General features: G+C 45.2%; 11 protein-coding genes across 11 annotated transcripts; 8 read left to right on the top strand and 3 right to left on the bottom strand.

Moving 5' to 3' along the window:
• Nucleotides 1-7,737: 7,737 nt before the first annotated feature.
• LOC117144489 lies at nucleotides 7,738-8,397 on the bottom strand. Its single transcript, XM_033309676.1, has 2 exons — nucleotides 8,277-8,397; nucleotides 7,738-8,217 (listed from the first exon to the last, which is right to left on the bottom strand). Exons 1-2 carry the CDS (start codon nucleotides 8,344-8,346, stop codon nucleotides 7,808-7,810), a joined length of 480 nt encoding a protein of 159 aa, XP_033165567.1. The 5' UTR covers nucleotides 8,347-8,397; the 3' UTR covers nucleotides 7,738-7,807.
• Nucleotides 8,398-15,113: 6,716 nt separating this feature from the next.
• On the top strand, nucleotides 15,114-19,131 carry LOC117141046 (dynamin-1-like protein). The gene is made up of 8 exons (XM_033304331.1): nucleotides 15,114-15,377; nucleotides 16,159-16,303; nucleotides 16,355-17,019; nucleotides 17,255-17,706; nucleotides 17,762-18,104; nucleotides 18,168-18,396; nucleotides 18,459-18,670; nucleotides 18,730-19,131. Exons 1-8 carry the CDS (start codon nucleotides 15,276-15,278, stop codon nucleotides 18,784-18,786), a joined length of 2,205 nt encoding a protein of 734 aa, XP_033160222.1. The 5' UTR covers nucleotides 15,114-15,275; the 3' UTR covers nucleotides 18,787-19,131.
• A 299-nt stretch (nucleotides 19,132-19,430) lies between these two features.
• Nucleotides 19,431-20,291, bottom strand: LOC117141052 (actin-related protein 2/3 complex subunit 5). The gene is made up of 2 exons (XM_033304342.1): nucleotides 19,986-20,291; nucleotides 19,431-19,927 (listed from the first exon to the last, which is right to left on the bottom strand). Exons 1-2 carry the CDS (start codon nucleotides 20,196-20,198, stop codon nucleotides 19,685-19,687), a joined length of 456 nt encoding a protein of 151 aa, XP_033160233.1. The 5' UTR covers nucleotides 20,199-20,291; the 3' UTR covers nucleotides 19,431-19,684.
• Nucleotides 20,292-20,524: 233 nt separating this feature from the next.
• LOC117150148 (probable NADH dehydrogenase [ubiquinone] 1 alpha subcomplex subunit 12) lies at nucleotides 20,525-21,325 on the top strand. Its single transcript, XM_033316954.1, has 5 exons — nucleotides 20,525-20,589; nucleotides 20,649-20,744; nucleotides 20,806-20,983; nucleotides 21,035-21,119; nucleotides 21,176-21,325. The coding sequence occupies exons 2-5, from the start codon at nucleotides 20,650-20,652 to the stop codon at nucleotides 21,244-21,246; spliced, it is 429 nt and encodes a 142-aa protein (XP_033172845.1). The 5' UTR covers nucleotides 20,525-20,589; nucleotide 20,649; the 3' UTR covers nucleotides 21,247-21,325.
• Nucleotides 21,326-21,419: 94 nt separating this feature from the next.
• On the bottom strand, nucleotides 21,420-22,930 carry LOC117150138 (early boundary activity protein 2). The gene has a single exon (XM_033316947.1). The coding sequence runs from the start codon at nucleotides 22,742-22,744 to the stop codon at nucleotides 21,599-21,601; it is 1,146 nt and encodes a 381-aa protein (XP_033172838.1). The 5' UTR covers nucleotides 22,745-22,930; the 3' UTR covers nucleotides 21,420-21,598.
• An 873-nt stretch (nucleotides 22,931-23,803) lies between these two features.
• LOC117139430 (protein insensitive) lies at nucleotides 23,804-25,496 on the top strand. The gene is made up of 2 exons (XM_033301729.1): nucleotides 23,804-24,134; nucleotides 24,200-25,496. The coding sequence occupies exons 1-2, from the start codon at nucleotides 24,126-24,128 to the stop codon at nucleotides 25,319-25,321; spliced, it is 1,131 nt and encodes a 376-aa protein (XP_033157620.1). The 5' UTR covers nucleotides 23,804-24,125; the 3' UTR covers nucleotides 25,322-25,496.
• Nucleotides 25,497-25,579: 83 nt separating this feature from the next.
• Nucleotides 25,580-26,416, top strand: LOC117139446. Its single transcript, XM_033301756.1, has 2 exons — nucleotides 25,580-25,903; nucleotides 25,964-26,416. The coding sequence occupies exons 1-2, from the start codon at nucleotides 25,798-25,800 to the stop codon at nucleotides 26,395-26,397; spliced, it is 540 nt and encodes a 179-aa protein (XP_033157647.1). The 5' UTR covers nucleotides 25,580-25,797; the 3' UTR covers nucleotides 26,398-26,416.
• On the top strand, nucleotides 26,382-27,319 carry LOC117139439 (cell cycle checkpoint protein RAD1). The gene is made up of 2 exons (XM_033301743.1): nucleotides 26,382-26,503; nucleotides 26,581-27,319. Exons 1-2 carry the CDS (start codon nucleotides 26,399-26,401, stop codon nucleotides 27,298-27,300), a joined length of 825 nt encoding a protein of 274 aa, XP_033157634.1. The 5' UTR covers nucleotides 26,382-26,398; the 3' UTR covers nucleotides 27,301-27,319.
• An 800-nt stretch (nucleotides 27,320-28,119) lies between these two features.
• On the top strand, nucleotides 28,120-30,257 carry LOC117139420 (probable cytochrome P450 309a2). Its single transcript, XM_033301704.1, has 6 exons — nucleotides 28,120-28,440; nucleotides 28,490-28,841; nucleotides 28,903-29,325; nucleotides 29,380-29,503; nucleotides 29,561-29,824; nucleotides 29,887-30,257. The coding sequence occupies exons 1-6, from the start codon at nucleotides 28,151-28,153 to the stop codon at nucleotides 30,048-30,050; spliced, it is 1,617 nt and encodes a 538-aa protein (XP_033157595.1). The 5' UTR covers nucleotides 28,120-28,150; the 3' UTR covers nucleotides 30,051-30,257.
• A 12-nt stretch (nucleotides 30,258-30,269) lies between these two features.
• On the top strand, nucleotides 30,270-32,223 carry LOC117139423 (probable cytochrome P450 309a1). The gene is made up of 6 exons (XM_033301718.1): nucleotides 30,270-30,562; nucleotides 30,620-30,971; nucleotides 31,023-31,442; nucleotides 31,515-31,638; nucleotides 31,706-31,969; nucleotides 32,042-32,223. The coding sequence occupies exons 1-6, from the start codon at nucleotides 30,294-30,296 to the stop codon at nucleotides 32,200-32,202; spliced, it is 1,590 nt and encodes a 529-aa protein (XP_033157609.1). The 5' UTR covers nucleotides 30,270-30,293; the 3' UTR covers nucleotides 32,203-32,223.
• A 10,051-nt stretch (nucleotides 32,224-42,274) lies between these two features.
• On the top strand, nucleotides 42,275-44,197 carry LOC117150715 (WD repeat-containing protein 82). The gene is made up of 2 exons (XM_033317730.1): nucleotides 42,275-42,596; nucleotides 42,820-44,197. The coding sequence occupies exons 1-2, from the start codon at nucleotides 42,342-42,344 to the stop codon at nucleotides 43,750-43,752; spliced, it is 1,188 nt and encodes a 395-aa protein (XP_033173621.1). The 5' UTR covers nucleotides 42,275-42,341; the 3' UTR covers nucleotides 43,753-44,197.
• The last annotated feature ends 10,134 nt before the right edge of the window (nucleotides 44,198-54,331 follow it).

Genomic DNA, 54,331 nt, shown 5'->3' with positions numbered 1-54,331 from the left:
GCCAGGTCTGAAAGAGAAAAATGAAAATGAAAAAAAAAAAATGTTTAGGCCAATGTTGGCCGGGTTGTAAATTCTGGCCATAGGTGAGTAAAACTTGTTTACACAATTTTCTGCCGCTGTCTCTCCGTTTTTGTTCTTGGCCATCAGGCGCCGCGGGGTCGAAAGAAAAAGCTGAGCAGAAATTTGCAAACAATTTAGTTGCGACGCGACCAGCTGGCATCTTGATAATATTTCGATTTATGCCCCCAAATCCTGTTTACCCCATCGAGATGGTAGTAGGTCGGGGGAGTTCCATCTTGGAGTCTGTCTAATTTAAACACAAAAGCCCTATTCTGCAACCTATCTAATTGATATCTCTGGAACTACACTCTTAATATAATTTTCCTTAGTTCTATGCATAAAAATTTGTTTATTAGATTAAGCTATTACTTAATTCTAACCATGAAAGCTGGCTGATAGTAAGCAGCGACATGATAGTTGTGCTCCAGAGTGAATCTGCGTTGAAAATGATCTTCCAACACTAAAATCTCAACACTGCTAGTTGCGTACACATCTTTTCTCTGCGTGTAGTAAAAATTCTTTGTTTTTACTTACCTCCGCACTAAAAACTTTTCGTTTCAACTTTTCTGCGGTGGTCCGCCCACAAAACCCAACCAAACCCAACCAAACCGAACCGAAGCGAACTGAACTGAACCAAACCCCAGGCCTGTCACACACGGTAAACTTCAAACTGTAACGAGACGGAACTGATGTCACCTGAGCTGGATGCCAAGGCTTTTGCGCTCAATTTGACAGACAGCAGTGGGTTTGGTTGCCCAGGTTGGCCAGGTGGCTGGGCTGCGGATGAGCTCGTTACTAAGTTCGAAGCCGAGACATCTGTCCGGGTCGTCCTGGCAGTCCTAGCAGTCCCGATTGTCCTGCCAGACCGGAAACGTTGACAGCCAAACGAGTTTGATGGATGCGAGTGCAATTCACTGAAATACTTGTTTTCCATTGCAATCAGCATCGGATTGGAAGTTGTTTTTCGCTATTGAGTCGTAAACATGCCAGTAAATGATTTCACTGATAGCAATTCTTCTCAGTTCTTTTTAGGCTGACTAGTTATTATGTACTTGAGATAGTAGCAGGGGCGACAAGGGGAGTTTTTGGATTTGATTTTTGATGCATTTAAAATCTAGGGGCTGTCAGTGCGGCTGATGATTAAGTAATTAGCGAAACGCAGGCGAACGAGGCCAATTAGCTGAAGAGCGGAAATTAAGCACACATCACATTAGCCAGCGATGCGATCAAGAGTTGTTCGAAGGGCTTGAAGGACTCGAAGGACGACGAGGACTCGGAGGGCTGGCTGCATTTCTTTTGCCGCTTTTTGTGTGGCAATTAGCACGCCCCGCCGCACTCGCCAGCGCATCTGGGGACCTTGGCAGCCGTATTTTCCCGCCGGAGAGAGCGAAATCCGGACGAGGACCCCCAACCCGGCAAGGAGCTGCATAAAGCGCACATTGAAAATTAATTGCGCCCAGCCCCGAATGCGAGCATATCCGTGTGGCAGGTACATATCCTACGTGCGTGAGCAGCAAACCGCAGGATGTGGAGCGCAGGATGCGGAAGGGAGGATGGGTAGGAGAGGAGAATGAGACGGGGGACCAGAACCCCACAGCGGTGGCCGTGTGGTGCGCCTTTTATGAAAAATTAATTTGCCCTTTGTACCGCAATAATATTCCCCTTGATCCCGGCAAATTCCCCTCGACTGTGCGGGCAACCGGAGCGTATGATTAATTTTTTGTCCTGGTCTCAACGAAGTGGTGCCTCCAAGATTTTCGGCGCTTAAGTGCTCCGCATTCGCATGCCAATTAAGCGCCATTGATATTTGGGTACCTCTGCAGCTCAATTTTAGTCAAAGTATAATTAGCAAAGGCTCCTTTTGCATAAAGTATGGTGCAATTATGTTGTAACTCATTTCTAATACAGATTTACTGTTCCATGCAAGCGGTTCAAATAATTTCAAAACCAGCTTTGTGTTAATAACTTTATTTGTGAGCGCTCCAGAAGGCAACTGCCATGTGCAGGTCCCAAAACTTATTTGCCACCATTTGCCATTGGGGAAAATGGGTATATTCTGCCATGGAACGTGTAATTCCATAAAACTTCTCGCTCTGCTCACTTTTGGCACAAGTGCAGCAGCTTGGCCAACACTTTTGCCAGCCAGAGAGGAATGGCAATGGAAACGACTATTTTGCACCACAGCAAACAATGCACATTTCGCAACACCACAACAACAGGCCCGATGACAACGACGGAACCAGTTCCCCAGCAAGTTCTTGGGAAAAACTTTCACAATGCCGGGCGCATTTTTATTTTAGATTTTTTAGGGCTTTCCCACATTAGGGCTGGCAAACCGCAGAAAATTATGCAACACAATATGAAATGCAGTCGGGAGACAAGTGAGTCTTGTCAAGTGGCAAGGGCAGAACGCCAGGGAGCTCCGCCAGGCACTTGAGCCGGTGCTTTAATCAAAAGTCAAATATTTCATGCCAGCCAGCCGGACAGGCTCTGGAAATCCCCTCCTCCTTCACATGGCATAGCACACCCACATCCACACCCTCATCCTCATCCCAATCCTCGCCAGGCGGAGTGGAGCATCTGCTGTCGGGATGCAAATGCAGCCGCTGCTAACCCGCACAATAGACACCGCCGTCAACGCCACGTCCTCCCTGCACACCAGAAACTTTCCTCGCCTACACAGTATTACTGCCAGCAGTTGGGAAAAGTGCACTGGAAGAAATCAGTTGAACTTTTACTTACAGTTCAACCCAGTTAACTACTGGGTTCTTACTGGGTTCATAGGATACTTGAAATTCTCATTTACAGTAGTCAATCTCATATCGATCATTTAAGTGGGTAGACTTATGTCAACTATTTTCTCGCAGTGCAGCCATGCATGCTGGGATCACCGTGGTGCCCAGGACTTGGAGGCAGCCCCACCGAATCCGAATGCCTGCGCACTTGCAGCCACTTCGGATGACTCCGGCTTTGCTCGTGACTCCGGCTGCAGACATCCTCGCCCACGTCCCGTGGATTCCAGCCATTTCGTTTTCGGAGTTGGCTGCGCTTTCATGGAAATTACATTTTTGCATTGCCGTCGTCGTAGTCGTAGTCATCGTTGTCGCTGCTGCTACTCAAGTAAATGCAAATATTTCTCATTTCTCTTACGAAAATTGTCAAATGTATTCAAAAATGTGCGCCGCATGCGAAATCCTTCTGAATATGTATGTGTCCGTCGGCAGCCCGGTTCTTTATTTGGATTCCGATGCAAATCAGAGATGCTGGGATTTTAGACCCTAAAATCACATGGCCAAATCATGTGAAACTGGCTTAAGTTACACAAATGAAACTAGCTTGGCATGCAAATATATGGAGGCGTACTTTTCAGTGGCTTTTACATTGGATGAGCCCCTCAAAAACTAGATATTCTACACTTTATTTAATAATTTGTTGGCTTTGCCATATAAATTATAAATTAAATTTGCGGTTCCCGAATTTCGCGTGTATAGCCACTAAAAATTTTAACTGCAATTAAACTAATTGCCCGAAAACCAGAGTCCTAATTACAATTTCAGTCAGTTTGAAATTATAGAAATTCTAACACAAAAAGTCAATTAGTTGTAATCATAAACTAAACTAAACTCACTCCAACTAATAAAATATATTATTTGTACATTAGGTTAATTAAAAGGTATGGACCACCTGGTGGACAGGAAATCCTTCTTCAAAAACATTTTCGCAGCGAGTTACGACTTTGGATTTAATTTAATGATACATTTAACTGCCTTTGCTTACCCTTTTTTCGACGGGCTCTCAACTTTTAAAATCTTTGCGTAAAAGGGTTTTCTGGTTCAGCTCCGCATAATTATGGTCATTAAAATTACAATTTTATGTTGATCCCCGTTTGGAAACCCTTCAATCTGTGGACTTCATTCGATTTATGTGGGATTAGCTTTAAAATTGTTGCGATTAATTTCCAACCAATTTATGATTACTTCCAGACCATTACGTTTCCTAATTGGTTTTCCATTCGCTTTAAGCTTGTCACTGCAACAAAAGCGAATGATAAAAGTATTCATTCGACGCATTATGCTGATATTTTCATTCAGTTTGTTATTCATTTTCAGGCAGGACATAAACAGACTCGTTTAAAAATGAATGCAAATGGGAGTGTAATTAAATAAATTAATTAAGCGGCCCACAAAGAGACAAAAGGGATACTTGATAGCAAAAGCGAAGGGGGGGGATATACCCCACACTGTAAACTTAATTAAATTTATAAATGCTGCAATCAAGCGTATCCATTTATATCGCAGGATATATTTTAAAATAGTTACACTCATTTTCTATTGATTATTTACAAGTTATGGGTAACCCCTTAAAAAATATTTTTATTTACAGCTTGCTTGCATTTGAAATAAAAGACAATTTGCACGAAAACTTGGCAAAATGAAAATTGTTTTTAATATTTATGATATTCGATTTGGCATTATTTATGGCACACAATTTTGTTGTTCCAGCAATTCCCTTAAAAAGTGTCGAACAACTACCAAATGCGAAACCATAAAGTATTTGCCTTCAGAATTTTGCAGCATCCTTTGCCAACGGATTGATACACATTTTTCATCTTTTCGCTCTAGCAGTTGCAATAAATCCAATTTCAAATAAATTCCTATGCGATTTTTTCGTTACGCTGGTATAAATCTCAGATTTACTTGCTTCGTTAGGTGCGCCTATGAATTCAATTACTTAAAAGTATTATTCAAAGTGAGAGAATATACATTCAAAGTATTGCAATGGGTGATTATATAAGTATTTACTAGTTTATTTGGCGAGTTTACTGAATAATTTGTTTATTATCTAACTTTATATCCACACACTGCGCAACTCTTATACGAAATCCGAGCGAACAACTTACGTTCCACACGACCACAAAGCTACAACATTCTGTAGCTTTGCAGCGGATGAAGCCGAACTGACTTCGTGGTGAGTTTCAACTCAAATTGCTGAATATGAGTGGAGACCATTTCAAGCACATAATTCAAGCATTAAATAAACTCAAACTCCTATATAACTTGGTTTAGAAAAGAGATTCATTCTTTAAACCATAACCATGTATACTACCTCAGCTTTCCTATTATGAACACAATTCGGTCTTAATCAATTATTCACATCCTGTTTCGACTTGGGGAAATGCTTAGCCAGAGTTGCAGTGAGTCCTGGCATATGGAAATGTCTTCCAATTATAAAGGATATTTCGGTGACAAGCCACAGGACACATTCAACGAGACAGTTCCCATCTTCGACGACTCCGTCTGTCAATCAATGTAAATGAAAGAGAGACGTTTTTATTTGGCCATACTAGACATGTGGGCTGCCAATGGAGTTGTGTGGTCCCCGGAGGAAACGGAAACAAGGACTCGACTTGGACTCCTTCATAGGCCTGGCTCCTTCGTTCGTCACGGTCCTCCGATCGAATTGAATTGACATGTGTGACTCGCTTCGCATTTGGCCGGAGTCTGAGTAGGAATTTCGCAAATGTCCGGACTTTCCCGTCTCCATCCCCCCGTCTCCGAAATGAGCAAATGCCGGAGTTTGAATGAGTCATGTAAATGTAGCCGGAGCTTTAACTTGCCATGTGAACGAACTCCGGCCGCAATAAATTTCAAATTTCGAATGGAACCAAGTCGAATCGAGTCGTGTTCCTTTGGAACTCGGCAACGTGGCTGGTGGCTGCTGCACTTAAGTTTATTTCCCTCTGCAGATTCCGAGTCGGAGCCAGAATCAACACAATCAAATCAAGTGAATGTGTGTGGGGTTCCCCGGAGATTGTAAGTTCGATTGCAGTGCGTTTATTTGCGGAGAGGAGAGTCCGCTGCAAAAGTCAATTGACTCAATAAATTATTTTTAAGGCAATCAGAGGTACTGCGGCGACAAAAATGCAATCGAAAGTTTCGTACTTTATGTCCTTGGAGAATTCTGCGCCGACAATTTGCCAATTTATTCCAACTGACCCTCGTGTCTTTGAGCTCTCGAATCTCAAAGTTTGCAATGGAAATAAAGTAAATTGGTAAAAGTTTCGAGACGCAGCAGGATGCTTTGATTCGGCAACTAAGTGGGCACTTCGTTTCTGTTTGCTAAACAAAAAATATTTGACACATGTCCCCTGCTCCATCTCCATTTGATGTTCAATTTAATCCCGCAAGTCTTAATTAAACACATTTTGCAAACTTAAATTGCTTTTCCAAGTGTGCCGTAAATTCATATCCACAATAGCTTTGTGCAGACAGTCTAGAACAATTAAAGGCCCTATTAATATTTCATTAATTCAGACTTCAAGCCGCACTTGCAGCCAAGGCATTTGGGCCAAGAAACTCCCAATTAGTGCTAAACAAATGCCGGCCATACTCGCACACATGTCATTTGTGGCCGCACCGAGCTATTGGAAATATTTTCAATGTTATTCGGCCTGCCAGTGGGTCGGTTTTGTGGGCCGGTCTCAAGTGAAATTAGCCAAATTATTGGGGTAAACAGGGCCGAGCCGACAAGTCGTCCTGTTTGCGCTTAAAATTTAATTTCACGCACAATTGAGTTCGTGCATAATTTGGGTCCGGGGTGATAAATTATTGCTATTATTGCACACGGCGGCGGCGGTCTGGGGGCCCACGAGAGGTGTTCCATGGAGCCACAAGCTGACCAGGCCGCAATGCATTGCAGTGGGAGAAGGGAAAGGGGTAGGAGCCGCAGGAGCAGGGACATGGGCAAAATAATGACCTGGCCCACGTCCTTGCTGCCGTCAGCCAGCCTCGTTGGCTGCGTTCATTAATTCGCTGCCATAAAAGCCGGCCAGGGGCATATTTTGCCTAGCCTGAATTTGCATACTTCGTGCACTCGGAGAAAAACTAACCAAATAGCTGATAGCTATCGAAGGGTGTGGGAACAACTTGGCATTGCTTTTTTGGCAGTGCACGAGAAGGCAATGAAGTCACAGGAGGCACCTGTTACCGCGTCGCAAGGCTCGAGGCAGCAGCAGGATCCTGGCCAAAACGCCTACAACACATGTCTGCTCATAATTAATGTGTAAATTGTAAAGCTCCGCTCGCCCATTTCCCCACTCCCCCTATTATCCTTGCGCCCCGCAGCTATCCGCAGCTATCCTGGTATCCTGGTATCGCGGTATCCTGGTATCGCCCATTCCATTGTGGCCATGTTCAACAGCGAGGGCAACCAGCGCGACAACAACCAGGAGTCCGGCTTCCGTGGGGTGTCCTTCCCAGCCCGGTTAATACAAAAACAGCGACGTCAATAAACAAGCGCCTCCACCAAATGCGTTATGCTCTCGCCGCCGCCGCACAAACTTAATTGCATTCGTGTACGTAGTCCAGGTGGCCCTTTCACCTGGCGACCATCGTCCAAGCCGAATCACATCCACTTATTTATGGGCTCCGCTGGTTTGACTGGGCCAAACAATAGTTGGCCTCGGTTTTTAGAAGCGAGATTTCTCGCTAATGATTCCCACTGGGGATTACCCGTGCGAAGATTGCCGTTGGCCAAAACCAAACTGTATTGTATTCTCGGATGAGTCACATGTAGTTAGTAGTAGGCACGTTACCCTGATAACGATTTATGCATAAAACAACGCTCGACGTGAGCAGAATATTTAAAGCCATTGTTATTGTTTGAAAATCATCTCACTTTAGGGTATTATTCTCTTACTTTATTAACCAGTACATGTTACTATACTAAGTCAGGTCTAATTACTTAATCACTTCTGAACGCTGATGATTTCATAGGTGAGATCGTTACGATCGCGATACCGATTGCAGTAACTATTCAGAGCGAAGAGGGCATCCAGAGCACTTGGCAGCTCGAAAACTAAGCGGTTTTTCCCACTCCTCACCACTTTCAGGCTGACCACAAGTTCCGGAAGATTCAGCTCCTCAACTAGCGCCTTTTTCAGGCTCTGGAGAGGATCCTCCACTTTCTTGTAGCTGATGAAGATCAGGCGAGCATTGCCAGAGGCGTTGTCCAGTTGGAAGTCAGTGCATTTGGCCAGTTTCAAGTCTCTGGACTGCGATGAGTGTTCATTTGAGTACTGCTGCCAGGGGGGAATGACGTGCTCATCTTCGGTGGGGAACACAAAGTCATTTACGTACGAGTTCTTTGCCCTGGGATCTGCAATTCAGAACAAGTTTTATTTAATCAGCAATTATGCGAATTATGTATCAACTTACAGGCGAAACAACTGCCAAGGCAAATAAGAGCCCACACGCACAGAAATCCCAATATTTGCAGTTTCCCCATTGCGAGAGCAACCTGTTTGCGAGCCGAGATTCCAAATGCTACTGATGTTATCTAGTTTTGTTCTCAGGTTTTTGAGGGAGCTTTTGTTGCTAAACACTCAATGAATTAGTGAGTTCTCTTATGAGTCGGCTGATCGATTGATTCACTCACTCTTACTCAAAGGTGCCAATTGACTTATTGACATATTGCTGGCACTTTATATATATATTCTACTATATTAAACGAAAAGAGTAACTTTTTCTAATATCACTGGGTTTTAAGGCCGTCTTAACTTTTAAAACACAACCCCTGCCATCTGGATGAGTGTATCTTGCTTTGTGCGTGGAATGTGTATTCTTTTCGGAAAAGGGGGCGAAATTGAATTGTCGTGTGCAGCGAAGGACCTTTGTGACACGAGCAGCAGGTCCTGTTCTGTGTTGCCATCGACTTGAAATCCTGCCAGCCATTAGTGAGATTAAAACTATGACTAAAGCCGAGGCCGAGCAAAAGGCTCAGGAGGGCAGGCTTTGAATTTGGCTCGGCTCGGCTTGGCATTGTTTCGGCTCGAACAATGGGCGTATCTCTCGCAGTGACGCAATGCGTACATTGTCCTTCGAAGGACAATTGCTGGGCGGGGGAAAAAGATATGCCGCTCAGTAATGCAAACATGCATAACAATCCAGTTGACACAAATGCAGCCCGTCCATGGAAACTATTCGTTCTAATCCAGAGTCGCCGCCATTGTTCGCTTGGCAGCCATTCACAACTCATTCCTGCCCAGAATGGCCTGCAGAGCAATTGGTTTAATGCCGATGGCGCATCGAATAAAGGATCCATCGGCCAGCGCTGAATCCCCTGACAGCACTGTAATTGACAGCTGATTATGCAATTCATTTGAGGGGCACTCATTGCACTCGCCAATGCATTCCAACAAACTGCAATTAATCATTTCCACGGGCGCGGACAGCAAATTTTAAGCTCCAGGCTGCCAGGTACCACATCTGTCCGCATAATTAACCCATTAAGCTGATGCCAGTTTGCAATGGAGCACTAAAGTTAAGCCGCCAGGATAATGTTAAAGGCTATAAATAATGCATTTTAAACTACCAATCAATGTAACATATTGAACTCGAATAGCGCTTTCAAATTTGAATGGAAAATATTTCATAAATTTTGAAATACTTCACATTTATTTGTCTTTGTTTCTTCGGCTAAATGTGGTCGATGTCAGGCCATGTAATTAAATTTGAGGCCAAACTCTTTCAACTAACCACAAAAAAGCGTGTTTGAACAGAAGGCACTTGGGAGACTCCTTTATTGTGGTGACCGGAAAAGTTCGTACAGTGAATATTAACAGAAGTACAGTCGGGGCAAACAAAATAGCAACTAGTGTCAAAGGAAGAGCATAATATAGCAAATTAAAAATTATTAAACTGCATTTTATGAATGTTACTTTGTTTGTAAAATAGTACTTGTTTTATATATTTTTATATTAAACCTTTAAGTTGGTATTCCATTTAGTTGAGTGTAGTTATATGCCAAGGCTTTCATTAAATTTCTAGGCTCCTTTGTTGTGGTTTCCTACCGAGACTGCTTTTTACGTTTGTACTTACAGGTTTTCAGTTTGATTTTCAAAAAGATGCTTATGAGTTATGCCGGAAAACTTGGAGCGTTCGGCTGGCTGGAAAACTTGGCAATTTGGCAGCCAGCGAGCGAGTGGTACACAGAAAACAATCAAACGGCGCTCATATCTCAAGGCAAAGCGTCAAACTCAGCGGAGTGCCCCAATAAATCCTAGAGCAATAAAGGACATGGCGGGGCATCGGTTCGCTGGGAGAAAGTGGAGCGGCTGCATTGTTTGCTCGGCAATATGGTCACAGCAGTTATATTAAATTCCTACCAAAGGCTTCGCCTTTCTTCGCTGCTCCTTGGCGGGCCAGCTGAAAGGCAATAAAAATCATTTAACAAAGTCAAACAACAATAAAAATTAAACTTTGCCGTCAACGCAGCAAAAGAACGAGGCGGCAGTCGAGCGTAAAAATGCGCCAAAGTACACAGCAGTGGGGCGAAATTAAATAATAAATATAAATATAAATATATCGCGCAGGATGCGAAATGTGAGAGATGCGAGATTTGAGTAGGCGAAACTTTTCGCAAATTAATTTTCAAATCTCTGCGCTCGGCTCATGTGTGTGTGTGGCTGTCATTGTGCCAGCGCAACCAGGACACCCAGGACTCTGGATCCAGGACATGGCGATTTATTATGTCATGCCTCGTCAGCCAGAGAAGGATGAAATCCTAGGACGAACAGTACGAACGGGAGGGCATCATCATAAATCAATCCATTTGATGAGCAACACTTGCGGGCGAGGGGGAGTGGGGCTCGGGTGAATTTAATTACACTTAAGCAGCAGGACGAGCCAGGGATCCATCCGGAATCGTCACACATCCGACTTGACCCCGTTTCTACCCCGGCATCCTTCCGTGCCTCCAATTCCGATCTAACCACTTCGATTCGATGCCGTATTCAATGCAATATTCCTAAGTGCTTCTCGGCCTTTCCGTGACTTGACAAAAGGTACGGAAACGTTTGCCTTTGTCGTTAGCCCTATTGGTTTTGATTTGAAAGGCGGCCCTCGACCCGTTGGCCATGTATTTAGAATTTACAGATACCAGTTTGTCTGTTGGCTTATGAAATGGCTTTCCTGCCGAGTCTCGAATTAATTGATATCGGAAAACTGGTGCAGTTGCATTCAAGTTTTATTGTATTGCTACCTCAAAGTTTGACTTTCCTCAAATGCACTTTGTACACATTATTGCTATTCCTTCGAGCTCACCACTTCGACCATCAGCGTTTTCACATATTTGCAATCATTTTAGCGTAATCGCAGAGCCAATCAAGGAGCTGGCAGCGCATTCAGCAGAAATGGAAATTACCAAGTCGCAGGAAAAGCCACATGAACTATGTGCTCGCATTCCAGCTTTCTGCACCTGCAGATGAAACATGTAAAATGCAAACGAGTTTTTTCATCACGCACACCCAAGATTTTCGGGGCGCACTCCTTGCAATTACATTTTTAGGGGAAGTGAATACTTCGCCAAGGGAAACAGTCATTTGCTTGTGGGGAGGGGAATGGGAAAAGGGAAAGGGGGAATGGTGACGTCGATGTGAAAGCCCCAAGTTTGTCATGCGAAAATCATACAAACTCGCTGCTCGTGTGCTCGCGAAAGTAATTGAGGCGGAAATCCCTAATTGGCACCTTCAACTCGGCGACGGCGACAAAAAAGAAATCATCTGATTCAGGAGCAGCGCCAGATGAAGGAGAAACGAAAGATGGAAACTTGCATCTGGAGGAGGGGGCGTGGAAAAGCGGGGGAAGGCGCGGAAAAGCCGGCACACGTAGTCGCATGCAAATGGGAAAACTTTGCTCATCAGCGCTCACAAATTGAGTGAAATTATCAGTTCAAGTGAAATTTACACTTGCTTGTTGTCGCCTCGCAGCGGCACTCGGAAAAAGATTTCCTAGCCAATTTGAATGTATTTGGTAAGAATTTTAAATCCAAAAAATATGTGTTTATTTTAAGTAAAGAGATTGCTTGAAAGAACTATGAGAATTCCATGAAAAATGGATCGTAAGAATATTATTATGTTTCTTGGTATATCAATCTCCTTCAATTGCATCCCCTTTTTTTCAGTGTCTCGAGGTTTTCCGCCGAGGTTTTCCGCCGAGGTTTTCCGCCACAGCTGAAGTATGCAAATGCGCCCCACTTTTCCGCCCACAATTCTAATTCCGCTTAGCTGCAAATCCAATTAAACATGCAGCCAGAGCATTGCCAAAAAATAAATAAGGGAAACATGTGTGCGATACTTTCGCACTTTCCGCAGTAGAAGACACCAGGCATCTGGCAGCCGCGTTCCCAGGCAGATTAATGGCCAAGGAGCTGGGTGCCAAGAGCGGCGACATCTGCTAAATGGCAACCACATCCTGCCAAGATCCGGGGAGCACCGAAAACCCAACCAAGTGGCTGTACACATGGCCTTCATAATTCAGCACACTTAATAGAGTCGGTTATGGCCACACTTCATCGTCCTTTAATGGGTTTAGTAATGACAATGATTAAAAGAGATATGTCTAATTTAATTAGTTATTGTATAAAAAATAGGGTTTCTGTCAGTTTGTTCGATTGTATACCAAGTTTGATAATAAAATGTGCGAGAGCATAAAGAGCAAGCTCCTTCAAACCGCATCAATCAGCAATTATATCGCATATTTCCCAGCTCGTGCTCCGCATTTTCCAGCCAGGCCACAAGCTGTGGAACATTCATGATTCCGGGAATTGCAAAAGGGCAAAATCAAAGTTCATTATTGCAGCAGTTGTGGCGAGAACGTACGGAGAAGTTTCCGCCCCGGAACGCCGCCTACTTCAAGGGCACTCCATCCATCCGTCGTATTCACATGGCGTATACGCAATATAAATACGTAATTGCATGAAACACCATGGAAAACGGGCAGAGCCATTGATCAACTGGCAGTCAGCCGAAAGATGAAAGCCGAGTCCCGAAAACCAAAGGCATCGAGGCACAAAAGAGCAAAGCACCAAAGGAGCAGGATGAGCAGGAGGAGCAGCAGGAGTTGGTGGCTTCCACCAGGGCAGAGGAGCTCATCAACTAAATGCACAGTTCTTGCAGGCAGGCTGCAGAACAAGAATAATTGACGACGACATGGCGATGGATAATGAGGCGACTCCCCATCCTGCACACAAGCAGGATATGACAGCGAAAGGCTGACGACTCCTTGCAGCACTATAATCCTGCGGAAACACTTGAAAATGATGGATGAAAATTATCGCTTTGTGCAACGCATGCAAATGTGCAAAATTACTTTCACATGATTAATGCTCCACCGGAGGGCAGAGGCTGCTCCAGCCCCAGCACCATCTCCAGCTCCACCATCATCATCATCACTCCATAATTAATCGCGCCCAGTCGAAAGGCGGCAAAAGAAAGCCAGAAAGCAGACAATGGCTGAACTTCATTTGAAATTCATATTTTAAGTATTCGTCAGTCAATTAGAGAGCCAAGGACTCGACACCGAATTTGCATTCAGCCGTGAAATTATCAAATTAATATTCCGGCCCCGAGAAGGGGGCGTGGCCCATCCCCGTCACCCACGCCCGTCTTTCGCAATAACTGTCAACTCAAACTCAAGAAGTTTGCCACGCCGCACATTTCGGCAAGTTGTCAAGCCAGAGATACGAAAGTTCCCCGGTCCAACAATGCCAATTTGATGGGGGAAATTTTGAAATATTTATACACACCCAAACACACAGACACACACAGATACTGCAGAGGTGTGCTGGCAAAGTTGCCGGCCAAATTTGTTAATTGGAAGCCGAAAGTTTATCTATGAAAATGCTAAAGAAGCCGACTTGCAGTGCGAAAAATGCCAAAATGTATAATAATGGGGCAAGAAATGAGATTAGTCAGTATCCCAAACTTGAATGAACAAAGTTTCATGGATGGCCGAACTAATTTTGAAGTGGAATGATTAAAATTTACAACTATTATAATTGATATTACCATCATGTGATCGGAACAATAAACTCTAATAAATTGATACTTCACTGGGGTTCTAAATAAGCCATCTTAAATCATCCCAAGTATATTCAAATCGCTTGGAAGCCATTAAAGAGATAAGCGAGCATTGCAAAATGATATCAGCCAACTCGTAACAATTTTCATTGTCATTTTCAATTGGGAGCAGCCAGGAGGAGCTGGCAAACAACAATGGGAACTGTTATCAAATAGGACAGATGATGCAAACGTGAGTGGGGGCGTCTGTGCACATGGATGTGGTACATACATATGTATGTACGCCCAATATTCTGGTCCATTTGGGCCAGGCCACTATCGAAATTTGAATGCTTAGTGTACCGGGCGACAAGCATCCTCGAACATTGAAATAAACCGATAAAAACGACAGATGAGCCCGGCATTTCGCCCACAATGCATGCCAGGCAATCGAGTGTGGTCGAGAAATATTCGGGTAGCCCCCTTTTTGGTTTTGGGCACTGCTCCCCCGCCCTCCAATTCTTATAACAACCGGGAAAGTCCCCATCCCAACCGCCCATGCAAATCTCGAGCACTTGAGGCTGGGCCTCAGATTATCCCTTTTCCCTTTTTGGGCCACATGGTCTGACCACTTGGCTGCTGCTCCAACTTAAAGGTTCTTTGTCGTTTCAGGGGTATTGCATTAACAATAAGAATAGAAGTATAATAATATATATATTTACGCTATATTTTCATTTTCACTATCATGTCTAAAAGGGTATTCAAAAATTCGCCTAATCTGGGCAGTTTTTCAATTTATTTAAATAGGATGAATATATTGAGATTGTGTCGACTTTGGACTGTGGTGTGTAAGTTTTCAGATTGGTTTTTAAGGACTCTTTTGTTTGGCCCATATCAATACAATTTGCTCATGTGCATATAAAATAAGAAAAAGGAAACATATGAAAAAAATAAGAAAAAGAGTTAAACGCTGACATTCATTTTTTGTGGCTATTAGGTGAATTAAAGTAAAGTAATAAAATCATACCTTTCATTATTTATGTAAATATATACGCACCTAACGGGCAAAATTGGAAACACATACAATTCAAATTTGGCGCGCTTTTAAAGCTGGCCTTTTGGAATAGATTGGCAGCACTCTCGCACAGGGTGGCAGCCTCGTCGATAGCAGCAAAGTCCAGTCACCAAGTTCCGCCGGTGTGGCAGCCCCGCCAACAGAGCAGTCTAAATTCGCTGTGCAACACTGACGCATTGCAAAAATAATTTCGGTGCTCGCGTCAATCAGAAAAAGCCGAAAAGAACGGCCTTAATGTGCGCGTATTAAACGCCAGACGAGTGGAACGCGACCAAAGGAACCCAGCACACACACACACCCAGAATGGAGGCCCTAATCCCGGTCATTAACAAGCTGCAGGACGTCTTCAACACCGTGGGCTCCGACTCCATCCAATTGCCCCAAATTGTTGTTCTCGGCAGTCAGGTAAATGCGAACTGCGAGGTGCCCAGAAATCCGCAACCCAAAACCATAAATCCCCGAGCTCCGTAAAAGGAGTGCCGCTGAGAACCGGAATATGGCGTAGATAACTGAAATTCCAACTCTCGCGCTTTTCCAGTGATCGCAAAATTATATAACGGAGTGCGTTTGCCGGCATTTCGGTTGTGTTTTCAGTTTGTAGCAACATTTCGGGCAGCTTTCGCTCTTTGCGGCGTCCCCATTGTTTATATAATTATTTTTGGCACTGCTCGCCGCCGCCATGGAAAATCAATATCGCACAGTATTATACAAAAAAGAACAAAAACAGCTGCTGATGTGACACATTCCCCCACGAACACACTGCAAAAAACGAACGTACACATGTGTGACTTCGATAGTTGTGTCTGTATGTATGCATGTTTCGATCGCTGGCTTAACTGCACTTTGATTCACGCTCTGGAATTAATTCAGTATGACTAAATGCTCGCGCAACTTATTGACACTGAGTACAGTGGAGCTCCAATATGTTGAATCTGTGCCATTTCTTACCTTCCATTTGCTTTTCTGTTGCAAAGACTCAAGTCAAAAGAGTAGTGGGTGATTTCTTTGGTTTGAGAAATTTGCGATCACAGAATGGCTCCCATTGCCAGATAAGAATAGTTAATCTGCGGTTTTCCAAGTGTTTCCTTGCTGCAAACGCTTGGAAGCTTCCTTATCAGGTCATCGTCTTTTATCAGTCGTCGTTTTAACTCCCAGTAATAAATACATACATTCCCCCTTTTTCCAGAGCTCCGGCAAGAGTTCGGTGATCGAGAGCGTGGTGGGAAGATCCTTTCTACCCCGCGGAACGGGCATTGTGACCCGTCGCCCACTGGTGCTCCAGCTGATCTACAGCCCACTCGATGATCGCGAGAATCGCTCGGCGGAAAATGGTGAGTTGAGGCGTCAGAAGTTCGAGAAATCCAATTCAATCCAATCCCTAGGTACGTCCAATGCCGAGGAGTGGGGTCGTTTCCTGCACACCAAGAAGTGCTTCACGGACTTTGACGAAATCCGCAAGGAGATCGAAAACGAAACGGAACGGGCGGCGGGCAACAACAAGGGCATCTGCCCGGAGCCCATCAACCTGAAGATATTCTCGACGCACGTGGTCAACCTAACGCTGGTGGATTTGCCCGGCATCACCAAGGTGCCGGTGGGCGATCAGCCGGAGGATATCGAGGCGCAGATCAAAGAATTGGTGCTCAAGTACATTGAGAACCCGAACTCCATCATTTTGGCTGTGACGGCCGCCAACACGGACATGGCCACCAGTGAGGCACTCAAGCTGGCCAAGGATGTGGACCCCGATGGCCGGCGCACTCTGGCCGTGGTCACTAAACTGGATCTCATGGACGCCGGCACCGATGCCATCGACATCCTGTGCGGCCGGGTCATTCCCGTCAAGCTGGGCATCATCGGCGTGATGAATCGCTCGCAGAAGGACATCATGGACCAAAAGCACATCGACGATCAGATGAAGGACGAGGCCGCCTTCCTGCAGCGCAAGTATCCCACTCTGGCCACGCGCAACGGCACGCCCTACTTGGCCAAGACCCTCAACCGGCTCCTGATGCACCACATCCGGGACTGCCTGCCAGATCTTAAGGTAAGTCTAGTCTATAAAGACTGCACATCGTCTCAGTCTAAAACTTCAAAGAATTTTTAACAAATCTTAAATATAAACAACTATTGAAAATGTAGAAAAATGAAACAAAAGACATCTTTTGTCACTTGGCACTCGATCTTTATATATTTCTATGATAAAGCAAGAACAAATTAATGGCAGATAAGGTTAGAGTAGCATGCTGAATTCAAGAGAATGACTTCCCATATTCTTGCAGACTCGCGTCAACATTATGGCCACGCAATTCCAATCGCTGCTGAACTCCTATGGCGAGGATGTCTCCGACAAGAGCCAGACCCTGCTGCAGATCATCACGAAGTTCTCCAGCGCCTACTGCTGCACGATTGAGGGCACGGCCAGGAATATCGAGACCACCGAGCTGTGCGGCGGTGCCCGGATGGGCTACATTTTCCACGAGACCTTCGGCCGCACCCTGGACTCCATTCACCCGCTGGCGGGTCTGAGCAAGATGGACATACTGACAGCCATCCGGAATGCCACCGGTCCACGCCCGGCCCTATTCGTTCCGGAGGTCTCGTTCGAGCTGCTGGTGAAGCGCCAGATTCGCCGCTTGGAGGAGCCCTCCCTGCGCTGCGTGGAACTCATTCACGAGGAGATGCAGCGCATTGTTCAGCATTGTGGCAACGAAGTGCAGCAGGAGATGCTGCGGTATGTGAACTAATAATAGCTGAATGTCATTTGTTTTCACCCATCTCCTCTACAGCTTCCCCAAACTGCACGAGAAGATTGTGGACGTGGTCACCCAGCTGCTGCGTCGCCGTCTGCCGCACACCAACGTGATGGTGGAGAACATTGTGGCCATCGAGCTGGCCTACATCAACACCAAGCACCCCGACTTCCACAAGGATGCCGCCTTGGTGCCCAGTCTGCTGAAAACGGACAGCGATCCCTACTCACAGATAAATCTGGGCCAGCGGCGGGCCAACACACCGCGCAACCACATGTCGCCTCAGATTTCGTCGCACAGTGCAGGTTCACAGCAGCCGCAACAGCAGCCGCCGCAGTCGAGTACCTCACAGCAGCAATATAGCCAAGTGCATGAGCAGGTGCCAGCAGAATCTGCCTTTATGTATGCAACCTATGTAACCCATTTTCGTTTTGCTCTCTAGAACCACGTCGGCGAGAACTCGACGCCTTCGATGGCCAGCACATGGCTGTCGAACATTTTACCGCCGGCACCAACGCGTCCGGACAGCATTGAGAACTCGACCAACAACACTCCGGTTCACAATAACATCGTGAGTCCAGTGAAGCCGGTCAATCTGCTGCCCGATGTGCCGGCCAACCACAATCCACGTCGCCTCACTGACAAGGAGCAGAAGGATTGCGATGTCATCGGTGGGTTGCAATTAACTCGGGCAACTTGAAGACCTAACTCAATCTGACTTTTCTTTTTTTAGAACACCTGATCAAATCGTATTTCTACATTGTGCGCAAATCCATACAAGACTCGGTTCCCAAGGCCATCATGCATTTCTTGGTTAACTACGTTAAGGACAACTTGCAGAGCGAACTGGTTACCCATCTGTATAAGTCGGATAAGGCTGAAACCCTGCTCAACGAGTCCGATCACATTGCAGTGCGCCGAAAAGAGGCGGCGGACATGTTGAAGGTGCGCTTGGCTAGCTTATACTCAGCTTGACATCGTTCTTAACTCGCTTTTGATTTCAGGCACTGACGCGGGCGAATCACATCATCAGCGAAATCCGCGAGACCCACATGTGGTAGGCTGGCCAGCGATCGGAGCAACACGTTTCGACTTAATAATCCCCGCATATAAGCAACATAAAAACTATTTATTGAAGACGCGTTCGTAGAGAACGAACTCCTTTGTTAAATGTTCCCCCTACCGAGCACTGAAATATCATCAAATTGCATGCGACCCCCAAATTCTGGGCCTTTCATTTAGCCTACTCGCATTTCTTTTCGCCTGGCATTTGTCTATCATCGAGCCTCGCCGCTTTTTAAATTAATAAGAAGTTGTAGACGCCGTGATTGGTTCGATTAGGTTACTCAAAGCACTTATTACACATTGAATAGTCAAATAAAGCAGAAAAGGTTGATTCAAACATAGTAGTAGATGTGTTTTCTGTCACGGCAGCTAAAGGTTTACCAAGGCAACGTCATCATGTTGAATGATACGCCTGGAATTTCGATTAGATAAGCCATTATGTTCGTAAAGTTGCTAGGCTGAGTCTGAAGATTGATATGAGTTTCAATCAGATAGGAGTTGAATCTTCCTCAGCTTTGAGATGCGTATCAATTGCTTAGCCTTACCAAAAACAAAATGTTTCTTACAAATTATGTTACATGTAGGTGTGGCTTGAGTGAACTAGAAGTACGTTCGTTCCCCTGATTCAAATCACTGCCACTCACCTTTCGTAATAAAAACTTTAATACTTGGATACCAGTTAAAATCTAATTTGGAAAACGTCATTTGTATTGCGGCAAAGAAACAGAAGTGGGTTCCAGCTGGGGCGTGGCAAATCCCGAAGATAAGGATGTGGTGTCCAGTGCTCCAATCCTGTGTTGATTAAATGCTCCGCGATGCGTATGAATCGGTTTTTGGGGCAGGGAACAGTTGGGATAGTGACTCTATGATCGCCTTTGGCTGTGCTGATCTCCTCTAGGCGCGATTTGTGTCGGACAGCACCCGGACAATGCAGCCCACTCCTCCCTTGGCGAAGGCCTTCTCATGCCACTGCAGCAGGTGGCCACTGGAGCCCTCCGAGGGGATCTCGAATCCCCGATATATGTACTTCATCAGCACGTCTATTAGGTCGTTCTGATCCAAGGTGTCGATGGCTTGGTCCATTTGCGTCGACTTGATGGACAGCAGCACCCGCAGCGTGATGTTCAGGGCGTGGTCCTGCAATTCAAGGATTAGCTTTATAGGGTTCTCGATACGAATAGGTGTGGCTACCCACCTTCACATTCTGGTTCTTGCAGCGCAGCGGGGCATTCTGCAGCGCACTCAGGAGCGCCTCCACGGATTTTCCCTGCGTCAGCAGCGTCGTAATCTCGCTCTCATCCGGACCGGCTGCCGCGCTGTCCACGCCGTCATCCTCCCGGAAGTTGTCCTCGTTGTACTGGTCCACATCGATCTTGCGGAACGCGTTGCTGGACGTGTTTTTGGCCATGTTTTCGCTCGATTCCCACCACTTTTCTCCACAAAAATATGAATCACAAAATCCGGCAAGGCAAAACAGATGTGTGGCAGTGTGGCCGAACCTCAGAAAATACTAGCTGCAGTATTATCACCAATGTACCAATAGTACACAGGATACTCCCAAGCAACAAAAAACATGGGTTTCACAATCACTTATCTGAGCAAATAAAACTCTAATAAACTGGAACAGACTTAAATAATATTTTGAGAGTAGGTTTCAACCAATCTTGTTAAATTTGTACTTCAAAAAATATAATTGAAAGCTTAGTATTAATTTTGTTACTTACTGTTCTGCAGTATTTCTAGCTGTTGGTTTTTTCCTATCCTGGCCACACTGCAGATTGACTTTGTTTTTGTTTCAAGTGAGTCCAAGAAAATCGAAATTATTTACGTTTAATACATTTCTGGGTTTTCCCGGCAGCATGGCAAAGTTTTTGGGCATCAACCGGCTGACCAAGCTGTTCCAGATCGTCCGCGAAGCCGGAGGACTGAAGCAAGCGTACCTGAAGCTCTATAGGTGAGTCTCGATCTTATATAAGATTGTTCCAATCCTGAAAACCGCATATGCGCTATTCCAGGAACGATGATCTGAAGATCGGAACCTTGGTGGGCATCGACAAGTACGGAAACAAGTACTTCGAGAACCCGTACTACTTCTACGGCCGCAACCGCTGGATCGAGTTCGCACCCCACGTCAACATGGACTACGATGGCTCCATGATTCCCGCCGAGTGGTACGGCTGGATGCACTATAAGGTGGGTTTTGACTATATCTTGTCGCACATGTCATGACCTTTTTCCTTATAGACCGATCTGCCTCCCATTCGCGATGGATGCCGCCCCAAGCACAAGTGGATAGCGGACCACAGCGAGAATCTTTCCGGCACCAAGGGTAACTATGCACTATTGCCACTATTTAATCCCCCTAATCCAATCCTGCTCTTGCAGAGGCCTACTACCCCTACTCCACAACACCCAACAAAGTGGAGGCCTGGGATCCCAAGTCGAAGAAACAGTAGTGTGGCATAGCTTATAATTAATTTTAAATTCAAGTGCAAATGGCTGCGAGTTAATAAATCCAATTTCGTTGACTCGGCACTCGAAGAACAATTGAGGCAATGGATAAGCTACATGCCATTGGCGATGAAAGTGAAGTACCTCAAACTATTCCCATTCAGCTATTGATTAGCACTTTGGTTTCTTCTTGTCTTTATTCAATCACAGCTAGATTATATAAATTTACTTTTACTTTTAGCAGGACCTACTACGAATATATACAATAACTTTCTACGCCTTCGTGGCGCGTCGTTGAGAGGTGCTTAGGCTTATTCATAGCTGGATTAGATCTAGCCAATAGTTGTCCACTCCATGCTAATACTCCTCCTTGATGGCGACCTTCTGGGCCTTCTTGGCTCGCCTCTTGTACTTCTTGGCGGTATCCGCGCACTTGGTGGTGATGGTGGCCCGAATCACCCGCTCCTTGCCGCCCGTCCGGTTTCTCACACAGACCACAATGTCGTCCACCTTACGCTGGTCCAACTGGAGCTTCGGCGGTCTTTCGCGGCCGTAGAATGCGGGCGATGGCTTGCCGGTCAGCGTGTGGGTGGCCAACTCATCGCTGCTGAAGACAACGCAGAGGAGACACCTCGTGGCCACCGGGGCATTGGTCCAGAAGACCTCGCCGTACTGATGCGCTGTGATCTGGGTGCCATTGGGACCCAGTACGTACACCGCACTGCCGTCCTCCTTTTGCACTCGGTGTGGATACTGCACCAGAGTGTCCTTCTCGTCCTTTTCGGAGGCAGTATCTGGGATGTGCGATTCCGACGAACTGGTGGACATGTGGCGCGGTCTCTTGGAGGGCGGCGCGGGCACATCCTCGGCATCGTTGTCGTACCGCTGATTGAGGGTCTTCAGCATGGAAGTGAGACGCCCGAAGAGTTGTTCGTAGTGGTGCTGGCTCTTCTGGATTTTAGCCACCTGCTGCTTAAAGGATTCCTCCGGGCGAGGCAGTGGCTCCACCCGCGGTTCGATGTTCTTAATGCCCCCGGAATCGGTGGCTACAGCCACCAACTGGGCATTGATGACGCGTCGCTTGGGCGGAGAGCTTCGGCGGACAGGCACTGCCTTGACGGGAACTGGCTTAACTGGATGGTTGACCATTATGGGAGGCGGCATTTGGATCTGCAGCTGACCCAGTGGCTTCAGGGTCCGCTGGCGCATCATGGTCTGCTGGGCAGCCACCTCGTAGTTGATATAGTTCTCGATGTCCATCTCCTCCTGCTTCATTATGGGCCGCGAGAGCAGGCGGTAGTAGTAGGGCACGAAGTTCGGGGCGAACTGGCTCAGATAGTGGTGATATGGGTGGGAGTACTGGACGCTGGGCAGGATCGCAGTCTGTGGGTGAAAGTAGTGCGGCTCCGTTCTGCGAACGACTGACATGCTAAACTCCGGAGCCTCGCTATTTGTAAGGTTAGGACACGAGTCCTGATCGTACGGGCGAAATCCGCCGGCCATTTGCACGCGGATCTTGGCAACAGGTAAAGGCAAAAAGGTTTATTTCTGGCAAAAAGTGCAGCTGCGTCGGCTTCCTTGGCTTATTTTGCGAATTATTCGTTGAACAAATCGGTGTTTTATGGCCCGGCTTAACAGTTATTGTTCCTTGCGCCAGATACCTGAGAATACCGGAAAATCCGAAAATCTTAATCTTGCAGGGCTGCCAAGGTCGCCGAGTAAAGATAGTTTGCATTCGATAATTGGAAGGAGAGTCTAAAATATTTGTCTTTATATTTACTCAGAAGTCTTAAAACTAGTTAAAAGTGTATGGAAATGTAGTAGTAACATAAATAAAATATCTTGTGCTCCTGATTAGCGTTTTCTGAAGCTAGTCTTAAATACGTCATACTCGTGCATGTTTTAAATTAAAAAAGATACGGCTTGAAACTTTAAAGACAAGTACCATATATGTATGTATTTTATGCACATTCAAAATGCATTACAATGGAGGGAATTCCAGTAGACTTACCCTTAAATATGTAGTCCTTCTAAAATGGAATTTAAGGGTGTTTTTTCCGATCAGAGAGCATTTGAGCGAGGAATTATTTTCCAAAAGGATCTCATGTATTGGGAGGGTTCCCAATACATTTAAATTGCAATGGATTACATGCAGTCCGGGTCCCTAAAACCGGTTTTTTTTTACAAAACCCAACTATTGTCTTTTTTGGTTCTTGGAACTGTGGAAAGAATTCTTACACATTCCTTTGTTACATTTACTTTTTTCTCATATTTTCTGACCTTCACCAAACTGCAGAATTACCAAACGGATATTCTGAAAAAAAAAGTTTAGGAATATTGCAAACAATAATTAAGTAAACTTTATAAAATGAATTTAAGAATAAAAAAAAAACCGTTTTTGAATTATTAATTTATTGAATACGTTTTCAATAAAGTGTACCTATACTGAAGTAATTTTTTACAGATGAGCCGGATTTCTTAAATAGCATATTACCTAAATTAAAGTATTCTAAACCCCCGTGACTTGCAACCGATAGTTTCATTTCACAGCCCTAGGTGTCAACCCTGTCCATGAAAGAGAGAGCAAGAGCAGCATTCTTCGCAATAATTTATAATAATAATTTAACTGGTTCCCGCGCAAAACTCAAATCCCATGCGAAAAAGGAAAAGACAGCTGGACTTGGACTAGTTGGGAAATAGACGGGGTCCTGGAACAGAAAGAGGAACAGGATATCGGCTACCTGAAAGGCACACACACACACGCAGTGGCAGGCGCTCTCTTCCCTGTACATGCGTGCGCATGTGTGCGTGCAGGTAGGAATGCAACCACTTTTCGCATTCGGCCGCCAATTTTCAGTTGACGCAGATCCTTTGAGGATTGAACATGGAAAACGTGAGTAGCTGCAGGATGTCTCCTACCGAATATGTTGATCAAGAGTTTGTCCCATCGAATTGCAGCAATATCAGCGCATAGTCAGCGCCACTCCACGCGAGGATTCGCAGGGAAGGAGGAGCAAGCCCTTGTTTTTGAATGCCTGGTCGCAGACTTCTAGCGTGGACTTCGAGGTGCTCCGCAGCATCTCCGCGCCGGACCCGCAAGTGGAGGTCGAGAACAGGGCGCTCCGCGATAAGGTCCGCTTCTTGGAGGCCAAACTGCAGCAGCACAAGGATCTGCTGTCCCAGATTCATGCCACATCCGCCAGGATGCAGCAGGCATCCTCCCTGCTGGTAGAAAGTAGACCACCCACGCCGCCCGCGGTCCATAGCCACCAAATCCTCACGCCACCGAGTTCGGAGATATGTGCGCCCGCGCAGAATCCCCAGATTCTGGACTACAAGATCATCTCGGCACCCGACGATGCGGATGCCATCGAGATTCGCCTGGCGGCGGAGAGTCTGAACAGCCTGAGCACCTCTGCGGACTCAGATCGCCTGGAGATTTGCCTGGGCGACGAGAATCAGCAGCAGAGCAATCATCACAATTCCCAGCAGCAGTACAGGACCAGCAACGGCATAAAGAGGGATGGTTCCTCCGAGTCCTCCGACACTCCACTACAGTTCATCAAACGCCGCAAGCTGCAGGAGATTCAGTTGCAGGAAGAAGTCACGCGGCCGAACCTAAAACTACCAGCCAAACCCCAAGTCAAAATCCGAAATGGCAGTCTTACCGATCTCAACAAGGGCCAACAGCAGAACATGGACAACGTGATGGTGTCCATTGGCCCGAACAACACCTGTGTGCCCGCCAGTGTCTTCGAGAACATCAACTGGACGGTGTGCTCGTTGGCCACCCGGAAACTGCTGGTTTCGATCTTCGACCGGGAAACTTTGGCCACCCATTCGATGACGGGCAAGCCGTCGCCCGCTTTTAAGGATCAGGACAAGCCGCTCAAGCGAATGCTCGATCCTGGGAAGATCCAGGACATCATATTCGCAGTTACGCACAAGTGTAATGCCAGCGAGAAGGAGGTGCGCAATGCCATCACCACCAAGTGCGCCGACGAGAACAAGATGATGAAGATCCAGAACGTCAAGCGACGAAGCAGTGGCATCAAACACGAAAAGGAGAACATTATTTAGATGTACTAGTAGAAATTTGTTAGCACTTAATCATTAATGACTTAGATTAGCACCAAAAACGGCTGTATTGCCCGCACAAACTCTCACAATCCGTAGATAGTAGAGCACTACATTGAACTAACGTGTAGCAGATTTTTAAAGATCTCGAAGATGATTTTACCAATCCGAACCAAAAGTAATTGTGGTTTTATTTACATTTCAGGGGTTGTGCAGGGTAGATAAGGGTGTCTGCCGAAAGCCTTCATTCTTTAAAAAGTTAAAAAGAGTAAAAGTCCCAATTCGAATTAGATAAAATTAAGTTAATTGGCGCGAAAACGGAATTCATTTAAAATTAAACGATAAGCCGTGAAACTGGTCACCCTAATAATTAAATCGCCAATGTGCAGCGCTGCCAGACTTTTGTTCAAAACAGCTGATGACGCCTGTCGGCTTTTTGGCGGTATTGTTTATAAATAAAATTCACTTAAGGAACCTGAATGGCGTCCGAGTCAGAAAACACTACATTCTATTTTGTTCCGCATCTGGTTGATCAAGTCTTTGACTTATATCGTTGTAAAGCAGAGTCCAACAGCCTAACAAAAGGTACGAGCTATCAAATCAGAAAGATTCCGTAGTAACTACTCTGGATTTCCAACTTTTTAGAGGAACGCGGACAGTTCTTTTACGATCTATCCATTTTATTGGGTCAAGAACTGGTCCTGCGATCGCTACACCTCTTGGACGACCACAACTTCTCCTTCTTCCACGCCAAGAACAATCGATACGTGTGCGTGGTAGAAATTTCCAAAGGAACCGAGTACTTCCGCTTGATTCCGGGCGTTAATTTCTGCAAGTGCGAGTTCTTCCAGTGCCACGTGCTGCAGTTGCCGCGAGGCATCCTCTACCAGGACGTTCCCAGTGGCCAACCGGGCATTTTGGAGGACTGGAGCGAGGAGAGCCGAGTGTCTTACACCTGCCAGCACATCCTGGCATTGCGGCTCCACCAATTTCTGAAGCACACGGGCAGGAAAACCACCGAAAAGATTCTTAAGAAGGAGGATATCAAGGAGCTGCAGACGGACGTCTTTCGGGACTAGGATGGCTGATGTGGAGCCATCGCCCTACGGCGACTGCAAATTCGTCGCTCGAGTGGAGCACATTAAGACCTTAACCCAGGCCATCAAGGCTATCTGCTTTAATGATGTATGGATTAGCTCAAACTCTCTTAATTCGGTAACCAACTTAACTCGATAACCATATCCCCATTGCTTTACCCACAGTATGGAATGCTGCAAGTCTCCGAAGATGGTCTGCGCATCACCGTGGAGCAGGGCAAGTCCATCCAGGCAACGCTTTTCATGCCGCCGGGCGCCTTCATGGAGTTCCGCGTGCAGGACTTCCAGTGCTTCGGTGTGAAAATGAATGTGCTGTCCGAGTGCCTCAGTCTCTTCGGATCCGCCGATTGCAGCCTGCGGATGATGTACAGGGATAAGGGCGATCCCCTGAAGATCATCCTGTATCCACACGATGACGATGATGTGAGCACGGAGTGCGCCATCAAAACAATGGACTGCGACGAGCCCATTGACTACGATCAGAATCTGAAGGATCCGGATCTAAATGTTATTTTCGTACGCGGACCGAACCTATCGAAGGTGTTTAATGAGTTGGAGAAGTCCGCGGAGGAGTTTGAGTTCGTAACATCGCCCAACCGCCCGCACTTTAAGATCACCACAGTGGGGATCATGCAGGCGGTATTCAGCGTCGAGGTGGCCAAGACCAGTCCCATGATGATGATGTTCAACTGCAAACAGACGGTGGTGGCTCGCTACAAGAGCCAGCAGATCCGCATGACCAACAAGGCGATGCAGTCGGCCACCAAGGTGGCCATCAAAACCAACTCCGTTGGCCTCCTAGAACTGCATCTGGTAATGCAGGGCGATAGCCAGGAGGAGATATTCATTCAGTTCTTCATAATTCCTTTGCTAAACACTGATTAAACCGAAACTCGACTTTAAAGTATTGCTAAAATCTTGAAAGCATGTGAATTTAATCTTTTGAGGTCTCTAATTAGCGTGTGGGTCATTTGACAATGCTTCTCAGGCAAATATATAGCTGGTCTTGGAAGCATTTCCTTAAAATGCTTAGATACTCAGTCGTAATTATTTACGTTTTATTGATTTCGAGTTGTTATGGATATGGAGAGAACAAAGGCAGCCACGATGAATGGAGGAACACCACCGTGGCGATCCGTAGCCAAATACCTTCAAAAAAACACGAATTCCCACCACCCAAGTTCGAACTGATCGGCGAAAGGTATTTCTACATCGAACGCTCTGTTGAGCAAAACTGGACAACTGCTGCCAGGACATGTCGTCAGATGGGAGGATATCTGGCCTCCATAAGGAGCGAGGAGGAGCTCCGGGCAATCAGCATGAAAGTGAACGACTATACGTGCTATTATTTGGGCAGTAATGACCACGAAGTTGGGGGAAGCTTTGTGTCCTTGGCTTCTGGAAGACCAGCCGTCTTGACGTGGACTCGAAATGAACCCGACTACATTCCCGGCGGAGAAAGTTGCGTCGCCATTTACAATGACTCTGAAAAGGGCATGATGATGGTACCCTGCTCCAATGAAAACAACTTTATTTGCCAGGCAGATGGCGAAACGTAGCTGGATCACTGAAAAGTCCAATAAAGAACATTGAATTTTTTTACTTGTATTTGTTCAATGCACTGCACAGTGTGAAAGTAGACTGAACTACAATCGAGCAGTAGCTGATAAGTCAGCTATCAATAAATACACTAGTATTCCGCATCAACAGATTTTCCATCCTATTCCGGGCAGCGATGCTGCCGGAGAGATTCAGCTTTGACTTCCGTCCAATCGATCAGTACTGGACGAGAGCCAGAGGCACTTGCAGCAACACGGAACGCGGAAATATGTACATCCTGGCGTCGCTGGCTCTGATCCTGCTGCACCTGCTGGTGCTGCCCATCTACCTGTACCTCACCTGGCACCACAAGTACTGGCGCAAGCGGGGATTGGTCACGGCTCGGCCCCTGACCCTGCTGGGCACGTATCCGGGCCTGCTCACCCGCAGAAGCAATCTGGTCCTCGACGTGCAGAAGATCTACGAGTGAGCACTTCCAATCTCTGGTTGATATGATATACCTATATACTCCCAGTAAATACAAGGGAAAACACCGAGCTGTTGGCGTCTTTGTGACTCGACAGCCGCAGATCCTGGTCCTCGATCCGGAACTGGCCCACGAAGTGCTGGTGGGCAACTTCCGCTGCTACAAGGACTCACTGCAAAGCTCGTACCTCCGGCATGCCAAGTGGGACAAGTACGCGCGCCTCAATCCGTTCTGGGCATCCGGACAGTCCTGGAGGCGTCTCCGCACGGACGCCCAGGCTGGTATCTCCGGCAGTCGCCTAAGGCAGGCCTACAATATTTGGGAGCAGGGAGGCCAAATGCTCATCGAGTACATGACGCAGCAAGTGGCGGAGAAGAACAATATCCTGGAGACGAGAGATGTGGGTTCTATTCACATCTAGCCAGCTATAAGTATCGTACCCTCATAAATCAATCTTGCAGCTTTGCTTCCGATACACGGCCCATGTGATGGCGGACTTTATCTGGGGCATAGATGCAGGCACCCTAACCCGACCCCTGGAGCAACCCAACAAGGTGCAGCAGATGGCCAGCAAGTGGACCAGTTACGCCTTCTACATGCTCACCCTCTTCATGGCCACCATTGTGGCGCCCTGCAGTCGTCTGCTGTTGCGATTCCGTTTCTATCCCAAGGAGACCGACGAGTTCTTCTCCAACCTGACCAAGAAGTCCATTGAGCTGCGACTGAAGGCAGGTGATTCCACTCGCACGGACTATCTGTCGCATCTGTTGCAGCTTCGGGATCAGAAGCAGGCCACCCACGACGATCTGGTGGGTCATGCCCTGACCGTGATGCTGGATGGCTACGATACCTCGGGAACAGCTCTCCTCCACGCTCTGTACTATGTGGGTGATAATACCATGTACCCAAGAGTCCAATCTCATAGTATATTTTTTTAGTTGGCTGAAAACCCGGCTGTTCAGCAGAAATTGCGAGTGGAAATCATCAGCAGCATGGCATCGGAGAAGAGTCTCGACTTTGAGAAGCTTTCCTCTTTGCAATATTTGGAGCAAGTGATCTATGGTTAGCAAATGCATTGAATTTGTTATTTTAATCTAAATATTTATATTAATGTTTTAGAATCCCTCCGACTTAGTAGCTTGATACCGCAGTACACAAAAGTCTGCACATTGCCCACCGTCATTAAGCTGAGCGAATCCAAGAGCCTGGATGTGGAGGATGGCATGACGATCATGATACCCAACTACCAGTTCCATCACGATAAGCAATACTTTCCCGAACCGGAGGCTTTCAAGCCAGAGCGATTCGATAATGGCGCCTATCAGGAATTGATACGGAAAGGCATCTTTCTGCCGTTTAGCGATGGTCCTCGTATCTGCATGGGTGAGTCCTTAAAATCCTGAATATAAAGATATGTTTATGTACTTTTATTTGTATCTTCATAGGTGTTCCACTGGCCATGCTGACCCTGAAAGCGGCACTGGTCCACATCCTTAGCAACTTTCAGGTGGTGCGTGGCAGGGATCGACTGATTCCGAAGGGAGATTCTGGATTTGGGGTCGTTCTGCAGGGAGATGTTAATCTTGAATACCGCCGCTTTTTCAGATAGACTTGTATTGTTATCAGTAAATATTGCCAGCTTTCACTGATTAAATATTGTGAAATTACTAGCAATAGAAATCCCATATAATTTACTGCAGCTAATCAAAGCCAGAACTTACCTCTCCAACAAAATCTTATCTGCAAGGTACTTGCGATTAAGTTTCCGTAGCACTGTGCCAAACAAATTAAACAACATACGTAGATGATTGTAAAATACTGATTAAAATGTGATGGGTCTTGGCAGAAGAGTATGTTACCATTCCGTGCCAGTTTTCAGGGAAACCTGGTGGGGATCAGATCGACTTATTCGGTGGCTGTCATGCTTACTCTAGTGGCTTTGTGCTTGACCGTCGTTCATGTGGCCTTTGCGGTGGTCTACTTCTATCTGACCTGGTACCACAAGTACTGGGATAAGCGCGGAGTGGTCACCGCCGAGCCACTGACCATTTTGGGCTCCTATCCGGGCATTCTGGTCAACAAGAGCCGCAGTCTCATTCTCGATGTGCAGGATGTCTACAAGTGAGCTTTACTACTAATCGGATATGATTGTTTACCATAAAAGATTTGCTTCTCCAGTAAATACAAGGATAAGTACAGGGCAGTCGGAACCTTCATTACGCGACAGCCGCAGCTCCTGGTTCTGGATCCCGCCCTGGCCCATGAGATTTTGGTGGACAAGTTCAGCCACTTTCGGGACACCATCACCAGCAGTTTTGTGGGCCACAATCCGGATGACAAGTACGTGGCGGGGTCGCCGTTCTTCAGCGCTGGCGACAAATGGAAGCGACTGCGCTCCGAAAACGTGGGCGGACTGACGCCCAGTCGACTGAAAATGGCCTACACCATCTGGGAGCAGAGTGGCCGGAAGCTGGTCGAGTATATCGAGCGGGCGAGGCGGGAACAGGGCGATGTCATCGAAACCAGAGATGTGAGAATCTAGACCGGAACTCGTTTCAACCAAGCTAATATCACTCTTCAGCTAGCCTATCGATTTACAGCCAACACGATGGCGGATTTCATCTGGGGCATCGATGCAGGCTCACTCAGCGGCAAAGTGGGTGAGATCGGTGCCTTCCAGAAGACCTCCACGGATTGGACTGCTCACGCCTTCAGCTCGATGATCCGCTTCAACAAGACTCTGGTGGCCATCTTCGTGCGAAAGCTGTTCTCCATGCGATTCTTCACCAAAGCAACGGATGAGTTCTTCCTGCGACTCACTCAGGATGCAGTGAATCTGCGGCAAGGTGGAAGTGGCGAGGGTCGCACGGACTACCTATCCCATCTCATTCAGCTGCAGCAGCGGGGTAATTCCATCCACGATTCGGTGGGACATGCCCTCACTGTGCACCTGGATGGATTCGAAACATCTGGAGCCGTGCTCTATCACATGCTCTACTCGGTTAGTCAATTTCACAATTTTCACATATAATTACATATATAATTAATTAAAAACAACGCTGTATCTTATCAGCTGAGCGAACACCACGAAGAGCAGGAAAAGTTGCGCTCGGAGATACTAGATGCCTTGGCCTCCGAGGGCCAAATCAGCTACGATCAGATCAACAACCTGCCCTATCTGGACCAGTGCTTCAATGGTAGGAATATAGGAATCTGCACTATTTCATAGCTTCGAAATTAATATTATCTAATATATATTTTCAGAATCGCTCCGACTGACCACTCCCATTGGTTTCTTTATGCGCATCTGCACCAAGCCCATTCAGATCGATTTGGGCGATGATAAAACCCTGGACTTGGAACCCGGAGTCACCGTGATGGTTCCAGCCTATCAGTACCATCATGACGATGCCATCTATCCGGAGGCCAGTGAATTTAGGCCGGAGCGATTCGACAACGGAGCAGCGAGTGTCCTCAACAAACGAGGATGCTTCCTGCCCTTTGGAGATGGTCCTCGTATTTGCTTAGGTGAATCCTTAACCAAATTGGCTATAGTGCTTATAAGAAATACGTTACTAATATGTTTATCCGTATTTTAAGGTATGCGCGTGGGCCAACTGAGTGTGAAGACGGCCATCCTGCACATCCTCTCGAATTACCAGGTGGAGCAGACGAAGAAGGTGCCTCTGGGTGCGGACACGGGGATGGGAATCTTCCTCAATGGCGATGTCGAACTGAAATATACCAAGCTGCAGAAATAAAAGGAAGCGTTCATATTCGTAGTTCTCCTCTAGTTTTTTACACTTTTTTGGCCATGTTGCATAAGTGCAGTGGGCAGATGTTGCCTTCATGTGAGTATTGCTGTTGGCTTTTCGCTTTTTATATTTTGGCGCAATAGTAATTTGTATACGAGTGTGCCAGTGTGTGTGTGTTGCAAGTGTGTTGGACTTTGAGGGCAGCCGCGGCGAAATTTAATTTAGCGCAAACCGACCGCAGACCAACTGACACGCCCCCTTTCGCCCGCCTTTCTCCTGCTTAGCTTAACATCAAGCTTATTGAACAAGAAAAAAACTAGTTCGTCAAATTTTACAACTATTAAACTAAAGAATAAACTGTGCAATTTTAAATATTTTCCTAATGATTTAAAGTACCTTCAAGATCTGTAGAATAAACTCATACTAATGAGAACTGACTACATTACTAAGATTTTCTCTGAGTGCACAGCTGCGCCTTCACTGCAGGCACTTTTATATTGAGCGACCGCATGCAGTGGACGGCGTTGAAGGACGAAGGACAAAGGACAACACCGATCCCCAGCCACAATGCAGCCGCGTGTGCACGAGTATTGTGTTGCAGCGCGTTTCCTCGTTGTTATTTACTTTACTTTTTGCAGCTTTTTGTTTTGCAACATGCCACAAAATTTCATTTGAGCTTTGCAATATGGTGCATTTAAATGCGCTCGCCGCTGAAGGGGAAAAATATTTGCCACAAAGTGAATATGAAATTTTATGTGGCCCCATAAGTCGGCAACAAAACGTTCTATCTACCACGCCACACAAACTGCCTGGCGAAATTAAGGCTGGATTTCTGTCACCGCAAATATTTGGATTGCATTTGAATTTTGATATATTTGCGAGTGGATTGGCGAACGAGGATCAAACAGTCGTAAAAGGTTAATGACTGGCGCTGTTAACGCGAAAGCGAAATAAATACGGGTGGCATGGAAGGTACTTGAAGGCAGATTTTCATTTCCTTTCGACACTGAGAGAAATTGGGCAATGGCATCAAAAATTACTTAAAGGTTCTTCATCCTGTGAGCCACTCTAAACATGTATCCAAAAGATTCTTTCATTCTATCTGAACTTATTTATAGTTTTTGGGCTTCGTCTTCCTTTTAATTGGCTTACTCCATTAGCTTTTTCATCTATATCTACCAAGCTCTTTACAATTTTTGCTCGCAGTGTGGAAAGAGGGCACAGTCAAAGCCAAAGCCTTCGTTTCATGTTGCAACAACACTCAAAGATAAGCAGTGATAGGGGAGCAGGGAGGGAGGGAGTGGTGTGTGAAAACAGGACTTTCCACAGGATTTTCTACAGTGGGAGAGGCACAGGCGGTGGAGCAGGCTTCATGCTACGTTGGCTTTTATCCAATTTACCTGATAACCGCAAATGAGCGTTAATGGGCAAATAAATAGAAAAGTGCCAACTACGCCACTGCGACGCGTTAACTGAATGAATCTGGCGGAGCGGAGCCAAAGGGGGGATACCCAGCCTGCGGCAGGGGAGCACCATAACCATTTGGGCGGCCTGATGCCCTGTCGCTTTTACTTTAGTGCACATACTAAACAAATTTAATGCGCTCGCCACGTTCCAACGCCTTCTGTGGGCCAAATCATTTAATTCGGGTGCCAAAAATCTTTGATGCTGAAATTTTAAATCCCTGAAAGGGGTTTATAAGTATGCCTTTTCTGGCTTTTAGCTAGTTAGTGCTCATTACGTTCGAATAAATTTGAAGGGACTGATGTTAAAAGGGGCAAAGCCATTAGATATATATGTATCTTGTAGTTAAAAAAAACTCCTCACATAAATTTGGATGCAATTTGAACCATTCTAGAGTAGCTGCTCTTTAAGCCATTGCAAAATCAGCAGGCTAATTTCTTCCGGCTGTAAAGTGTGGGGCATCCCCCGTGGGTAGTGCTGCTCCTGGACGTTTGTCAGTGGCCCAAAATCTATGGCATTTCCAATCAGCTCCGGTACTCAAACATCACCCCCGCCGTCGCCCCGAAACATGTTTGACAAATCTGCACACCCTGGCAAACAATGTGCCAAATTTGAGGCGGCTGGGTGGCCTGGGTGGGTGGCTTCGTGGACTGGCCAGGATGCGGATACGGTGGCAGGGGTCACGGTACTCGAGCCTTGCCAACATTGCGTCAACGTAACATTAATTTGTGCACGTTCCATTTGCCAGCGGGTCGCCTTTCGGTTCTGGCCCGGTCTTCTCTTTGGTTCGATGGAGCTGGGGGCAGTGCAACACTTTGGCCACAAACACAACAACAAACACACCGACATGGACACCCACACCACCACAAACAGGTCCTTACACACACAAGGGAGCACTGAGAAAAATCGAGGATCATAAATGATGATTTTAAGAGATGTACATAAGTGACTTGCCCAACTGTGAGCTGGTTTAATACATTTTCGGAGCTGAAGAATTCGCTTAAAAAGTAAGGATACTTTGTTAGATTATTAATAAATTTTTTAGAAGACCCAAGTTAGTTTTTGCTTGTGCATACTGCAGCACATTGAGAGGTTGGCTAAATGCAGGTCAGCAAACGGCTAATGGAATTAGCAACAATTTAACCATTAAACACATCATGTGCATTGGCATGTTGCACATTCAGTTGGTAGATTACTCTTTTCCTTCAGCCCCTTGTGCACAACACCCTCCCCACCTGCTGATTGCCCCGTTGGGGCATTGTTTAGGGTCCCCCACTTGGTCTGGGGTTTCAGCCGGGTTCTGTTCTGCTTCTGGCTGGTTAACTTGGTTACAGGGAGCCGGTTGTCTGGCTCGGATGCCGATGGCTCACGCGGTTTATTGGCATTAAATCGGAGCGCCACGTTGCCATTTTGGCTTTGCCTCCTTAATAGACTTCGGTTTGCTTTCATTGCATTTCCCTCGATGGTGTTGCTGCCCTAATTCAGCCTGATTCACCCTGATTTTGCCTGACAAACGTGGCCGCTAATTAAATGGAAATTCGAGCCAGATCTACTAGCCATCTCGGCCACTGCTCGTTTGCCATTTGTCCGAAATGGCGGACAAAGAACGGCTCAGGTTAAGTATCTTCGGCCTTTATGGCAGGTACTTATTTGACGGTAAGCCAGAGAAAATATTCCCGCTGAGTTGGCAAAACTTGCTGGACAAGGTTATCGTTATACCGAGATGAAGATGTTTAGTTTCGCAAAGAGAACTAGCTTGTAAACTAATATAGATAGAATATGGTCAAATGAAATATTACCTTCTATACAAGCTATTAGATTTTGGCCAAATGAAGGTGTAATTTCATGAGCCATTTAGGCAAACTACGAACTATTGATATCAGGTTAACAAAGAATTATTGCTGTGCAGCTATACATTTTCATTTAATATTCTACCTTGTGAATGGAACTAGCTCCAAAATTAGTTCGCAGCATCTCCGTGCAGTTTATCCCAATAAAAAGCACACATGACTTGAGGCATCTCCCATCTTTGGCCTGATTTTATTTGTGTGTTTCAGGCCGAGCTGGCATGCGATGCCTTGGATCTTGGATCATCCGCCCCGTGGGCCTGGTCAGGTAATTTGGGCAGGAAAAATGGCATCATTAGTCGAACAAATTTGTTGTGTGCCCATAAATCGCCTTAAAGTAAGCAGAAAACCACGCCGAAGGGAAGAGCCCCCAAATGAACAGGGTCAAAGACTCAAACTCTTAATTAAAATTGAAGCTGGCCCAAAGAGTCGAGCGAAATTTGCACTTTTCCGTGCTGCCTGTTGTCGGACATTTTCATTAGGGAGCGAATGGAAATTAAGCGAATTCTAAATGAAAATAGACAGGAACTTTAGTGCCTTTGTTGCTGTTAATTCGTTTGCTCTCCACCAGACGCCATAAATCATTAATATGTTAAAATTATGGCTGGAGTGGCCCCCATTCAGCAGATATGGCTCAGATATTGCGAATACGCCCACTTAAGCAGCCAGCGAGCCACAGGACCCCTCCATCTGGCCATAAGTATGTGTGGGGCAGATAAAAACTTAAAGAATTATAACTTTGGGGCTTTTGGGGGCCTCCGAGGATGGCCCACGATGACCACAAAAGTAAATAACATGCCGTCCGCAAGCCAAGGAAGTGAAACAGAAAAAGGCAACGGAGGACCGAGGACTGAGAACTGAGACAGGAAGGCGGAGTTTTAAATATAATTTCAGCTTTTGTGCTAGTGCGTCAACATGGAACACGATATGCCAGACTGGAAAAATAAGAGAAGCGTCTCTGTGGATTTTGCACAGTGGGGCCAGCACCACATGGAAAACTGTATGTGCTGAGCCAAATAAAATTGTTATATCAAGTCAGGTATCTTAAATAAAGCTCATGCTGTTACTTATTTAAACATTAAAAGTTTTATGATAGTATATCACGAATGAATATCGAGTAAAACCTATAGAGCAGCTAACTGGACAACAATGGTCGCTACAGAGAACTGGAAAAAAAGGGCTGGGAATTTCGAATGGCTCCTACGGCCTTGTCAATATTTGCTTCGCAATCAGCAACTACGTGTGCAGTCAATGGTGGGATATATGCTGCTTGGGGAGCACGGATGAAGTTTTGTGGTCCTTGGGAGGTCGTAGATAAGGAAAATGCTGTTTGACTTCAAGGGAATCGGCCACAAGATATTGGATACAAACACAAACAAGCTGCACGAAGCCAAGGAGAAAATTGTAACTGGTCAACGCACAAAACTCAATTAGAGTGGACAGTGTGGGAGTCCCGGAAGGTCTTGATTAACAGTCTGCCGATATTTGTTTTGCTTTTTATATCCTACAAACTTTACAGATAATCTGCTGGCCAAAGTCACTTGGGATGAGTGCGTAATATCTCTGGGAGGCCAAGGCTGTCTTGGACAATTTGTGCAAGATTATCACAGTGCCTGACCTCAATTTCCATGCACATCAGGGAGATCAAACATAATTTGCTTTCTGTAAGAATGGTAGACACTTAAAAGTTCAAGTCAAATTGGAGTTTATGCCTGACGGGGTCTGGGAAAAGTTCTTAGCTTACCAATCAAAACTAATAGCAGAAAAAAATCATTTTATTTTAGGTGTCTTTGAATGGAAAACGTGCGTGAGATACTTGCCACATGCGACTTCCGGTGCTTCCTTAATATCGCTAATAACATTGACAACTGTCAACGGCTTCGCGGCAGGAGCTGTCATAGACAAACACACACCCTCTCACTTCGCACCCTGGCAACACATACATACACACACAAGTATATGCTGTCAAGAGCACTGGCAACTGTCAGGACATCACACACACACAGGCAGAAATGCACAACAACAGGAAGGACAATTACTGTGGGACAGTACGGAATTCGCTGTCAGCACTGAAGGCCTTAACTTTTTTGTGCGATTTTTCAGCTGTTGCAGAAATTCATGAACATGGGCACATATACTCGTTATTATGATATGAAATGTATACACATGCATGGGAAAAAGGTTTTTGTCCTCATGATTTTGATTAAATGCATTGCTAAAAGTTTTATTTACGCTGAATTTATTCACACATATTCAAACTTTTTGCCATCAAAATAAAGGCAGCCAAATATTATTATTTACAATAATACTATCGAAAAGTATAAATGCTAAAAAAAGTTTATCTTCCAAGGATTATACCATTTTTTTAACCATATTCATCCATATTTGTTAAGCGTATTACGAATCTTTTTATTTGTATCTCGGCTAGCGAAGTATAAAAGCAAATAAAATAAGTGAGCAATTTATGCATATTAAAAAGTGTATATTTCGAACAACAAAAGTCATAAAGCAAGGAGATCCTTCACAGCTCTTCCATGCGCTGGAATTCATTTTCCTGGATATCCATTTGCGTTCGCAATTCTCTCGCCCGCATGCCGCCGTTCTGGCCATGGCCAACACTTCCAACTTTAGTCAGCGCCACAGTTTGCCACGTTGCATGGCAGACATCGTCCTGCCGTCCAAATTTAATGCGCCGCGGACTCGGAACTCCGACGCCTGGCGCTCTGCGACGCGAGTCCTGGAGCCCGGAGTTCCGGGGGCGAGAGCCATAAATTTTCATGCCCACTGTCATTGCCGAGTGCGGAGCGTGTTTACTTTGTATGACGTTCTGGGAACGCAATCCCACCGAAAAACCACCCGCTCTGCAGCTGAGTGTCATATTCATGGGCGACAGATCTTACGGAAGGAATTCCAACGAGGTGATGGTGTACTACTGTTGCCCTCTGGAACGAAGTCAGTACACATGGCTAAAAATAAATTACTAATATATCTGTGCATTACGAACGGCTATAATGCATTTGTGTTAGGCTTAAACTGAAATGCCATTTAAATAAATTAGGATGTTAAATCAAGTGTATTTTACCTTCGTTTTGGCGACAAATGGATGTCCCCCTCTTACTTTCCTTTTTATTCCATACATATGTACTTTTGCAGTTATGTTCTGGCCTTTTTGCTTTTTTTAACGAGCATTTTCTGTCCGTTTCATTTATTGCGACTCTTGTAGCGCTTTACAGTCGTATGAATATTAAATTAAATTTTTTACCCACCCGGCCATTGAGATTGCGAGACTTCTCTAGGACAGCGAAAGGTGAAGGTGAGCTGGGGAATTGGCAAGGAGAGTGCGTATACGTAATACGCATTACGTATACGCCTCTCTGCCGTGACTTTGCCTGATAATGGCATAAGGGCACAAAGGCGAGAGCCGAGGAGCTGCCACATGTGCAATTCATCAGAGGCGGCTATCCGACTTTAATCAAATGCAAAGTTGACCAAGGACCATGGCACATGGACCAAGGGGCGGGGGGACGCAAGGACTCCACTTGACGACGGCTGACGTCTGCAGCCTCAAGATGGCAAATTGTGTTCTCTATGGCCGACCTGCAGGGCCAAATGCAGAGCAGTTAGAGCCGCCGGTTGCCGGTTGCTGGTTTCTGGTTCTAGTCCTCGTTCTCGTCCTGGCTGCTGACTGTGTCTGATATGGCTCACTTCTGTCATTTATCTTCTGTTACGGCTCGGAGGGGCGTGGCCTTCGACCATTCAATTCCAGAGGTGCAAGGCAGCGACTGAGCAACGCATGAGGAACGCATTCAACCACTGGCGAAAGAAATGGCACTTCAAGGATTTTAAATTTGAAGCAAAAATATAAATGTTTTGTAAGTAAAGAAATTTTATACATAAAGCAGATTTTGGTATTATTTATTAGCACAATTGAGTGCTATATTAATATTTTTATATAGTTTCCTATCGAATTATTGTGCTAGTGTATTTTGCAAGCCACCACTACCACTGAATGGTCTGCCGGTTGCCTGTGCATTTTTGAGATATTGTGTTTGAACTTGGGCTTTGGTTTTCGACTCACTTCGCCTTCGGTATGGGAATTGCAATTGTTGTTGCTGGCAGCTTGACAAACGCACAGTCGCCAGGATTTACTGACACTCACACACTCACACACACACACACACTGAGGGTCCAGGACGTCAGTGCTGGAAATTGAAAAATTTGCACATATTTTTAGCCGTGCTGCCATTTTGACACCGAGTCGACTTTCCCCAGTCCGTAATAAACTTGACACTTCACCGGGCACGCCCCAATTCCCGATCCCCACTTTCCACTCCACCCCACTCCCCTCCACTCACATTCCCGAACCCCCAGTGCCATGTGCTTGTAAAATTTATGCTCTCTTAAGGAATTCATTCAAAACTCGACAACAAATTGCACTTTGGCTTAACAACAAAAATCCATTGGCAGGGATTTTCGATTTGTAACCAACATGGCGCAATTAAAGCGCTGGCCAACAAGCAACGGTTTTATAATTCGAATTTTTTACTCATCTCTCTGGGATTTTGACACCACGTTCGATGACATGTGCATGTGCGACTTTGAATCTATTTTTTGAACAATTATATGCCGAATTCGTGTTATGCAAATGGCCAGGGAACGTGCCTAAAATTGCAATTAGTGCGCTGGCAGTGGGGAATGGCACATAGAATATTAGTAAACAAGCAGGGCTTTTGGCTAACTGAAATCCTGACTGGCCAGCTGCCAAATGGATATTTGTCGCCAGGATAATCGAAAGGCGGCAATTAATGGCCACCGGTTTGGGTTTCCAGCTCCCATTTAGAGCGCGTGTGGTGCCATGATAAGACCTCCGAGAACAGTAATCCCCGCCAGCCCAAATGGCTGACAATTGTGGTCAGTGGGGAGTGGAAGCTGGTCAAACGCAACATTCGTGAACTTTAAAATGGAAGCTTAGTCCATTCAAGAGAAAACAAATCTAAAGATGGGGTTTTTGGCTACGAAAGTTGCATTGGTGCTTAATTCTGAACCAAATAATATCGCATTTAATGTCACAGAATTATATTTACGCATATGGTCGGGGTTGGGGCTTTATTGATTCGAATTTTTATAACAGCAATAATCATAATTGATTTTATTAATAACATTTAATCGAAAACAATAATGGCAAGAGCCATCGAAATGGATAATAAGGATAATGCGAAATTGTTTCTCTTGAAATAAATTTAATTTAATTCAACAATCAAAGCCGCAAATGCGCAAATTGAGAGCCCATTTTTTGTGCCTTCTTCATGGTTTTTTTTATTCCACATGGGATCAATGCAAATACCTGTGGCTCTGCGAGAAAGCTAATACTGCAAATTAATTACAAATAATTCGCCCACCGGGTCCCAGGGAAAACCCCACAATGTGTTGTTTGTTGTTGCGGCTGATTTTTAATTTATGCGCACCGCAGTTGATTTTCACATAAAATCCGATTCGCATCCTCGCAAATCCACCGCAACTTAAAAGCTTAAAACGCCGTGCCAGCTCGTCCCGCTCCTGGTCCTGCCATCCAGCCTTCGGGTCCTGCCGCCATCCACATCCTGTGGCTCGCTGCCAAATCCCCGACCAAGGCTTATAAATTTTAATTAAAACGCGACGCCAGATGGGAGTGAGCTCTGCGTGTCCTCGCGTCGCTTATTTCCGCTTACATTACAATTACATTTGCCTTCGGGCCAAGTCGCATCCGCATCCTCGTCGCCAGGGTCATCCAGCCCATTTCGACCACAATCGCAGTCGCAATCACCATCACCTGGTCGTGGCTATCGATGGGGGCAGGTGCTAAGCCCGAGGTCGCCGCACAAATGCGCATTTAATGGTGCACCGAAGGACATTTTCGCAGCCTTGCCAATTCTGTCTTATTGAATCTGCTTGAGAAGTAAGGACCTCTTATAAGAAACACTTAGACTTGGTAAAAAAATATATACAAGGAATCGAATGACAAATCCTTTTCATGAAATCCTTGTTGAAACAGAAGTTAAAGCACAACAATAATTAATTGCTATTTTAAAATCAACTTTCACAGCTGCAACTGCTTATTAAAGTGTTACAACCCTTAGAAAAAACTCTTCATTGTTTGCAACTTAAGTAACTTAAGAAAACTTCGTTGGCTAAAAGTTCACTTTCTACTCTGAGAATTTTCCTCAATTATTGCCAAAATGTTTGCCCACTCGACAGCTGCCGCCCAGACTAAATTTTGGGTCTTTTTTTCGCAGAGAAAATATTTTGGAGGAGAGCGGGTCCTCCGTTGCACTAATGACACAAATCGGCCTAAATAACAAGTTGCTGGCATTTGGTCAACAAGTGGAGATTGGAGCGAATGGGCGAGCTGCGTTGCCAACTCAGCAGACAGTTTTTCCTTCAATTTCCAGCCAAAACCACCCACCACCACCCACGGCCCTAATGAGGCGCAATGATGGGGAACATGCCTATCTGGGAGTTGGTCGCGAAAAGGAAATTAAAATGCATCCCCAGCTGAGCGAGTGGGCGATCCGGTGGGCGTGGCAGACGGTTCAACACTTGATTTAATCAACTTGATCCGGGGCAAACTCAAATCGGCTTAATTTAGTTTTAAAGTCAGTCACTTGAAATCAAGTTAGTGGCATTTGTTGGCGAGGATAAGATAAGATAAGATAGCATCAATTTTTTAATTTAAAATTTAAAACAATATAGCCTCGAGAATTACTTCAAAATGACATATTGAAATAATTTCAATGACAGGCCTTAACCTCGCATTCTAATTGAAGCTCATTTTTGCACAGCACAGATTTAACGGAAATGTCTATCAGGCTGAACGACGACGCGATGCGCCAGTTTCGGGTGGCCAAGGTGTTCCAGGAGAGGAACCACCACACGCTTGCAATGGAGTTCTCCTCGGACGGACTGCGCCTGCTGGTCTGCGACCACTCCGCCCTCTCGATCTTCAGCAGCACTCGACAGGTGGAGCTCTGCAAGGTGCACATGCGCCACTACCTGCCCGACGTGGCCTGCTTCGTCCAGCAGGACACTCGCGTCCTGCACTCCACCTCAAAGGTAAGAGTTTTGAAAGGGGAACGGTGGGGCCAAGATACACAGAGTGAATGGGCAGAAAGGACACGGCTTGCTTCTAAAGAGCTGGGATAAGCAAGCCTTTCAATTTAACAAATTGCCAAAATAAAATGGCACTACCAAGCGAGCAGCATTAACTTTAAAAATCGTTCTAGTTCTTATATATTTAAATTTTAGATTTATACATATTTAAATTTACCATTGACAGCATGACTACACCATCCGATGCCTGGACCTCAATACCCGCCACTGCGTTCGAGTTTTCGGGGGCCATGCGAAGACTATCAATAGGCTGGCCTCTCAGCCTGGAAGCGAGAATGTGTTCATCAGTGCCGGGCGGGATGATCAGGTTTACATGTGGGACATTCGGGCCGAAACTCACACACACCGCATAAACAATCTGCGCCGGCCACTGTGCGCCTTTGATCCTGCCGGCTTGTTCCTGGCCACCAGTTCGGGTACGGAAGCCATCCAGATCCACGATGTAAGGATGCTGCGCGAGAAGCCGGCCCAGAAGTTCGTATACCAGGTGGACGCCAAGGCCAATTGGACGCAGTTACAGTTCGCTCCCAACGGGAAGAGCCTGCTGCTGAGTACGGACCACTCCTGGTGCTTCAGTGTCTCGCCCATTGATGGTACCTACCAACAGTCATTTACGGGCTATTCGAATAAGGTACGGCTGCCATTGGATGCCACTTACACGCCGGACTCGCAGTTCATCCTTTCGGGAGCGCATAATGGCAGGATTCACATTTGGCGCGCTGCCGATGGATTTCCTGTGGCAGTCCTTAAGGGCAACAATGTGGGTCCTGTTCGATGCATACGCTTCAATCCGAGAGCCACCATGTTTGTGAGCAGCGACTGGCTGCTCGCGTTCTGGATGCCCATGGCGAATGGAGTTTACGATTGGGTGAAACACCTAAAGCCGGGCGAAACTATCTCCTTTACGGACGAAAATATACAGATGCAGCCTGACAAGACTCCCAGGAAGATTCCTATGCCCAAGCCCAAAATTGACACGGAATGGAAAATAAAGGCACTGAACAGAAAGAGGGCTTGCACCGAAGAACCAATAGTGGATCTCACCAATGCCCTGGTCAATAAGGACTCCACGGAAGATGGCGAAATAACCGATGACTAAATGTGTACCGATCTCTTGGTAGAATAAAAGCAAGGGTTGTTCATCAGCTGGCTGCTGGCCAAAAGTTTGCAGACCAACTCGCAGCGGGGGATCACCCAAACTTCCTGGCCAGTCCTTATGCTTTTGAGACACAAATTGTTGAGTTTTGCCAGCAAATTGCACAGCTGGCTGCGTTCGACTCCGAAAAGGAGTTCGTGGTGTGGTGGGCAAACTTTTGGCCAAGTTTCGGCTGTGTGTATATGTTCTCCTGCAGCTTTCTGACAAGCGTTTCATTTAGTTTCTGCGGTCATAAAGAGTTCCCCCCTCTTTTAATATTAATGAAATCTTTTGCCGAAAAGCACCAAAAAAACAAACATTTTGCCGCTCAAGTTTGTGAAGTTGTAACTCCAATTGAACATGTGGATGGATGCTTCTAAACTTTCTTGGGCGTTATGAAGTTTTGAATGCACAGACTAAGGACCTCAGTCAAATGCAAGTCGTACTTAAGTTGGCCTAATATGTGGCTAAAACTACGTACGTGCTGGTTTATTCAGGAGGATATAACATATTTGAGGTCAATTCGTATAAGCTATGAGAAAAGTGATGCAATTTGAGTATATTTCATTCCAGATGGCTGCTGATGTGAATTTCAGAATGAATAGGGCTTTCGTACCTTAATTACTTTTTCAGGCCTTAATACTTTAATGCTGCGGCATTGTTTAGCAGATGAAATCTTCAGTGTTTGATCAAAGTTTGGCCGTAAGTGTGCAACTGCCAGACACTCGAAAAGTCAACAAACTAGCTAAATGCACTCCTGCTGAAGGAGTTTCGTTTTGGGTGTTGCAGCAGGGAAAACAGCAAACAGGACAATGGCAACGGCAGCCGAGAAGCTCTCATTATGCTAATTAAGTGCCAAAGTTGGGAGCAGCAACTGAAACTGAAACTAGGCAAACATAAATTAACGCATGCGACAAATGTGCGGGAAGAAGGATTAAGTTGGAGCCGGGGAACCCGTGCACCCACTGCAAAGTGCGCGCCGGAAACGGAAGTAGCCGTGTCGCCATTTTGATTTGCATGGACATCGCCATTAGCGCACCAGAGATCCCTAACGAGCATCCTTTGAAGCGGGTAAATGGCTTTCACGACTTGGCAAGAGCGGCGAATGTGAAAGGAGAAATTAATTAAAAAGGTGGGCACGAAACGTAAAAAGAAACGAGCCAAGCGCGTGACTAAATTGTAAAACAAATCCCAAATGGCCCCGACACATAGTCGCCTACAGTCCTTTGCCCTTCTCCAGATTCCCAGTGCTATATATTCATCGCCACGCACCACAAATTCCTTTTCCCAGGACGGGCTTTTGTCCAATGACGCAAGAATATTTAATGCGTTTGGTAATAAAAGCGGATTTCGTTGGCCCCAAACACTAATCTTGTTTTGGGGCAATCGAATTGGAAAAGCGATTGCTAGAGATGGGTGACTAGTTTCGCTCGTGTCACGACTGAAGCGATTATTAAAATGGTATATAATTTTTTTTTTATTATACAGCAATATTTATTTCTTTATACTTAAATACGAATACTTTATACTTCCGCCACTTTCCCATCTCCAACCTGTGTTAAGCCAATATTGCCCTAGTGTGCTGGCCTTTTTTTATGAAATACAAAGCGAAAGAAAAACTTTTGGCGAGCTGAAATTATTGAGGAATTTATGTACTTGAGAGGCAATCGGTTGCATGCATCGGCAAAGCGGAAACAACAAGTTTGCCCTGCACAGGCACATGATTTAAAGTCTGATTTCTTGTTATTATTAAGAATCAATTTGACCCCGATACCTCGGCTGGTTCAATGGGCGACTGCGAGTTGAGACCCGGGGGCTAACTTTTAAATTACTCAACGGGCACTTTCAATAATGGCAAGGTCCTGCTGTACAGCATATAGCATGCCCAGTCGGGGGAAAAACTTTGGCCAACTGCCGCACAAAATTTACTCCTTCAGCCGACATTGACTTGCCGGCTTTTCCTTTGCCATTTCCTCGTTTTCCCATCCGCGCTTTCCACAAAAGTTGTGCTAAAGTTTCTTTTTTTGTTCGCAGGACGCGAGGCAGGATGTCTATTTCCGCCGTTGGCGTAAAAATAACAATCGACTTGCAGTTTGAATACGTCAGAGCAAGGGGCTAAGCTGGGCTCTACTTTTTCAGTTCCCCAGATTTGTACTTTCCTGCTTCTCTGCGCCGCTTTTGTTATTTTTATAAGGCGCAGGGATTAAGTGGATTTTTAAGTAGCAGCAGCAAAAGTGGCCACTGGCTACGGATTAGGCTGTCCTGGCGACACAATTACATGCATGTTGTTCCCCTCGAAAGCGTTTGACAGCAAATCAGGAGTGGACTTCACCCTCGGCCAGAATAGCACGTGTTAATGGCTGGAGGTCCTGAGCTGAAGTACCCCCGTATCGGAGTTGCAAGATACGATCGTGTGGCAAGTACCCGTTACGTGTTGCAGAACCTGGAAAATTATAGGGTAGGCCCTCGTTTATGATATAACTCATGTTTTTGTTTCCCTGGTTTTAAATTAGCATATATTTAATTCAAACCCTACCCTATATCTTTCGTATAGATTTTCTCTGCCTGTAATTCGGTTTGTCTAGCCAATCAATCCGAAAATGTATTTGCATAAACTGTGGGGATTGTGAGTTCCATTTTGGCTGCCTGAGGCAAAGGCAACGAGAACTCTGTTGGATCAATATGCATCATGGGTTGATCCCTTCTGCAATTGTAGTACTACCCCAAATCGGTGTCATAAAAGTGACGAAACTACAGCAGTTTCTGAGATGGCTGTGGGTTCAATTTGCCCTCTGATTGCCCCAAATTAACCGACCATTCGGTTCACCCTTTTCCTTTCCGTACCTCAGAACCACTTGAATCCGGGTGTGGGGACAATTGGGGCGATTTGGCAATTGTCCATTCTGGCCGCTATGTGTGCGCCTCCATCGCTGACAGCCAGTTGTCAGTCACTCAATCAGGCATTCAATCAAGCAATTTTCATACAAACACTCTGTGAAAGTTGCGGACCCGGGAACCCTAAACTTTGATTTGCCATTTTGACACGACGCTTAAATTGGAATTTTTGCGTTCGGCTTTGTCAGCTGGGTGGTCAAAAAATCAGAGATGAGATAAACTGAACTAGTTTCAAGAACTGGTATTGAATTTAAAGTTGAGCTTTCTTGGTAATATGAAGGGGTATAAACTGAAACACTTCAATTGTTCTGGATCAGTACAGAAGTATTTGCTGACCTAAAGATATATAGTTCCTGAACTTCGTCGACCAACTCCAATGCCAAAAGGCATTTGTACTGTGTTGATTCGCTTTTAAGTGACGCTTTTGGCCTTTAAAAGCAAGCTCGCGGCTGCCAAGTTTTTTTTTCGCGTCCACTGCAGAGTTATGGGGGTCAAAAAGGACTAGGGAAAGCAGGTGCAGATCAAAGGATTTCCCAGGACTAGAGTTTACACTAGGAAAATTCTTTTGATATATAACTACTATTTCAATTGGCTTCAATTTGAGTAACAAACCTTTCAGTATACTCGTATGTGCCGTTAAGACCACAAACTAATAACAGTAATAGTAGTAATATGATACTTTTTAAGATACTTACGGTATTTGTTTCCGTGTAAGAGCCAGCAGCCGAAGCGTTGGAGGCTTGGAGGACATCGGATCGGTATCGTCCTCGCCATCAGCATCGCAGTTGCAATCAGCTTAACAGTAACTAGAAAATAAATTGCATTCGATTTTGTTGTTACTGGCCCTGTGTTCTGCGTTCTCCCCGCTGCTCCCGCTCTTTGTGTTCTGGCTTTGGCGCTGTTGCGGGCCTTATCTGCCGGTTTGGGCCAGTTTGGGCCGGGACTGGGCTTTGGCCAGATGCGTGATTGGCCAGCGCGGAAAACAGACGCAAACAAAGCCCGTCGGAGAAGAGACGAGCCAGCAAAACTGCCAGCTAAGTGAAAAATGCGCTTTGGGTAACAAAGCAAAACACGGCCAGAAAAAAAAGAAAGAAAGCGAAAAATCGGGCCAAAACAAGAAGGAAATGCGGAAAAGCAAAGGGATTGTTGCTTTTGTTTTCTTTCCGCAGGCTTTTAATGCGATTTTTCCCCCAGTTGGCGGTGATGCAGTGATTTTGCCCGGCTTCGGTGGGTAACAAATGTTGCCGCATTAAATAATGCCAGAAAGTATTTTTTAATTGAATTCTGCTTTCGCTGCTTGCTGCGGTTTTTGCCGCACTTGCTGCATTTATCACACCGGACAGCTATTGATATTGACGATGTTCTGGCCATTACATTGTGAGCCAGCAAATTTTGAACACCACTAGTTTGGGCCACAGTGGGCAATGCCACATCTATGATTTTCATTTGAATTTTTAAATATATTCTAAAATAATAATAAATAATAGTATCATTAGACAATTGCCTTGTATGCTGCACAGATATTTTGACTATTAGAGCCACATAAAATCCTGTGAAGAAGAGCTCTTTTAGCCCACTTTACTAAATGGTTATTTTATTTTACATTTTTCCGCCGCTTTTATTGCCCACAGGAGAGTGGGAGCATTTGTTGGACATTTCGGAATTTGAATGCTTTGAAGTTGGTTTTGCGGCAGCGCTGTCAGAGTTCGCAGTGGCCATTAAAAACAGACTGGAGGATGGGTGTTGCAGAGTAAATCAAATTTTATTACCTAAGCGACAATTATTCTGACCGCAGAAATCAAAACGAGTGGCGAGCGGAATGGCAAAGGTCTCGGTTTGTTTTGCATAAATAAATTCAGAGCTACAAGTGACGACCGCGAGCGCATCATGATTTATGCGGGGCAGACGCCCACTTTCGTTTTCCGACTGGGACACCGCTGCGTATGAGTTATTTTAATTACAATAATGGCTTGTCAATTACCAGGCAACGTGGCACCGTGTCAGTTTTCGGTTGTTGGGACATCCATTTCCCCATGCTCTAATTAATTACTCTCCGAAAATGCCATTAATTTTGGTTAGAAAAAAATACGATACATGGTATTCGACTTAATACAATTAATTACTGGGTATCGTTTCAACTTCGATGGAAACAATTGTGTGGCAGTTTAAAATATTTCAATTAAAGCTTGCATAAGCTAATTAAAAGAATCCACGAAGCACAGATATATTTATTTAAATAGGGGGGCTTAAGTGGGCGTGGCACTGTGGAGGCGTGACACGCGCACACGCAATCAGTTTTTAAGCCTTATTTGTTAACTTTAATGCGCAAAGAAAATGGCTAGTAGAGTGAACTAAAGCCGATGTGGGCGTGGTCGAAGGGTGGAATGTAGTGGATGGTGAGTACACTGAAGGAAAAACTAACAGCAAACTGATGTAAAATAAATGGATATATAAATGGGATTATTATTAATGAAATTTGGCTGCGAATAGCTATATTTCGGAGGCTTTGAAATACTTCATTTTTTCTCAGTGTACGCATGTGGGCTTTGCTTGTTGTGCGCGGCAAATGAAGTGCGCTTTTTGCTGTGCACAAAAGGCAGAGGCAAGCATAATTGCCAGTAACTCTGTGGAAAGGGGAGATGGGTGGATTATGTGGCTATGAAGGTGGTTAGGGCGTAGGAGTGGGCGTGGCATCTTGACACACGATAGTAAAAAGTATTAAAAGCTGAGCTAGCCGTTCCTAACATGCGATATTCCATTTGATATAAAGCAGGACTATTTGTTTAATTAAGTTATTTATGTGGGGAACTTTTTAACCAGGAAGTAATAGCATATTTATGAATATCCACTTTGATATCTTGTTATTATAAAACATTCATACCCACACTCATTTCCTCTGCAGCTTCGAATGTAATCTGTTTAAAATGAATATCACGTCTCATGTATTCCAATCAAGGTGCTGATGTCAACTTTATTAGGCATAAGCCACTTGAGCTCCCTCCGCAAGTCCCCTCACCACTCGAAAATACTTGCCCAATCAATCTGACAGCTGCTTAAAGTTTTCCCAGGCTTTTTGTGCATCCTGGCTGAATACACATATTTTATTAAATGTTTGCTCTGCTTTCGCCCTACCAACAACGCACAAAGCACAGATGTGTGTGTGCGTGTGTGGCATTGTTTATTTTTACTGTCAGTTGTCAATTATTTTTATTGGCAGGTATTATTTTGTGTACACATTTGTATGCAAATTGTCAAGCACACGCAAGTGGAAGGAGTCGCAAGTGGCATTTATAAATTGCGGCATCAGAGTTATGGGAGTGCGAGTGCGCGTGCTAGTGTGAGTGTGTGGTGTCCTGAGTGCGAGAGTGTGTGTGTGCGTTTGCTTGTATTGCTGTGTGTGTGTTTTGTGGGAGCGTCTAAACTTGCATGTCATTGCCGCTTAATTTGTTTGCTCGGTTTCTGTTTGTCGTTCGGCGCTGCTGTTGGCACACAGATTTTGCGGCGGGTAAACTAGCGGGTGGGTGCGTCAAATAAAAACTTTATGATTTAATCCTGCAGTGCAAACGCTTGTTGAACTAGAAAAGAGTATGAACAGCTGGTAGCAGCTAATTTAAAATGCATTTATTAGTAAGCAGCACATTATGTTTTATTAGTTAGTTAATTTGATTCATTTCAATTGCTTAGCACTTAAGAATGGTTGTCTTAACTTAAGTTGTTGATAAAATGATTCATTTTTTAACAGCTTAAAACCTTTTTTCCATTGAGAGGCCAATGCTCAATGAAAGACTGCCTACAATGTTCGAAATGACTTATTCAAAGTCCGTGACCTCTGCCCCCGCGATTCCCTGAAGCGCAGCTGTCTTCCGCCGTTGATGGCGACTTCATTAATGCAGACGCATCTCTTGAGTGGCAGCTTCGGGCACACGGCGTTTCGCACTCAGCCCTTCCTTTTGTATCCTGCCACCCATTCAGTTGCGAACCATGCAACAAATGCATATCCATCGCCGGCGGGGGGAGGGGAATCGGCATCGATTGCGATTGCCAGTGGCAAACAATTTGCAATGCAACAGGAAACAATTGAATTTGCATAAAACACATGACCATCGTCAGTTCGCCGATTCTGCACTTGCTAGCACTTCACTCATTGCGTTCTTGTGCCATTTCATGCACTCCTGTTACACGAACAGTGGAGCCTTCGGTTGGGGCAGGGGTGGGGCCCGGATCAGAACATCGACTGTTGCTCGGCAAGGACTCACCACCGGATGCCTGATGGCTCCTTAATGAGCCGCGCTGCCCCAAGCTCCAAACACGAAGCTCCAAACAGCTGGCTCTAATGCAGATTGGCTGCACAGTGGTATGTATCTAATGAATTGAAAAGATAAATCAATATCAATATCGATATATTCTAAGATAGTGAATTATTGCATATTACCTCAAAGAAAGTAGTTTAGTTTTTTATTAATTTTATTAATTCTAATACAAGATTTAAGTATTGAATTTTTCCTCAGATTCGACACAGCTTTCCCTCTGTTATTTTCCAATGATTTTCAGTCACGCACGGGTCGCGTAATTTTTGCACTCAACATTCCATTTTCCACTTTCCATTTTCCCTCGCGGTCGCGCTGCTGATGTCATTTTCATTATTTGTATGTAAAAGCGATTTTCCGGATTTACTTTCAACTTTGCGCTGTTCCTGCCAATTGGCCCCTGGCAATTCCAATGCAAATTGCGAATTTTGAGCTGTCAAATTAAATTACATCGACAAGTCGGGAGGACGCCGGTCGACAAAACAATTGGCCAACAAAGTGCAAATCATTTTCTGAGTAGCAGCAGCAAAGCGTAGATTTCCTCTGAATGGAATACGAGCTCGAATTTCCCAGCAGCGTGAGTGTTCTCCCCACTTTTGGTATAAGAAACGCGCGAGCTGGGATACCTTAATCTGGAGTGGTGGGGTCCGTTTCCCAGGAGACCTGGGCGGTTAATTAGCATTTCAGATGATTTATGTGGGCTGAACCGGGCGAAATATGTTTCTGCAAGTGTGGGAGTGTGTGATAAGAAAATATGCTTAGCGTTTTGTCGGAACCAAATTGCGTCCGTTGGCACAAAAGTTAATGTCCTGTAACGACTCGAAAAGGGTTTCTTTTGGCTGTTCGTGGGCCAATGTTGTTGTGGCCCATTTAACACTATAAAATTATTATCGTGCATATTGAAAGGGCCGCCAGGGTGAAGGCAGCAAATAAATTTGGGCCCCAAAAAAAAGGTTGCCCCAAAAGGCGTTGGGAAACCATTAGCATAAATTCTGAAAGCAGGGCTAATATTCTGGGCGGTTCCCTCTGCCTTTTTATCAAGTTGTCGCCGCAATAAAAACGTTTAGTAATTATCAGGAAAAATAAAAAATAAGTATAAAGGGAAGGCAGCTCAATGTGTGAGCATGTCGATAAGCGGCGAACTGAAACTCATGACATACTAAAGTCTACTAATATAGTTATCAATGGCTGCTTGTGTGTGTGTGTGTGTGTGTGTCAGCACGCTAGTTCGCCTCATGTTCGTCTAACTCTTTCGATAAGTTCAGACGACGAAAACGTTCAGATCGTACAGTTAAAAAAAGGACTCACTCAAATGCATTTAAGAAAATTAATTACTATAATACATTTCTGAGCGTAGGAAAAATAATGTTATCAGACCCAGATAACAATGCCTGTTAGTCAATTAATCATTAATAAATTAAAAATTGCTTCAAAAGGTGTTGAAATACTTTTTCGAGTGCAGTGGAAAGCGAAGGAAGCATAGAAAAGAGAACTTTACAAAATTGTCTGGTAAGGCAAAGTTGTCAAGGGTTGATGTCCTCGCACGCACACACGTGCCCAAGCACATCCACGCTCTCACACCCACACCCACACCCACTCACACACACACGCCCACAATTGCCTGAAGGTGTTCGATTTTCTTGTTAGCGGCAGGTTTTTCAAATTGCCAAGCGACAATATCCATCTTTGCTGGGTGGGAAGTGGCAGCAGGAAGTGGAAGTTAGGAAGTAAAATGGCGGAGTATGGGGAGCCTGATGAATAGGGGCGGAGTGGCTGGAGAATGGGCTCCGTCTGACACCTCGGGCCTCATAACGAACCAATTGAGTGCAATTTCAGAATATTATTACGTATACGTAGTGTGCGCCCGCTTGCGGTTTGCCGGGAATAGTTGACAACTTTATGGTCGCTTGACTCGCCTAATGAGTTTTCCAGCAAATTTTAATTGAATTGCGGCGCCAGAGAGTATGGCTAAAATATGTGAACAGGTATTCAGAGCCAAGAAAGCCAGTTCGTCTATAAAGTTTGCTGTGAAACAGCCTGTCTGAAAGAGGCAGGCGACAGGCGAGTTCATAAATTAAGAAAACAAGTAGTTTAAGTTTAAAATAAACCTTAAACCTTTCAAAGGTAATTTTGAATTGTTCTTTACTTCTTTGTCGATTAATTTTGGGCTGCCAATATTTCATGTTCGTGTTAGGGCGCCGCACGTTTCCAGCTGATATTGAAAAGCATTAGCCTGGATTTACCGAAATGTCCTTCTTGGTTTTCCTCCTCCGTTGTCATTTCGTGGCATATCCTGCGGCGCCAGCAGGAAAATGCTTTGCGGTCCAAAGCCGCGGTCTCTGGTAGCTCCTGACGTTGACATTGCTGACGTGCCTGGCGTTGTGAACTGGAGCTGCGAGCGGTAAATAAACAAATAAATGTTTAGCCAAGGAGCCCGGCGCCTGTCTGCCCGCCTGTGTTTACACACTGCTGCATTAATGCGGCGGGATGTGGAGGATGCCGTCCTGCAGGACCTGATTTAGAATGCAGAGGCGAAAGCGAAAGCACAAAAACTTCGCTGTCACAACTTGTTGAACATTGGGCCATGATGATTTTAATTTAGATAGAGTTTGGTAGGTTAACAAGATTACGCTTTCATTCACCACAGAACAATATTTAAATGCATAGCAAAGTTTTTTAAAGTTCATAAGGAAATGGGATTTTAATATTCAACAAAATATGAAACATTTTATAGCAGGAATGGAATTTTAATCAAATGATTTTCTTTGCCAATTAATATTTAATGCCTGAGTGCGTACACCGAAAACGAAATGTAAATCATCCGATAAAACGAGTATATTGTGATAAATGCAGACAAATTTTATACTTGTAGAGGATGTCATACTTATACTAATTTTCCAAAATATAAATCTATATTATCTTTTACATAGAGCCATAATGTTGTATTATTTATTCATGTAAATTAATTATTGAATTGATGCATTTTAATCTAGCGCACTCATCAGTTTGATGAGTGCAAAGTGTTCAACCATGACTGCCTTAAATAAACTGCATTTTTCATACTTTTGATTGCCAGCTGCGCTAATTCCCACACAAAACTTAATTTAATTACGCAATTTCCATGGTATTTGTTGGTAGAATGTGCCTTTACATTATGATTGCATGTCCATATGTGTCCATTTCGATCGGCCCCGTTTAATTTGTAATAATTTCTATTTGACTAGGTGAAATCAATAAACATAAACTCTATTTCATTGAAAGTGAAAAATGTTTATTTCCACTTGATTCTATGCATAATTTCAATTATTTTTACCCATTTGTGGTGGTTCGTTCTCTAGTAT

This window comes from Drosophila mauritiana, chromosome 2L (assembly GCF_004382145.1).
Source record: "Drosophila mauritiana strain mau12 chromosome 2L, ASM438214v1, whole genome shotgun sequence".
Lineage (NCBI taxonomy): Eukaryota > Metazoa > Arthropoda > Insecta > Diptera > Drosophilidae > Drosophila > Drosophila mauritiana.
Note: the sequence above shows the minus strand (reverse complement) of the source record. Positions and strands in the feature narration are given on the sequence as shown.

Bases quoted from the DNA above. Each gene is read 5' to 3' on its own strand.
- LOC117144489 (XM_033309676.1), bottom strand. From the start codon at position 8,346: ATGGGGAAACTGCAAATATTGGGATTTCTGTGCGTGTGGGCTCTTATT. The intron at 8,218-8,276 runs GTAAGTTGATAC...TCTGAATTGCAG, and splicing joins CCTTGGCAGTTGTTTCGCCT to ATCCCAGGGCAAAGAACTCG.
- LOC117141046 (XM_033304331.1), top strand. From the start codon at position 15,276: ATGGAGGCCCTAATCCCGGTCATTAACAAGCTGCAGGACGTCTTCAAC. The intron at 17,707-17,761 runs GTATGTGAACTA...TCTCCTCTACAG, and splicing joins GTGCAGCAGGAGATGCTGCG to CTTCCCCAAACTGCACGAGA. The intron at 18,397-18,458 runs GTGGGTTGCAAT...TTCTTTTTTTAG, and splicing joins GAAGGATTGCGATGTCATCG to AACACCTGATCAAATCGTAT.
- LOC117141052 (XM_033304342.1), bottom strand. From the start codon at position 20,198: ATGGCCAAAAACACGTCCAGCAACGCGTTCCGCAAGATCGATGTGGAC. The intron at 19,928-19,985 runs GTGGGTAGCCAC...CTTGAATTGCAG, and splicing joins GCAAGAACCAGAATGTGAAG to GACCACGCCCTGAACATCAC.
- LOC117150148 (XM_033316954.1), top strand. From the start codon at position 20,650: ATGGCAAAGTTTTTGGGCATCAACCGGCTGACCAAGCTGTTCCAGATC. The intron at 20,745-20,805 runs GTGAGTCTCGAT...GCGCTATTCCAG, and splicing joins GCGTACCTGAAGCTCTATAG to GAACGATGATCTGAAGATCG. The intron at 20,984-21,034 runs GTGGGTTTTGAC...TTTTCCTTATAG, and splicing joins ACGGCTGGATGCACTATAAG to ACCGATCTGCCTCCCATTCG.
- LOC117150138 (XM_033316947.1), bottom strand. From the start codon at position 22,744: ATGGCCGGCGGATTTCGCCCGTACGATCAGGACTCGTGTCCTAACCTT.
- LOC117139446 (XM_033301756.1), top strand. From the start codon at position 25,798: ATGGCGTCCGAGTCAGAAAACACTACATTCTATTTTGTTCCGCATCTG. The intron at 25,904-25,963 runs GTACGAGCTATC...CCAACTTTTTAG, and splicing joins GTCCAACAGCCTAACAAAAG to AGGAACGCGGACAGTTCTTT.
- LOC117139439 (XM_033301743.1), top strand. From the start codon at position 26,399: ATGGCTGATGTGGAGCCATCGCCCTACGGCGACTGCAAATTCGTCGCT. The intron at 26,504-26,580 runs GTATGGATTAGC...CTTTACCCACAG, and splicing joins AGGCTATCTGCTTTAATGAT to TATGGAATGCTGCAAGTCTC.
- LOC117139420 (XM_033301704.1), top strand. From the start codon at position 28,151: ATGCTGCCGGAGAGATTCAGCTTTGACTTCCGTCCAATCGATCAGTAC. The intron at 28,441-28,489 runs GTGAGCACTTCC...ATATACTCCCAG, and splicing joins GACGTGCAGAAGATCTACGA to TAAATACAAGGGAAAACACC. The intron at 29,825-29,886 runs GTGAGTCCTTAA...GTATCTTCATAG, and splicing joins TGGTCCTCGTATCTGCATGG to GTGTTCCACTGGCCATGCTG.
- LOC117139423 (XM_033301718.1), top strand. From the start codon at position 30,294: ATGTTACCATTCCGTGCCAGTTTTCAGGGAAACCTGGTGGGGATCAGA. The intron at 31,639-31,705 runs GTAGGAATATAG...ATATATTTTCAG, and splicing joins TCTGGACCAGTGCTTCAATG to AATCGCTCCGACTGACCACT. The intron at 31,970-32,041 runs GTGAATCCTTAA...CCGTATTTTAAG, and splicing joins TGGTCCTCGTATTTGCTTAG to GTATGCGCGTGGGCCAACTG.
- LOC117150715 (XM_033317730.1), top strand. From the start codon at position 42,342: ATGTCTATCAGGCTGAACGACGACGCGATGCGCCAGTTTCGGGTGGCC. The intron at 42,597-42,819 runs GTAAGAGTTTTG...TACCATTGACAG, and splicing joins TCCTGCACTCCACCTCAAAG to CATGACTACACCATCCGATG.